General features: G+C 40.7%; 6 protein-coding genes across 7 annotated transcripts; 3 read left to right on the forward strand and 3 right to left on the reverse strand.

The window, feature by feature from the left end:
• Positions 1–5,933: 5,933 nt before the first annotated feature.
• tomm20b (translocase of outer mitochondrial membrane 20b) lies at positions 5,934–8,742 on the forward strand. Its single transcript, XM_030771362.1, has 5 exons — positions 5,934–6,113; positions 6,897–6,943; positions 7,246–7,327; positions 7,569–7,711; positions 7,999–8,742. Exons 1-5 carry the CDS (start codon positions 5,990–5,992, stop codon positions 8,041–8,043), a joined length of 441 nt encoding a protein of 146 aa, XP_030627222.1. The 5' UTR covers positions 5,934–5,989; the 3' UTR covers positions 8,044–8,742.
• On the reverse strand, positions 8,740–11,676 carry rbm34 (RNA binding motif protein 34). Its single transcript, XM_030771361.1, has 11 exons — positions 11,492–11,676; positions 11,210–11,369; positions 10,968–11,089; positions 10,566–10,776; positions 10,386–10,445; positions 10,255–10,298; positions 10,011–10,094; positions 9,844–9,907; positions 9,692–9,734; positions 9,460–9,578; positions 8,740–9,262 (listed from the first exon to the last, which is right to left on the reverse strand). The coding sequence occupies exons 1-11, from the start codon at positions 11,512–11,514 to the stop codon at positions 8,897–8,899; spliced, it is 1,296 nt and encodes a 431-aa protein (XP_030627221.1). The 5' UTR covers positions 11,515–11,676; the 3' UTR covers positions 8,740–8,896.
• Positions 11,677–12,400: 724 nt separating this feature from the next.
• On the forward strand, positions 12,401–17,045 carry tbce (tubulin folding cofactor E). Its single transcript, XM_030771359.1, has 16 exons — positions 12,401–12,519; positions 12,701–12,785; positions 12,951–13,127; positions 13,560–13,645; positions 13,745–13,844; positions 14,188–14,290; positions 14,459–14,535; positions 14,636–14,728; positions 14,829–14,893; positions 15,056–15,120; positions 15,280–15,432; positions 15,775–15,928; positions 16,088–16,156; positions 16,376–16,435; positions 16,575–16,666; positions 16,819–17,045. Exons 1-16 carry the CDS (start codon positions 12,429–12,431, stop codon positions 16,912–16,914), a joined length of 1,566 nt encoding a protein of 521 aa, XP_030627219.1. The 5' UTR covers positions 12,401–12,428; the 3' UTR covers positions 16,915–17,045.
• A 1,810-nt stretch (positions 17,046–18,855) lies between these two features.
• On the reverse strand, positions 18,856–38,126 carry LOC115810165 (nidogen-1-like). Its single transcript, XM_030772092.1, has 20 exons — positions 37,923–38,126; positions 32,913–33,215; positions 32,455–32,684; positions 31,805–32,154; positions 31,480–31,620; positions 31,014–31,265; positions 30,174–30,374; positions 29,765–29,998; positions 28,441–28,578; positions 27,456–27,584; positions 27,039–27,182; positions 25,539–25,664; positions 23,374–23,610; positions 23,076–23,248; positions 21,567–21,693; positions 21,179–21,350; positions 20,520–20,677; positions 20,089–20,212; positions 19,563–19,675; positions 18,856–18,983 (listed from the first exon to the last, which is right to left on the reverse strand). Exons 1-20 carry the CDS (start codon positions 38,124–38,126, stop codon positions 18,856–18,858), a joined length of 3,684 nt encoding a protein of 1,227 aa, XP_030627952.1.
• Positions 38,127–41,074: 2,948 nt separating this feature from the next.
• On the forward strand, positions 41,075–44,280 carry gpr137bb (G protein-coupled receptor 137Bb). The gene is made up of 7 exons (XM_030772093.1): positions 41,075–41,470; positions 42,183–42,232; positions 42,709–42,931; positions 43,155–43,304; positions 43,413–43,541; positions 43,696–43,817; positions 44,175–44,280. The coding sequence occupies exons 1-7, from the start codon at positions 41,075–41,077 to the stop codon at positions 44,278–44,280; spliced, it is 1,176 nt and encodes a 391-aa protein (XP_030627953.1).
• Positions 44,281–45,774: 1,494 nt separating this feature from the next.
• Positions 45,775–57,465, reverse strand: ero1b (endoplasmic reticulum oxidoreductase 1 beta). Of its 2 annotated transcripts, none has more exons than XM_030770386.1 (16): positions 57,033–57,465; positions 55,125–55,244; positions 54,247–54,330; positions 53,958–53,999; positions 52,995–53,077; positions 52,788–52,861; positions 52,443–52,563; positions 52,307–52,353; positions 52,080–52,091; positions 51,951–51,977; positions 50,444–50,536; positions 49,936–50,182; positions 49,477–49,546; positions 48,959–49,045; positions 48,416–48,549; positions 45,775–48,068 (listed from the first exon to the last, which is right to left on the reverse strand). In XM_030770386.1, the coding sequence occupies exons 1-16, from the start codon at positions 57,195–57,197 to the stop codon at positions 48,008–48,010; spliced, it is 1,467 nt and encodes a 488-aa protein (XP_030626246.1). In that variant the 5' UTR covers positions 57,198–57,465; the 3' UTR covers positions 45,775–48,007. The 2 variants fall into 2 exon arrangements, with proteins under 2 accessions (XP_030626246.1, XP_030626247.1); XM_030770387.1 differs by lacking the exon at positions 57,033–57,465 and adding an exon at positions 55,912–56,116.
• Positions 57,466–60,783: the final 3,318 nt, after the last annotated feature.

Genomic DNA, 60,783 nt, shown 5'->3' on the forward strand with positions numbered 1-60,783 from the left:
GGACCACTCAACAAAGAACAAATGAAAGACAGAGGATGGGGGGGGGGGGGGGGGGGGGGATGATGGTTTGCATTTCTCTCTGTTTTTGCTAAAAGCGTATTTGAGGGAAACTGGGGGGAGGGGTGTGGAGGGGGGGGGGGGTCAGTGTTAGTAATGGATGTAGGCTGAGGTGGTGGTTTAAGGGACGATTGCATCATCAGAGGGCTCGTCTCTTTCACTGGGAGGAACCCTGCCTGCGGCCATGTAAACAGGAAACGAGCGCCTTTCATCATTTCAGTATTTCCTGAGGCGAGTTTCAGAGGGGGAGGGGTGGGGGGGGGGGAGGGGTGAGTAGGAAAGGGAGAGAGGGGGGAGAGAGACAAAGTAAATGCAGCTAAACTGGAAATGTTTTCCTAAGCTTTTGTCCCAAACTTGCTTGGAAAACATGGCCTCGGGCCTTTGCCAAATTATTCATGTGCCGCTCGACTTGAAACAAAAGCTTCAAAGCCTTGGAACATGAAATCTAGGCTGAGGTATTCAGTGCAAATGACATACTTCATACTTCAGCATGAAAGGGCAGACAAACTGTAAACAGAAAAGGAAAAAAATTGGTGCAATCCTTAACAATTTTTTTTCTTTGATTCAGAAAATAAAATCCAGTAAAATACCACTTATGATGATCATTTCTTGACTGCTCAACAATGCACAAAAGAATAATAATATAAGAATGCTTCTGCAGTCTTTGAAATCAGCAGCAAATGGGTGATTAGAGAAAGTAAGTCAGAAAGAGAGAGAGAGAGAGAGACAAAAAAAAGAACAGAGATACCTCGCAGCATTCACTCACATGCCATGAATGAATTTCATATTGAAACATAAACATGATTTTTTACTGCGGTTAAGTCAAACACATGTCCGTTTGAAATCGTCTCTCTTTGGTCACTGTTCGCACAGTGTCCTCTGCACTCCGCAACATGGCTGCCATTGCCGTTGCTGGAACACTGTTTACATTTTCCCCTCTTGTAAAAACAAGTCTGGAGATCTGGAAACAGCTTCCCCTGTGTGCTCAGAGGCCCAAAGGCTCTGCTCAGACTTCCACCAGCAGGCCCCCTTCCAGACAGCTCCCCTTCCCTCCTCCCCCTCTCTTGTTTCATAGGCTGGGCCCTGTGACTATGGGAAAACTCAGCTAAAGCTTCGACCCACCCAGATAATCCCCCACAGACACGTCTCCAGAGGCCTGCAAGTCACTGCAGGAAAGTGACGGAGTGTGAAACTAATCCTGCTTACACAGTTTCAGGAGCCATTCTCCATGACAAGCGAGGCCTCCTATTCAGCACAATCCTATCGCTTCCTATGTCACATGCACTACGGAGTGCTATGTTACACCGCAAACGCACAATATATTAGCTTTTGCTTTGTTTTAGGAAAAGAAATGTGACCCACACAAAGCCAGAAGGATACAAAAAAAAAAAAAAGGCAAAACACTGTAATTCACTTTCATTTCTTTTACAAGTATTTTTATAATAATATTTAGCAGAAATTAAAAACCGGCGCCTTTAGGCTACGGGATGGTGCCAAATAACGAAGTAAAGGGGATGAGAAGAGAGGCATGGGGCTGACGGAGCGTGGCCCTACGCGGGACTCAGACACAGGAAAATCGGGAGCGTGGGAGGAGGAGGCAGAAAAATGCACACACGTCGTTCATTACACATCCACAGCAACAATGTGAAACCAGCACTCCCACTATAATGACTTCACCACAGATATGGGTAAAAAACCCTAGGTGAGACACACACCGCAGGTTAACCACCTCCTTGCCAGTGTCTGTTACCCGCAGACTACACCGCAGCCACTGTAGATCCGTTAGAGAAGTGGATAACTCTGATGGAAGGAGGAGAGAAGTCCATCAAAAACAAAACATGTGACATAGCCACTTATTATAAATTAGACACTAAAATTTAGATATGTGATGAATAGTCAGTTAAACTCCTTAAATATTACAGGTCGCCGAAAGCTTTTAAAAATAAATTGTAACTGCGTTTGATCTACAAACAGCATTTAACTGAAAATGAAAATGTAAAGTATCGCAATAAACTGTCATTCGTTACCCACAGTTCTCTGGTATTTAGAGCGGGTGCATGTGTCTATTAGAAATGCTGATGGCCTGATTTGTAAAGTGTGTTAAATTTTCGAGCCAAGTTACAACAGCTCCTGGCCCAAGCGTTCATTAGCATACTTAAAACTAACGAACATAAGAACAAGAAACAATCTATCGAATCCTTTTTTTTTTTTTTTTTGTTACAAGAACCTGAGAATTGTAGTTCAACAGTCTCCTGCTATTTCGCAAGAATAGAGAAAAAAAAAATCTACCATCATATTTATGATGCAATGCCACCTATTACATTTCCACCACCCGAGAACAAACAGTTGATGTGATTTTAAAAGCATAATTGGTATGCTGTAACGTGACTGTCATGTGATCAATGGTTGTCTCTTTTAAAGGCTTTAATCAGGGCCAGGCAGAGGCTGCACGCAGGGCATCAATCCCTGGCCATCTGCAGCTCGGGCACACTCTGCCAACACAGGTCCTGTAGATGTGCCTGGCAGCGTTGGCATAATGGCAGACCATGGCAGGGAGACAGTGTCCTGGTCCAGACAGGTGCAACTGAACAGAGTCTGCCTTCCCAGAGCTCCGACAACTGCCACTTTACGCAACCCCGGGGCCCACTACATTGTCCAAGAGATGATGCATATGCCATTAACACAACAATAGCGCTGGTTTCTTAAAAACAAGTCGAGAGGTGATTTTTTTTATTATTCCTTCAAAACAATAGCAATGTAACGAAGAGGACAGCAGTGATGTTGCTTTTCAGGTTTATCGACGTTAATTTGCAAAAGCATGCATTCGCAACCTGCAAATAATAGACTAAAAATCAAGTAGTTTGATTTTCAAAAAGAAAAAAAAATCATTGTCATTCTCGCACAGTGAGTAAGTACCGTTTGTCTTGTCTACAACTCACTCTGTGAAAATTCAGTTGTTACTTTCTATTACTATTGAAAAGGACTGTAGTCTGTATGAGTGGTGGACTTAGTGAACCTGGTGCAGCAGCTACCCCTACTGAAAGGAGAGTGGCCATGTTCCCCTGTTCATTTCTGTCACTGAGGTCTTTACCGTGCAGGAGTACAAATGAACAACTAAGCACTCCTTTTCTTCACATATATGCGTTCAGTGTTTTCAACACTTTCATTTTCTCACTCCTACTCACTCCTCTTTCACAGAACAAATGTCATGGCATGAATAAGTGCTGGGATTTTGCTCATCGGTGTAAACTCTGCTCTCTCTCTCTCTCTCTCTGCTTCACCTTCCATGACCCGTCTGATGAAACTGTGATTTGAGCCCTGAGTCTACTGAGAGGGATATACTGTTTACTGACCGTGAAAACCACCACTGCTCAGCTCTGGGCCAAGTGCTGGAACACAGCAGCCTGATGGACTCCCCAGGCCAACAAACTACACCAACACATGAGCCCTGAGCGTGCTCTCTCTCTCTCTCTCTCTCTCTCTCTCTCTCTCTCTCTCTCTCTCTCTCTCTCTCATCTGTCTGTCTCTCTCAGTACTCCCTTTACTCTCCCTCTTTCCTACAGCTCATCTCATTCACACAGAAAAATAAAAAAAACCTCCTTCTTCTCCGGTTCGCCTCCTGATGCAGATTGTGAGCCACCCACACAATGCCATTCCAGGTTCCACTACGTGTTCCTCCTTGAAAACACATTGGATGACATCATTTTTGGAATGGAGACGGGCAGTTCTGGGTTCATGGAAAATACAGGTTTTGCCTGCCATAACGGCTTTGCTGGACGTTCCTGGGCAGCAGCTCAAACTGTGGTGTATTTTATTCCAGTCGTAAGAGGGGATTTTTTTGGTTCCTGTCTCCTGGCAGTGTCTGTGCTAAGATACGCCTGCCAAAGTTCACAAAAACAGCTGCAACTTTGGAAAAAAAGAAAAATAATAATTATACTTACACCACTGTTTGTCCCAAAAAAGGGATGGGGTGAGGTTGGTGGAGGTTACAGGGTAGGTGGAGTATCCCTCCCACTGAACCCCTTTCATAAAATTACCACTCCAGCCACATCCATGGCCTGCTGTCATATGTGTGTCAGGCACTTGTTTGAGTTTACTCTTGTGTAAACATTCTTCTTATGGTGCTAAAAGACCTGTCTGGATTCGTAATAGACAGAGAATTGAGTGTGAATAGACTTAAAGTAAACTGTCTTTGCAGCCACTCTAAAGCAGCACTTTAAGTATCCCCTAAGGTACTCATATTCTCGATCAGTCAAACTCAGTTGGGTTAGGGCTACGCTGAGGGCCCGTAACCATGGAAACTAAGCACCATAGCATAGACAGACCCTGCAGAAAATAGAAAAGTGAAAGAAGATTGCATCATCTTTATAGAGGCTCAGAGAGTGCACCAGGTTACAGTAAATGTGCTGACTCAGACCCCGCTGAGAATACTAACAGTCACAAAGCTCGGTTTCCTGCACTCTGAGCAATTCTTTGAGATGGAACCCAGCCAGTGACTCAGAATATAATAATACAGCAAAATGATAGGGTAAGTGGAACATAAAGACTTTCAGGGACATAAAGTAGAGCGTTTTACTTACTATACGTTATTGTCAAATACAGTTTTTCAGACTAATGAAGACCCAATGGATGCATTCCAGTGAAGTAAATCATTTACTTTCTGCTTTAATTCTTACAGTTCCACTAAGATGAAAAAAAAAATAATGGTGATTTTTACAGAATATTGAATAATGTAGGACACGATGTCACTATGAGCATAAATCCTTTTATTCATATGTTAGCGGGGGCATTTGTAGACTTCTGGAACAAATCAGAATTGTGTTCATGGGATTGCCCAAGGGCCAATGACAGTGATTTCCAGGAACAATCCAGTAATACCTCACCGTCTCTCCATTTGTTCCCATGACTGAAATCTCAGGACAGATGTCCTGAGGGAGAGCCTTTGTGGACAGCCCCAGCTGTGTGTTGTTAAGCTATGATGAGAGTGACTATGGCACAGATAATCCATCCTCAGTGCAAACTGTACTCACTGAAATATGTACACATAGGCAGAGGTCACATGCACAAACACGGACAGATGCATTTGTAAGCTCATTCATAAGCAAACACAGTCACAGACAGAAATGAACTTACAACATAAACACTTCCCTCAGCTCACTGGAGGATGTCCAAACTGTACACACCCTCATGACCTGCATGTGGTTAATAAAGACGTCTGAATAATCAGTCATCCATTCCTTTGATAACTGTAACCACAACAGCTGCCTATACCGCTTCAAGGCTGAGAACAGACTGGTATCTATCTGATTCACAGTCCTCGTTGCAACACTGTCAATAAGAGGTACAAGAATCACAATGTAATCCGTGCTGCTGCAACTGGTTTGTGCAGTTGCTGCAACTGCGCACCAGCCAGTGTGAATTACTTTTAATCATAGGTTAGTGATTTCACTTCATATAGCTGTCCATCTGTTCAAAGTACTCTAATGTACTCTAATACTAGTGTACCATTTGTAGTTTTTACCAAGGAATACACAGGAACGTGACTACTGCACACTGGAAATTCACTTACAAATTCATTTGACTGTGTCTTGAATCAAAATTGTTTAATACTCAGTATGCCCTTTTAACTGATTTTGGGGAAGGAACCAGTTTTACGTTCTCTCCTGAGGAAACATTTGCTCTCTGTGTCGAGGCCCAAGATATTTCAAAATTGTGTGTTGTTACTGCCATCTAGTGCGTGTTGCTGGTCTTCGTCGCTTTTTTTCCAAACAGGCAATACTGATGGACAGCTCACCTATCATGTCAGAATGAAGAGGGTCCTTCAAATGTACAGACAACTTCCACTGACGTGAGTGAGGGTCATGTACCAAATGAACACAACGTTCTCCCTCCAGGTCTCTAGTTATTAAATACTAAATAGCTGGTAGAAGTCATGATGGGTAGTAAAACGAGCGCGATTGCGGCTGGGGTTGGGGCAGCGCTTTTTATTGGTTACTGTATTTACTTCGACAGGAAAAGAAGGAGTGACCCTAACTTCAAAAACAAGCTACGAGAACGTGAGTGTTGACCTGCTCAACCTGTCTCTGACATAGAGACCGAATGGTACCTACATCAAATTTCCTACTCACGGCCGTTCTCGTTGAACCTTTCAACGAGGTATGGGAATTTGTTGTAATAACATGACCGCTTGTTAAAACAGAAGAGACTAGCAGAAGTATATAGATCTACTTGCAAAACAACTGGCCTAGCTCACTAGCTAACGTTACGGGCAGGACAGCGGTCGTTCTCTGTTATAAGGTGGTCGTTTTGCTTTGTTTTGCCGTCTTGCTTTAGGTATTCATATATTCGTTGCGCGTATTATTTTGGGCTGCCCATCGAACCTTTGTAAGCAAATAGCTAGCTAGTAGAAATTCATTGGTGTGTTATGTTTATCATGTTAGTGCTAGCACACATCTAATCGATGGTCACTGAACCTGCTCGCATTTCGTGTATTATTTTTGGCTTTCTGATATGTGATATATGGAATATGATATATGTCTAACCGAGGTTTCTGGTGTATGTGTAGGGTTGTTTACATTTTGATTTATATGAATTCATACCCCAGTTGTGCTGCGTGATATGAATGCTGCTCAGATGATTACCTATGTTAACTACCATTTTCATTCACTTCTTTGCTGCTAGTCGTGTCATTTAGACTAGTTATCTTCAGGTTTGTTTACACATCTCGAATGCAGTTGACGTTACTTCGAAAGTTCTATGACCAGACACCGCTGAGTAGAGCATATGCTGTTTGTCAGGTTTTTTTTTTTTTTAAATCAGAGGATGTGTTTGTTTTACAGGGAGGAGAAAGCAGAAGGCAGCACAGGAGAAAGCAGGATTATCAAGGGTAAGGTTCGGCAGTACCTTCATTAGTACTGAAACTAGGTCGTTTGGTTTGTCATTGTCCATATGTTGCTGGTACTTATCCACTTTACCCTAATTCAGAATGCGTAAATATCATGTCATACCGCCAAAATATTTTAAGGCAAGAAACTGATACATGACAGGAGAATTCAGCACTACTGGGACAAATTATCTCCCCAGAAATACAATAATTTTTACGTAGCATGAGATTTAGATATTGAACACTGGCTATGCTCTTTGTAAATAACTGTGTGTGTGTTTGTATTTTCATGTGTTCATATGAAGCTTCCAGATCTAAAGGATGCAGAAGCAGTACAGAAATTCTTCCTTGAGGAGATTCAGCTTGGGGAAGAACTATTGGCTCAGGGTGAGAGGGTGTCTTTTTATGATATTGTCAAATATGTAAATCTGTCCCCATAATAGGAAGCCAAAAGGCGATGAAATATTTTTAAAGGCAGAGGTACATGTCAATGTTTATAATGCTCCCAACATTCTCTTTGCATGCTTTGTCAATCTCTTTGTTATTGACATAATTAAATCCATCAAGAGCTATCAGAGGACTGTATTTTTAATGGTGACTTAAATTACCAATGTGCACCTTCTCCCAGGAGACTATGAGAAAGGGGTGGACCATCTGACCAATGCCATCGCTGTGTGTGGTCAGCCCCAGCAGTTACTGCAGGTTTTGCAGCAGACTCTCCCTCCACCCGTGTTCCAGATGCTCCTTACCAAACTGCCCACCATCAGCCAGGTGACAACCTCTTAAGTACAGTGGAGACTCGATAGTTTTCAGATACATTACAGATTTGTCAGTACTAACATCATCATTATATATCATGCCCAGTGTTTCAGGCTGGATATGTACATGTGGTGGATCATGTGTGAAGTGGTGAAATGTGTTAGTTTGTGGTCTCTGCGCCCACTGTTGATAAACGCAAGTTCACATTGTCAACAGTTTTATTGGCCAGTTCATGTTTATATGACGTCTATCTCCAGAACTAAAATGCATCTCTCTCTCTCTCTCCCTCCCCTCCGCAGCGCATCATCAATGCACAGAGTGCAAATGACGATGATATTGAGTAAGGAGTCTCATGCAACGGTTCATACTTCTTTGGATTTTGTGACTCTCCTCCAAGGAATCACCCATATCCTGAGCTGCGTGTTTATTTTTCACAGAAGAACCATGTTTCTGTGTCTAGTTCCGTAGTTTGTTTTTATTGACAATCCATCTGACCTCTGCCCTTGGATTGTTTTAAACTGGTTTGTTAGAACTGTCTTAAATCACAAAATGAAGGTTGTGAACTAGCAAAGCCCTGACAGCATTACAGACAAATTTGTCCATAGAAAGTGTTTGCAGTTGTTTTCTTATGTTTGTCCAGTTGCACAAAGAAAAAGACCTCCCTTTTCAATGAACTTATGTCCTATTGTTTATTAAAAAATGCACAGTGAATTATCACAAACTATAACAAACTCCGTAAATATGCAATAGGTGATTGTTATTGGCAATCACAATCATTACCTGCCATAAAACAAACACAGGATGTTTACATGACTGTTTCCACGCCAGTACTTTATCGGGGATTACATTACATTACTTTTGGGTTAAGACAAAATGTCAATAGAAAATTAACTTAAGTTATTTAATGGCTGGTATGGTGTCTTTCTGTGATGTCTGATGTGAATACAATTGAAGGAGACTGAATTTTACTCACTCGTGGTAAATTTGTAGGAGAAAGTGTCCTCTTTTTTTATTATTCACAATAAAGAGGGAGTAAGCTGTGACGTGTACTGAGAGTCTTGGATTCTGTTTGTGACACCAGTTTTACATACCGCCTGAGCTGAATTTGAAAATTACAGCCAGGCTACCAACAGTAATTTAACCTGGCTAATACCTGGTTAACAACAATGGAGCAGGCGGTGCCTGTGAACCGCCATGTCAATGGTGGACAGTCTTGTGTTTCTTCTGTTTAAATTTCTTTTTCAGTCCTTTTCCTCTTTTGGCAGTAGCGTCAGCCATCTCGCCCTTAAACGAAGATGACCGCTGAGCTTTGCTCGGGTTTTTCCAGAAGGGCTTTCCTGGAGGTCCCCGTTTAGGCTGGCCTTTACAGCCCCCCCTTTTTAGTCCCTTCTCCCTCCGGCTGCTTTTTGCATCTTTTCCCTGAGCAGCTTTCCCTCCTGGACCTTTACCGTGGCCTTTGTCATGTTTGACCTTCTCCTTCTTCACGGACCTTTTCACTCTTATTTTCCTATCAAGCAGTGTGGAGCCATTCATCTTCAGAGCAAGCATTACGGCGTCAGGACTCTAGAAAATCAAAAAGTAAAACAATGATGCTTGTAATTCACCGGGGGTGGGGGCTTTCTGTGAAGAATTAAAAGATCTGCTGCACTTTTAAAGTTAGTTTCTGTTACATTCTGAATATAAGATTCTTCAGGACTTCATTCTGAAAACACTGAGACATCTACTACAACACAAAACATTTATAAACAGTATGTGCTCACCTCAAACAGAATGTAACCAAAGCCCTTTCCCATACCACTGTCTTTATCCCTCACTAAACGCACTGCCTCCACCGTGCCACACTCTTCAAAGTGCTGTCGAAATGGAAGCTCCGTTATATCTGGAGGAAGAATCAGTATTACAACCAACCGCTGCAAAATACAACTTGTACTAAGAAAACACAGATCAATTTTCATCATCAGTGACAGTGAGAAGCTGCAACGCTGTACTTACCATATGGCAAGTTGCCTACAAATATGGACCTCTTATGATCGTGCTGGAAAAAAAAAAAATTCTTGACTTGGCATATCGTGTCCGCAACACATATGGAAAAATGCAATAAATCTTCCTTATCAAGAAGATGATATGATGCAGTGATCACTTACTGTTTGATTTTGGGAGACTCTGTCAACTCGGATATGAAAATCTCTCTCAATCTCATGCCCATTCCTAAACAAAAAAATTAAGTCTTTTTATTAAAATGTAGAGATTTTCATGATGCAAAAATGATACTGTATTTCATGATCCCTATCTAAAGGATGCAATACATCACTTTTTCAATGCATTTGCTGCTCCTTCCGCCTCTTTGAAGACGATATAAGCGTTGATGTTTTGCTTTTTAGGATGAACTTTGCGTCTGTGAGTGGAGCACAAAGATATTCAGAATTTCAACAGCTTTGTGATGTGATAAGAAAAACGCATTTGATTTTGAATTGTTACAATACTGATCTATGAACAGAGAAAAAGGTGAGGGGAACCAGTTCCCACAGCAGATCAACAAGATGCATGATGCTTACTGAATAGCAGCTAATTTGCGTGACATTGAGGGATCTTCCCGAACCTAGACAGAAAAAAATGTCTCAGTCAGTAACAAAGCAGACAATTTAGAGTCTGTAGTATTAGAAGAAACATCATACACAATACTTACTACTGAGCGAAATCGGATAGACTCAATGGTCCCATGTTCCTTGAAGATCATCTTCAGAGCCTGAGAATGAAAACAATGAGAACTTTAAATTGAGTTTTTCATAATTAATACGACAGAGAAAGTGGTATTTGTTCACATTTTCAAATTCACAAAGAGGCAAGCTCTAGAAGAGTCTAAGACCTTTTTGCTACAGCTGGCTGGCAAGTTGCCAACAAACACAGTCCTTTTCATCTTTATTCTTTCTTCCGCCATGTCTGCAGCAGTTTTGCGCCTTTTGGTCTGTTGCTGCATTGTCATTGTATCTTCATCCTCTGTTTCTGTGGCTTTCCGTTTTGTTTTCTTCGGATTCCTTGTGAAATCCTCTTCATCTGCATTCTGTAAGGCACTTTCCCTGTAAATGAAGATCAAATGAGAAGCAAAGGGACAATATAATAATAGTCACCATGCTACAGAGTGTTTCCAAAAGTGTATAGAAATAGTATCATAACCTAGAGTCCAGATTTTATCCCTGTTATGATTGACTGGTGGGAGATGGAATGCTGTGCTTGCTTTTTTTTTTTTGTCAGAAAAATGAGTAACAACCTGTCCTGTACTTTAAGTTCTGCCGCTGACTTTTCCTTTTTCGTCCTCTTTTGTTCTTTAACTTCTTCATTGAGTCTTCCTTGAACAGGCTTGTTTACTGTATCTGTAGTCTTCTTCTGAGGCTGTAAGAAAAAAAAGGTTTACGTTTTTTTCATGTTTGTGTGGACTAGGTTTTTTGGTCTTTTCATAGAATCTTGTTAAAATTCCTACATTTCAACTCAACATGACAAAAGCGGACGTACTTTTGGTGCAGGAACAAAAACCAGAGTGTTCTTTGACGCTTCAGTAGAGAACAAAGATGATAGTGAAGTGGCTTCTGTGGACTGCTTCTTTGGGAACAAGCTGCCGGACAGCTGTCCTATCACATAATCTTCACACTCTCCAGTTGCATCTTTGTCCTCCCTAAGATACGAATGGTCATAAATTACAACAAGTAAATCAACTGAAAGTCAATAAGCGCTTCAGGCAACAAATACACGTCTTGTAACTGCATCGAGTGGCCATACAAAATGAACGCAACCAACCTTTTCTCAGCTTGTCTCTTCATGGTGAAATTAGTTAGAACGGTCCTTAGTCGAGAACAAGTACTTAATAATCTGCCGTGATTATTTTGTCAGCATACAAAAAAGTCAAGCTACAGAGCACAAAGTGTCGTCATTAGAAGTAAAGAAATCGTGAGCTTCAATACTACTTTCTCGGTATCAAAACATGCTTGTTCCACCATGGCATCACGTTTAAGACTGTCCAACCTTTAGTGGTTCGTGTGGAAACTGACAATGTGAGCCACGACTTCTCGTCTGTCTTGAAACAATCTAATTCACGAATGGCATTGGTACTTGCTATTTTTTCCTTCAAAACCTATGAAATCTAATGAATAAAATAAGATACTTCGATCTTATTCTTATTGTTCGGTGCATAAGCAAAAAACAATATTTGAAAACAGTTCCTGGGTTTGCAGTGTTTCAACGGACGAAATGGTTCGGAGCACAGTGATGCTACTTCCTGTTAGTGTTTCAGAGGGGAATGATCAGCAGGCTGCCAGCCGCTTTAGGACTTACTGAGAACAATACAGGTTTTAGGTGACAGGTGAGATATTTTGATGTGCTATATACCTGACACTTTTCGTCAGTTTTGCTGTGTCTGTATACGTCTTGAGAATGGCTATACTACCACTGCGTTTCAATGCAGCAAACTTCACACAAGGCAATAACAAGTAACTGTCATATAATAACCTTAGACAGCTCGTAACCACATATCAATAACTATGAAAATAAGGATGACCCTGTATCGCTTTAGTTGAGTGCGGAGGGACCTGTATTTCATTCATATTACTAACATTATTCCCATCACCAGTGTTGGTGAGCTGCCTCTGCTTAAGATATTTGCCTAACTTACCACTAAACCAGCTGCCTCTTCAGGATCAAACATCAGCTGAGAATCAGAGATCTGGAGCAACCCGTAATGGTCCCAGAGGACACACTTGGCAGACGTATAGTCTGTGATGGAGAGCGTGGCACTGTGCGATATGTTGGAACAGTTCCTCCAACTGCGGGTATGCTTGAGTCTGTTGTATTATGTCCTTTATAAAATGTATCTCTTTTGCCGAAGTTATCCACACCTAAGTATAAAATGTAAGTCTTACGTGAGTAAGATATTTATCAGATAGTCCGTTGGATGTCTTAAGGTTGTTGAAATCGGTTCTTTAACCAGTTATAATTAATATTTTCATGAAGGTTTGTGGCTCGGCATAGAATGGGACAATCCAGAGCGAGGCAAACATGATGGAACCCATGAAGGGGTCTGCTATTTCACATGCAGGTAGTTACTGACAAACATGCATTTTATTATAGTTAGATCACTGATAATGAGAGGGTGATAGTCATTCATTTTGTCAAGTAGATTTATATATAGTGGTGTACTGTGTTAGTATTGAGACTGTGTGTGACTGTGGTATCTGCTTCAGCTTAGTTTTGTCTGTCATAGACATCCCACTGGAGGTTCCTTTGTAAGGCCCAAGAAAGTCAGCTTTGGAGTAGACTACGTTACCGCTCTGAGACAGCGCTATGAAACAGAGCTTGATCAAATTATTGGAGAGGAGGTGAAAATCTCCACCAAAACCGTGGAACTGGTGGGGTTTGAAGCCGTATCACAAAAACAGAGGTAAGGGTAGACAGTTACTCGTATTTCTGTGCAATAGAGTGATATGACCAGTCATAAAGTACATGACAATAAAATAACACTAACCCATGTAATATTGTGAATGATGCTTATCAAAATGTGTTTGGCTCACAAAACATGATGACATTATATGTGATGCATGTCTGCAGCAAAGTTTTTACAGTTGTTAAACTTAAAGGAGTTGTCACACTCAGAAAGTACATACACCAGGTCTTTGATTCTCACCTTAGAATGGAGAGTATAATGACAAACTTTTACCATTTTCCTTCTTCAGATGTAGTCCTTCCATGGTATGAAACAATCCAGATCTTTATTGAAAAGTCTTTCTTTGATTTTTTAGGACCAGTCAGCACACTTGACCGTGACCGTGTACTGAAACTGCATTTACCAAAGATGAGTTTTCATTTTTCTCAGGGTGGAGAACCTTACAGAAGTGGCTCTAAGGAGATGTGATGTTTCTGGCCCTGGCCCTGAAAAAGAAATCAGAAAGACCACGCCTTGTATCCTCTTGGGAGATTTTTTTTTTTTCCCTCCTCAAATAGATTTTCTGAGCGGTTTTAGAGATTGTGCTCAAATGTTCTTTAACACTTATCTTTCAGATGTGGTTTCTCTAGATCTTTCTAGTAATCTCTTGAACTCCTGGGAAACAGTTGCAGCTATTACAGAGCAGCTTGAGGCTCTGGAAGAGCTTCAGCTGAGGTAAGCATCCATCCATCTATCCATCCATCCATCCATCCATCCATCTATCCATACACCCATCTGTTTGCTCAGTCAGTGCCAACACCAGCATGACTAAGCTCTTCACTCCAAAGGGCTTATGTTGATGTATTTTATCAGTTGTTTTTTTGTTTGTTTGTTTGTTTTTTGTAAAGAATAACTGCATAAATTTCTGTCAAATTCTGAAGACCATGGTTATCTACTATTTTAAAATACGTTGCTCTGTGAATGTCTTAACTGTCTTGGTCGTCTCTGACTGTGATTATGCACAGTGCTTCTCTTTTGGTGTTTTACTATAATAAAGATGTCTGTTCTCTCTGTGCAGTTACAACAGACTGCAGCTGTCCTCTGATCCCCTCAGTCTGAAACATGCTTTCTGCAGACTCAGGGTCCTGTCACTCAAGAACTGCGACGTTACTTGGCCTCAGGTGACTAACCACACACATACATACACACACACACATACAGAATAATCCTTAGACTTAAAGACACTAGCTGTTACCAAAACTGCAAACCATAACACTTCAATCCAATCATACAGAAACATAAAAAATCCATAAAACATTATTCCCTGATGTTTTTGTGTCTTTGCGCAGCTGCTAGAGTGTGCCCCCATTTGGCCACAGCTGGAAGAACTCTATGTATCCAGTAACAACATCACTGAATTAAAGCAGTAAGTTACATGCTCATGTGTCTGGGATGGATTAAATACATTTTCCTTTGCTTCCTCTTTGCAAAGTTACAACATATTTTTTTTCCTAATCTCCCACTAGACCAATAGGTGTTTTACAGAATTTGACAGTTCTGGATCTGTCAAACAACTCTTTGGTACAAGAGAGTGTTTCACAAATCTCAAACCTACCCAGGTATGGAAAAAATGCATTTGTGATAGTCCATGTCTACTGCTGATCTGCGTGTGTGGCTAGGCGCTCAGGTTATTGTTTGACTGAATGTTTGAAAAAACAGGTTGGAGAAGCTTAATCTGTCCAGCTCAGGACTATCTGTCATTTGCTTCAATGACGTGTCATCAGGTAACAGTTTTTTGCACGGCTGAAATTTCGAGATTGATCTAAAACAATCTTTACTACATATCTTGTTATCACACAGATGTTCATATGAATGTTTAATATTCATGAATATTTAGATTGAGCTAATTGATGAATTCATGATCAAATATTGTTAACATATTCCAGGTAACAAAACAGCCATGTTCTCTTCACTGAAGAATCTCATGCTTGATGACAATAAAATTGCTGAGGTAAGACCCTCTAGAAGCGGAAAACGTTGATCTTTCAGTGTTTGAGATTACTCAGATTTTGTGTAACAGAATTGTCAGTGTTTTGATTATCTGACCTGCTTTCCCCTCCTGAATACACATCTACACACCCTCACCTGCTGATGCCTGGCTGGAGCACAGTGGTGGGTAGTAAACGAGATGGAGAAACTGAGGGCTCTTGTGCAGCTCTCATGTCGGAGAAATCCACTGATCGACAGGGAGAGAAACCATGAGACAGCCCGCCAACTCCTCATAGCACGACTTAGCCAGCTAGAAGTCCTCGACATGCGAGAGGTACTTAAGTGTGTGTGTGCTTGTGTGTGTGTGTGTGTATGTGTGTGTGTGTGTGTGTGTGTGTGACAAACTCTCATAAAAGGTTTGGTTAGCTGTCTCTTATCCTTTTCTAGGTCTTTCTAAGTGGAATTTACTCTACAATATGTGATTGAATAACTTAGATCTCTTAAAAATAGTCTGATCAGATTTTATTGGGGAAGTGAGGGAGTGTGTGCTTTGGTATCATTTTTCATACGTCAATATGAGATTTCTGGCTCCTTGTACTGCTGAAGATGTTGTATGCAGCCCCCACTTGATTCTCTGCGGTTGCCTAGTGACAGTGGTAAATCTGGTAACCCATAGGTTCTGGCAGAGGAGAGACGAGGGGCGGAGCTAGACTACATTAGAATGTTTGGGACAGAGTGGCTGCAGGCAGGAGGGAATGCTGACCCAGCAAAGAACCATTCCAGTGATGAGTTCACCTCTCAACATCCTCGCTACCAGTCCCTTATCAAAAGTAAATAAGAACATCTCCCATCTTCAGTCTCTCATTCATTCTGTGCACTGTTGGTTTATAACATGGGAGTGTGTTTCCCTAGACCTGTTCTAGGCTTTTTATATTCAGCAGTCATTATTAAGTTATTGATTAAATGATTGTTTTGCATTGATTTGTCAGAGTATGGTGCCCCTGAGGAAGGAGAGCTTCAAAAACAGAAACCGTTTGCGCTGAAGAATCAGTTATTAAGTAAGTGGTCCTAGCCAACTGCACAAAGGTCATTCCATGAAAATACCTGTTACAGGAGGAAATTATAAACATAACCTAGTAGCATGGTGTCTCTTGACCTCCTATATCTAATGACATCTGATAGAAAGAAAATAAAAACTTAAGGAGATAGCTTCTTTTTGACCCACAAGCCACATCAGTATTTCTGAATTTATTCTGTTTCTCTGATTCATCCATCAGCTATCAAGTTTGTTTGTCCAGAGGAAACAGACAGGAAACCAATAGAGAAAAAGCTCCCAGGTGAGTAGCCCATACAATCACATATACATGGCTGAACTGATCGTGTAATTAAATTGTTGTTGGTTGTGATTAGACATGATATGATAATGTCACGGATGTTCAGCAGTGCTGTTTCTCACTTTTTTTTTATGATTCTCAGGCTCTATGATTGTTCAGAAAGTGAAAGGCCTGTTGTTCAGATTGCTGAAGATCCCAGGAGCAGACCTGCGACTCACCTACTCCAGCTCAAAGGTAAAAGCCAAAGAATGTTAGGATTAAGATTAAAGGAACTACATAAACCCTAAGCCAGCTTTTCAGAGATAGCGCTGTTCAATGTAATGATTTTCTGTCTCTCTCTGATATCCTGTCTGTCTCTCTTTCTCTCTCCATTCTACATCTTTCAGATGGAAGGCAAAGAGATCGATATCGATAATGACCTGAAGCCGTTACAGTTCTATTCCATCGAGAATGGAGACACGATTCTGGTCCGCTGGTCCTGAAGAAACTCTAATGCCATTATTTTATTTCCTCAGGATGCATGCACTTTACAAACATCAAAACGCTGATTATTAAGTACAGCTCTGTGAGAATGACAAAGCTCCACACTTCACACATAGCAGCAAGTTTTGTAACATTTCACGTCAGTTGCTAATTGTAATAAAACATCCAATCTGTTCCTCTCACTCTTTTCTATTCTGATTCATTTTTTCACAATGTGCACTGATTTGAATTTGATTTGTCCATAACAAACCAAATGGACAAAGCTGTGTCAGAATATCACATTGCCCCTGTAGAGCAGATGAACAGACAAGAGCAGATTTTTACATGCTTCCCATGAAGAACCAATGCAACACATCGTGGTGTATTTGAAACACCAGGTATTGCAAGCTTGAAATATTGTTTAAACAGGAAGAGCACAAAAAAGTCTGAATATGTTAGTTGTCACCTATCAGTGGAGGGCGACCCAGTCAGTGGTGATATGAGTTTTTTTGGAGGATAAGAGGGGTTAGTTTCCTTGGTTTACGGTGTTTAATAAACATCTTTCAGTGACCCCTACCATGTTCTGCCTAACATGTCAGTGCTGAAGTAACACAGTATACTATTATTTTAACTCAAAGGGAACATGGGAATCCAACTCCCGTGGCAACCACTGTGATGTAATCATAATATATGGTTTCCGCTGCGAGGCCTAGCATATTGTTTATTCAGGAAATACTTAATGCACAAAGTAATGCCAGCTCCACGGGGATATAATTCTTTCCCGTTCTTCAGTTATATGATACATGATCTTAAATATTCACAGATTGAATGACATATTTTTATAGTCCATCATGAAAAAAACCAAAAAAACAATATTGATCAATTAATATTGCTGCATTTCTACAGCTGTAGGAAGTTAGAGTTCACCGTATGTGAGTAGGTGAAGTGATGAAATGATGCATGTTCTTTTAAAATTGTTTGGTAAGGGAAATAAGAATTCCAGCTGTGAATGTAATGCCGCTTAGCAACAGGCAGTGCAGCTGTGAGTGGAGTGGATGGGGTATACAAACGTTACTGACTAGTCCAAAGACACACCACTCCTTCACAGGCCTGGTCAAGATACACTACTGAGTCACATCAGAACAGCAAAGACCAGCACAAGAAGAGTAATTCATCAGAAATATGTAGAAAAATAAAACACAGCACACGTCAAGGGTTTTTTTTTTTTTTTTTCTTAAAAAAGTTGTTTTTAATTGGACAGCTGGGCCATAATGTAAATTTCTCTGGGTTTGGTTTCTTCTTCTCTCTCTCTGTCCAGCTGCATACACATGCATGTTAGCATTGGGTAATGTGTGTAACCATAGAGTTATGTGCCCCGGATGGGGGTAATGAGGTCATGAAAGGCGCCCGGCCAACGTCGCCTATGGTGAGGCTCTGTCCAGATGGAAGTGGATCAGCGACGGATCCTGAAACACACTTGCTGCTTCAGCTTAGGATTTTGCATGTAAACAAATTGCAAACGGTGACCTAATTTGCAATGCAGAGAATATGTACTCCAGATAGTGTCTGTATTCTACCCTATTTATTTACAATAAACAATTACTGTGTGATTTAAAAAAAAAAGTGAATCAAAAATAATTGGAAATATTACAATAACAATTTTGATTTCCATCAAAAAAAAAAAATTAATACAAAGATTATATCCAACCCCCTTTACTGTTCACACACATTTACTCAAGTCTCCCTTCCCTCCCCCTCCCCCACCCTCCCTCTCCCTCTCCCTCTCCCTCAAACACTGCAGTCCAGTACTGGCTCTCAGTGGTATTCTGGGCAGTTTGTCTCTCTAGTTTTCTATCTCCCTCTTCATTTAATGAAAGAGTGAAACAGTCATCGTTAAGGCACAGTCGACTCTCTTCTCCTTCGCCGTCGGCGAGGCCGTGGCTGCCGTCCTGCAGCCGTCCTCAGAAGTTCTGGTCTCTTTCCACACATGTGCCATCCCTGGCATCCGGACATCGGCAAGTATACCCGCCTGGCCTTGGCAGGCACAAGTGTGAACAGCCTCCGTTGTTTCTCGAGCAGTAGTTCACTCCTAACGGTGATAATTGCGTTTTAAAACATGCAGCAATACTCAGGAGATCTATAAAAAGGATTGAGGAAAACTCCTCCAGCTGCTAAAACATAGCGAATGTTCCCTACACGACATATGATAATACGTGCATTTGTGCTCAGCGGAGGAATTTGATTCCTTGGGAGTGGGTAGTTTGCCAAGCTCAGCTGTATCTCAGTAAAATAATCAGATTATATCAGTTTCAGCGGCTTTTCCCATCCTTACTCTTTTGGATGAAGCCAAAGGGTTTCGCTGCAAGTAACGCTGCCGAAGAGTAATGATTGTCTTGGAGCACTGAATTTGTGTTATAAAATCAAATCTGACAAAAACCTCAGGAAAAATCGGCCCAGTAGCAAGTCAGATGATGAATTTAGAACTTTTTTCGACATGACTAATCGCTTCCAGATAAGATATTACCGAAGCCGAAGCAGATTACCGCTCTATCATGAGCATTCTGTATTCATCTGTTCTTGCTCTGCAAAAAGCCAGGCGAGCATGTTCTGTTATGTTAGACTGTTATGTTTGACTGTTTGACTGTTGTGTTGTATTTGAAAGGCATACCTCGCAGGCACTGAGGGGTGGACGTGGCAATACCGTACGTCCGCGAGCGCTTCTGCGGCAGGAACTCATCCACCTCTTTCTCAGCCAAACGATCCACCGCCACCACGGCTTCCCTAGCAACGGCCAACGCAGGAGAACGTTTAACATTCTACAAAAGAACTGACCCCCCCCAGCAGCCGAGACTATAAAGGGGTACGCTAGTGTACACAACATTCACATGTGACTTTCCAAATTCAGATTAAAGACCACACACTGCCATCTGTGTTAAATAAGCTGTCTCAAAGAGACACTTAATGTTAAGCAGCCTCTCACATTCAACAAATCATAAATAATCCAAGCACTTGATGTGGGTAGACGCTGAACTTTGACAAAGGGGCAAAGAATGCAACCCATTCTAAAGTGGTAAAAATTTCTCAGAATTCTTTCGAGGTCATAAATGACAGGGCAGTAATATGGCCCTCAGTGTTTCACAAGAAATACCACAACAGTTCCCTTTCAGCCTTTTTAAGATGCTAAGTTTACTTACCTCCTCCAGTCAGTATAGTAGAGATTTCTTCCACTGGACACAATGGCAAAGGGGTACTGAATACCATCCACTACTTTCCTCCTCTGGCGAGAATAAGGGTCAATGCACTCCACTTTGCGTGTACCTAAAGCAAAATTATGAACCAAAAGGAGTAAGTTCATTCCTAACACTTCATACTGCAGATAAAACATAAACATGCACAAAGTTTATATAAATTAAAGCCAAAGAATGACTTTTTGCAGTTGGCCACTGTATTCTTTATCAATGAATTAGCTGTATTTATAGTTGTACTAATTGTATTTATTTGTTTTAATTATTAATTCTAAAATTTGTCTCAGTTTAGCAACCAGCATGTCTAACAAACTGAACTGGCAATGTGAAATAACTGAATTCCATGCCCACGCATTATATCTGTTAAAACAACCTCTAACCTGCATCCGCCCAACACAGCTGCCGGGCCTGGGGGTCAAAGGTCAGGCCGTTAGGCAATCCAAGGTCATCCTGCACCAGGACAGTCCTGTCTGTTCCATCCATATTTGCCATCTCAATCTTAGGGCCATCTCTATTCCAGTCTGCCCAGTATAATCGTCTGGTGGAGACAGATTGCATGTGCTCTTTAAACAGTCTGAGTTCAGGACACAACTAACACAAATGATTCATTTAACCAAAATATCTACACAGAAGGAGTCTGTACACTGCAGAATAATTTTGGCAGCAAGCTGAAAAACAGGAAGGAATATAGTTTGCTGCTGATATGCTGTTATTTATTAAATTATTCTGATTCACAGTGTTGAGTGTCCAACATCTTTTCATACAGACATTTGGGCTTCAGTGTCTCTGCCTGTGCCTCCTTAATGTGCAGCTTTTTGATCTATGTTATTACTTAATAAACATTAATAAAGATATACCTATATAACATTTATAAATGAGTACTTTACCAAATGATATAAATGAACCGCATCATACTTACTCTATGTTTTCTCAAATTGTTACTACAGGATAAGATGAGAAGCCAGAAACACATGTACAAGTGACATTCATACACACACTAATATGGTTCCTTTGGCAAAATGACAAATCTGGTACACACCCATTAACCGGGTCTGCAACAATGGGTCGTGGATTGACGAGGTCACTATCAAAGAGAACGCGGCGATGACGCCCATCCAACATGGACACCTCAATGCGATCGAGCAAAGAGTCCGTCCAGAACATGATACGTGACAGGTGGTCAATGGCAATTCCCTCTGGACTGCCCAAATCTGTTAAAAAAAAAGGGAGGGTGTGAACCATAGCACAGATTGGAAATGCATTACGCTCTTGTCGACTGTCCTGTTTTTGTGTATATACATGTAAATAACTGTATTAAGAAGACTCAGCCAATATGAAAAGTAAAGGGGCCAAAACTGTGGTCTAAAAAACCTTCTGGCACAATATTTACATAGAGATTTCCACATGAGAAGAGATCTGACGCCCACCTGTGGAGATGACAGTGCTGGGTTGGCCCCCCTGCATGCTGGCCCTGCTGATGGAAGGCTGGGTGATGTCAGACCAATACACCATCTTCTCCACACAGTCATAGGCCACTGCAATCACCACTTTATCCTGATCATCAACATTGAAACAACATGAGAAGTTGTGTCTACGGATCAGACGTTTACCTTAATCAGTCAAGCAAGTATTTATCTTGACGCTTTGGAACATCAGACCGCCACTGTAGTTCAGGAAAACGTATACTCGAAGCTATTGTTTGATAAAAAAATGTTTTCACATATTCACGTTATAGTAACCACAAATTACTATCATTTCACATAAATCATACAAAAATGCCCAATTAATGAAGTCTGCGCATCGTTTTTGTTTTGCTCAAAGATCAGTTGAACGTGGCTTAGCGTTGCTCACCAAGACGGAAATACAGAGAATTATCTCCTCACTGCAAAAGAGCCTGGGCTGTCGGCAAATGTCTGCATCTATAATCACGCAATTGTCTGAGAGGAATCTAAATTATTCCACTGTGGGTGCACAGTTCCCTCACAACGCTGCACTGCAATCAATGTCTTCTCAGTTCGGCCACAAAAAACTGAGCTTGGGAATGAATAAGAAAAGAGGAAATCTCAACTTTTCGAGCGCATACTTTCGTCACTAGTCACAAATGTCACGCTGCCAGGAAGACTTTTTCATGTAAGCTGATATAGGAACACTGTTGCGTTTTTACTTTAAAGATTTGAAGACTGAGATCAGAGTTCATGGGACCACTTCCCTTTAGCAAAGTTTAAGATAAAAAGCATTTCAGAACTTAAAACGTTCCAGTGTAATGGGCATCACTGATCTGATCACAAAAAATACATAAGAACAAGTTAAGACACATTCTGTATTTGCCATTATTTTCTTAACCCGCATTTGCTCGCAGGTTAGACCAAATTTATGAGTGCAAAGAACCATGGCTAGGCCTTTACGAACAAGAGGTATTTTTCTTATTAAATGTTTTTTTAGCAAACCCAATTAAAATGAGTAAAATAATGAAAATCAACTGTGTATGCTGGTTTGATGATTCCCATGTTACGTTTTCACTCTCAAGAACAAATGTAAGAAAACCTCATGTTCAACGTCTCTTAATCCCTCATCTCTGTGGCTTTATCTGACATCTTTGTTTTGTTTGCTCACAGTTCAGGAAACTTAAACCCAACTGGTTCAGGCTAAGGTTCTCCACCGGCCTCCTGAAGGAGCACATGTTGTAGGACAGCTAATATGGACTGCTAATATGAAGTCCTGCTTATACACTATCTATGAAACTGGTCTAGGATGTGAGGACCACCATCCTGAACTTTAATTTCAATTTTCAAGAAGTGTTAGAATGCTTTAAGACTGAAGTTTGCTTCTAAAGTCCTTGATTGAATACTACTGAACACTATTAAAGATATTAGGGGGAGGAAACATGATATGGATTTTAGGGAGATGAGTGTGGTCCAGGCACACTGAGGTCTTACAGGTAGGTGAAGCATAGTCTTGGCCTCCTCTTTCTTCATACTGTTGCCATCCAATGGGATGTGGTCAATTCTGCCACTCTGGGCAAACAGGAGATTAGCCCCAGGGGCCAGTGGTGTAACATCAGGTCGGGTGGTGGGGCCAACGGGAGGGGGGGCCACACCATGGTCAAAGCCTGTAGGAGAAGTAGATGAGTGCATGTCTGTGCAGAAGATGGTTTTCACAACTGAATAAAGAGAAAGAAAATTATTTTCCAAATAAAGTTTCTTAAAAGGGCAAACGTCTGTACTGGATACTTACACGAGGGTCTGCTGTCGGGCCCGGTCCTCGTTCCTGGGATCTCCTGCCCGTTGCGGTCCACACACCAGCACTGGCCAATGCTACCGTGACACTGCGTGGGCTCATAGGCACCGTAAGCATCACACGTAGGAACGTACTGGCCAACAGCCGGACGCGGACGGAAGAAGAAGTATCCAGAAGAGGAGGTGGCAGCCAAAGCACTCTCTCTGTGGAGTTCGCATGGGGTTTTCTCACGTTCTGCAGACAAAACATATGGAAAAACACTAGTCAAAACACATTCCCTCACCAGATGACACCCTAACAGAGAGAGAGAGAGAGAAAAAAAAAACCCAACAACAACAGTGAAAAAGAACTAAGTAGCCATTCATATACTAGCACGCATCAAAAATGTGTTCATTTGGATGACAAAACGGTTTAAATTCATCAAAACATAGTGTCGTGATCTCGTAAGAACAATACGTTTAAGAATGTTCTCTTTATTTCACTGACATACAGTCAAAGCATGCTTTAAGTAAATTTAGTCATGACGGTACAAATCAGAAACACTGTCTAGACTGGTGGGTGGTACTTTTTTAAGTGAATCTGAGTTAGCGAGGAACAATCTGGTGACATATGTTCTTGATATGTGCCCTTAAGCTTAAAATGTGGGATCCCACATACCAGGCAAAGCCAGCGAACACATCTGCCCATGCTCACAAAAACATTCAAGTAAACACATAAAACACTGTGTTGTGAGCAGAATGAAATAAACTATTTATAGAGAAAAACTTAATATTGATCAATCACAAAGGTTACAGAAAGACAGGGAGAACCAGAAGGGTAAATAAGTTCACCTCTTACGTCATATACAATAAGTACAGCACTGCAAGTCTCAACAGATATGAGCAAATGATGCCCCTCACCTAAGAGGTCGTAAAAAGGATAAAAAAAAATGACAAAACTGCAACAGAGGGCAGGGGAGGTATAATCAGCAAGGCGTCAGTGAATTGACACCTTTAGTTAAATTAGGAGAATGAAGAGCCCAGACGTGCATGAAACAAACATGGTTATGACTCAACAAAGGTGCCAGCTGAGGTCGTTTGAACCTAAGCGATAGGCAGTAACACTCGGAGCAGCACTTTAAGTGTTGACATGCATGTTATGGAAAGGTGTGTGTTGCCTGGTATTGTGCTTGGCTAGCTTTACTAAGAATACCGTGCCTATCGCTGAGACTTACATGAGGTTCTTTAAACAAGGTCACAGTCCCGACAAACTATCAATGTTAAAATGGGGTGAAGTGTTACAAATTTGTTTTCTACCTGTGATTCTGTCAACAGAGAGCTCCACCAAAGATTATAGAGGGAGAGTTATCCCAGTACACTGCATATGAAAACACATTCCAGATGCTGGTTCAAATAGTTTCAGACAATATCTGCCAAAAGTTCACAACTGCACGTATCAAAACCATATGAGTCAAAAGAGGGTCAATACTTCTTATACTCCTTATCATCCAGTGCATGCAGTCACACGTGGGAAAGTCGGAAAAGAGGTTTAAACTTCTCAAGAATGCACTGTCAAAAAATGTCTCAATCGACTCAGAAGACTTATCACACCGCAGTGGTGTGACAGCAGTATGACAAAATGCCAGCACAGAAAGAGAAGACCGAGAGGGAGAGACAGAGAAGGAGAGAGAGAGAGAGAGAGAGAGAGAGAGAGCGAGCAAGGGAGAGAACAAATGAGAAACAGAAACAGATCCCTTCCCTCCATTTCTCCCGGTCTTGTGTATATCTCAAACTAACATCAATCAAACGATAACATCCCCGATTCCTCTCTTCTCCCAAAACCGCATCCTCCACTGGGATGTCTGTACTGAGCAATCAGCATTAAACAGAGTTATCTTTACCCAGCAGGTTAAAGGTTGTTAAGAGTTAGCATCTTTAGCCAGCAGGTTAAGGGTTGTTAGTAGTTACCATTAAACACTCTGGGACATAGCTGTTTGAGTTCCGTGATTTGCATAATGATTTGATTAAGGCCCTATACACTGAGATACAACTAAAACATCTCTCGCTCTCTCTCTCTCTAACTCTCTCTCACTGTCTCTCTCCATCACTTTTAGTGCAGACGGAGTGACATCTCAGGATTTAAAGCAGTATATGCGCTCTCACTACTTGTAGAGAAAGACCTACCAGAATCAGGTGTGCAACTGAAGCCATCACCATGGAAACCTGGACGACACTGGCAGGTAAAGGAACCTTGTGTGTTGTAGCAAACTGCATCCCTGTGGCAACGGCCAGGTTGGCATTCATCTATATCTGTAAAGATCAGGAAAATGAATAACTGAAACAAATCCAGAATACAATGTAATGACAATGAATCATCAAATACAAAATACAGTACAGAAGAAAGTTGTAAGTCATAAAGTTCCAACAACATGAATATCCCCAACAACATGAATATCCCCACAACTCCCTTAAGACATCACTGTATATTTCATACTGTTGTCATTTTTAGTACATATCTCCTCATATTTTAGATTATTTTTATGGATACATATGACATATATATACATACACACACACATACTGTGTGTATATATATATATTATATGTATATACACACACACACACACACACACACACACATACTGTATGTGTGTGTGTGTGTGTATATATATATATATACATATATATATATATATATATACACATATATACACACACACACACACACATATATATATATATATATGTGTGTGTGTGTGTGTGTGTATATATGTATATATATATATATACACACACACACATATATACATATATATACATACATATATATATATATATACACACACACACACACACACACATATATGTATATATACACCATGAATGTGATTCCTAATATGGACACTTGAGGATGTTATTCATAATCAAAACTGTGCTGAAGCAGAATACCCGCTTTAATTACATTAAAGTCCTGTGTTTATACACATGAAAGCACTATGGGAATTCACTACATAGAGCGTACATCTCCTCATTAAAGCACCACAGCTTTTCTCTCGGTTTCACGTGGATTCACACAAGTTCTCATTTTGTAACATAAAAAACGCCTTTAACAGCCTGCACTACTCAGACTAAACTATCACAACACACAAGAGAGGGGGAGAATCCATGGGAATGCGGGGTCTCTGTTTGGTAACTGTCCAAATGCAGTCATTACAAAATGAGTGTGATAAAGAAGAAAGGGAGGAACCAGAGGCTTGGTAAATGCTTTCCCCAGCTGTGGGCCCAGGTTGGAGCATTTCCTGTCCCAGCCGGAGGGTTTCCTCCCACTGGGGCCCCAGAGTGAGAGAGCATGGAGAGTGCACTACCATGAAAATTCTGTACGGTAAATCTGTATTGCACTTATAGATGTTTAACATAGTTCAATATAAAGATTATTAATGCTTTTTCAAAGACCTTTTTGACAATACATTAAATTTTTTTTTTGCCATTTTAGAGCAATAAACATTTACAGTATTATTAGCTTTAAATTTAGTTAGTATAAGGATCAATTCCGTAACTATTACCAACTCTGAAAGCTACTTAAGGCTACTTTAACATTTCATTTCAGGCATGTTGTTTATGGTTTAAGGCTGTCTGCCCTCCAGCAGAGGTCCGGTGAATATGGGTGTGGATGAAAAAAGTTACCCTGACAGGCCCTGCCGTCGCCCACATAGCCGGGCAGACAGGAGCAGACGTAGGAGGAGCCACCGGTGTAGCTGCAGCGTGCCCGCTCAGGGATGTCACAGTTATGGGTGCCCCTCTGACAGTGATCAACAGGCAGGTTCACCTCTACCAGCACAGGTGGAAACAGACACACAAGGGTGAGTAGTGAGTGTGTATCTATATCTGTCTGTCTATCTATCTATCTATCTATCTATCTATCTGTCTGTCTGCATGTCTGTCTATCTATCTGTCTATCTGTCTGTATGTCTGTCTATTTGTCTGTCTGTCTGACTATTTATTTCAGATAGGCAAAGAGATAGATATCTTGGCTTGATGCATTTATGTACAGTATTTGCATTGACAGAAAGGGAACAGAAATAAAATTTGGAACACCCATACCAACACAAGTACGCCCGTCGTTGGCAAACTGGAAACCATCCATACACTGACAGCGGAAGGTTCCGGGCTGGTTGTTGCATACAGCATTAGGGCCACAGATCTGAGGAGTCTCCCTACACTCATCAATATCTGACAAGAGAAGTCTTCGTTAAAGACACGTCGTACAGATAAAGAGCATGAAAACCACTTTACAGCTACAGTTTCTGTCAAATTAATTTTCTCCTACTATCTATTTCCCCCATGACACTCCCAAATCTGGTACACAGACCTCGGACACTCTGTACTAATCTATCTACATGCTGCTTTTTTAATTAGGACCGTTTGAAAAATAAAGTCCCTTCCTTCTGCGTCTCTTCCACAGCGATACACATCATTTTGATGCATTGTGATGAGAGTAAGTGGGTATTCATTGGTAAAATTAGTGGTTTTGAAGATAAAAACTTAAAATCTTGGTGCAGCAATTCAAACATTATGGCTAACATTATAGACAATTATCCATCATCACAAGAAGTCGAGCTACAAAGAGAGGCAGAAAACGCTAGATTTTATCATTTTGAACATTGGCTTCTCTTTTCACACAGGAAGTTTTAATCCCTAACTCATTCCCAAAGAAACCATCCTAAGGGAAAATTCCCATGCATCCTAATATGAGGAATATGAAAGCAGCAATGTTCTTCATGATATCCTCTGGAGTTGGTTGTTTAGATTGGAGTATCCCTCTAATTTATACAACAGTGTTTCTTTAAAGCCTCAAATTGAATTACACAGTAGGCGCTACACATGTAGCACAACCCAGCCAGTCAAAAAAGCCAGACAGTCTCAGTGAAGCTTGTGAGTTGAAGCAAAACATAGTCCAGATGTTCTGTCAAACATCTGGTGAATGTTCTGCATTAGAAAACCAACAATGACTGAATCTGTAGACAAATTTGGCTTCAGAGTACAGTATGTATAAGATTACAGATAGCAGATACTGCTAGTTCCTTACCATAGCACGTGCGTCCGTCCCCAGTAAAACCAGCGGCACATTTGCACGTAAACTCGTTGCCTTGGCCCGGCTGACAGACTGCGTTGGTGTCACAGCCGTGTCTGCCAGTGAAACATGGGTTCTGCTCTGGAGGCCCACCTATGTCAGTCAAAAAAAAACAAATTAACTGCACATACTACTGAAAATGGAAAGGAGAGACTGCATTACAGCCCTCATAAAGTTAACAACTGTTTGTATTGTCACTCAGTTCTATTCTTTGAACTCAGATCATCTAGATAATCGTATTCAAGCCCACAGATAATAATATTCTACTGCATATCGTTTTCATCTACATTGTTGGTTTAGAAATATGTGTGAGTGAATTTTGGCAGCTTGGTGGTCACATGGTTAAGGTTGTGTATGTTTGGAGGGACTGATTTAATGACACCTATATAATACACTTTGCGTTTACTGCCCAATTAAGTCAGCTCATTTGTGCAAAAAGGTGTTCAAGAGGCTATTTTTTTTTTTTAGGAAAATCTGACTACATCTTAAAAATCAAACAAACTGGTCTTGTTTTGTAAACAATGGCATGGCAGACACTCCGCTGGCTTTTGGCGCAGACATGTCGCCTGCCTGGGAGGCAGCTGCTTATTAGAAGGCATGTTTGAAGTCTCACTTCAGCCAGACCTCCTCACAGGAAACACTCTACAGATGTTAGTTCTCTCTGGCCATAAACTCCAGCAGAGTTATGTGTGCTTGCATAACCTGCCCCTCAACCTCCTCAAGCCACCCCCATAGCCCCTCTCTTATCCCCCCCACATCTTTGTCCTCGACCATCGGTCTCACACACACACACACACACACACACCTGTGATAAATAATCATGAATGAGTTAAAGCAGAGCCCCTGTTAACCTCTGTAGTTCATCTGACCTTTTAAGGTTTTAAACAGTCTGGTTCACTGAATTCTGCCTTACAGCAGAGAGAACAGGAACATAAACACAAGCTACACATCATAAAGTGACAAAGAGAAACTCTACCATACCACAATATTTACAAAAGTAACATTCAGCCCTCTTTTAACAACGTTAGCCACTTTTTGGTTGGTGTGCTACATAACTCGCAGTCTTAGATTATTTAACAAGAGGACCAATAAGCGGTGAATGATTGAAATGAAAATGGCACACACATTGTTAATTCCCAACCAGGCCCTGTTGAAGTTCAGTCATTCGCTGATAGTAAAGCATACAGTTGAAAAGTGGTATCTTTGTCTTCTTACGACTCTGTTAACAATTCTCTACGACATGTAAATATAGTGCGCTTTTACACTTCACTCTGCTTACTGTGAACGGAGCCAATCTTGTTGCTCATGGCATAGCGGATCAGCTGGTTGTCAGCATCATACATGACAAAGATTTGATCCACACTGAGTTGTTGGCTGGGAGGCAATGACTGCATAGCCTCGTCATGTGGGCAGCTCTGAAACACAATGGACTGCCTCCACTGATAGCTTTTCGTCTGGACGGTATCATCTGCAAGACTCACTGTGTAGCTCCTTGTGGAAGAGGAGGTGATCACTGAGGGAAGAGAAAGAGAGGGAAAGAGGAACAGAGAGACACAGAAATATGATATTTACAAAACGGAAATCTGAAATAACTACAGTTTGGAGAGCTTGCTTAATCCTTACATGACCTTAAATTAATCATGGGCTTGCTTGGTGTTCCAGAAGCTTTCAAATGAATGTTGACTCACAGTTGCTGGAGTACTGGTAGATCTCTGTATAAGGATCAATCTGTACTGTGGCTCCTCGTGGTACCTCAGGGATTTTCCCCTCCAGCTGGGTGTTCACCACCAGATGATCATGCTCATCAATGCCTTTAAACTCTTGCTTGATGGTCAGTTTCTCGTTGCCAGGCAAGAAGGTCACCTCCGCCTGACGAGTGAATACTCCTCCTACAAACACAGGAAAAGAGAGGGGCATGTAAGGCTATGGACCTCCAAGGCCCAAGAGGGAATGTGGGCCCCCAGCACCCCTAGAAACTCTAGAACAGGGCGCTTCTTCAAGCATGTGTTTGTACTTCAAAGGAAGGCGTTCTGAGAGATGTACAACCAGCTGGTTCCAATGGATTGGAATAACATTTCAAAGGAAAGGCTTGTGTGCGTATGATGTAGAATTGAGAAGTTTTCTTCTTCTTTGTGTGTTGTTCATAGAAATGACAAATGTTAAGTAAAGAAGGAGAAAATAAGCCAAGTAAGAGGAAAATGTGAATTTTCATTTTGCATCAACCAGTATGACTTGTAAAGATACACAACACAGTATTATTTTTTAGTAAGGTTAGTAACAGTTATTCATGGTGTAAAGTCCTGAGTGGTGTTTTAAAAGACACACCATGCAAAGGCTCAGATTTAATCCCAATAACATTATGAGAAGCTAATAACAAAAATTATATTTTGGTTTTATGTTGATTTATATTCTTTACATAATATACCGATTACGTTTAAGAGAAAATTACAGCTCCTCAAATGTGACTGATATACTAATCAAACACACCTAAATCTTCAAGGAAAAATGAAGTCCCCTTGAGGCCTTACCCACTATACTAAAGCCATTTTCATATCCTGGTTGCTCCAGGGCAAAGGCCCAGCCGATGACCCCTCCAAGGGAGGCCAAGGGTTGCAGAGAGGGGCCCACACTGGTAGGGATGGTGCTTATGGCCACATAAGCTCGTCCATCATTGGCAACCACATATGAGTGCAGATCGTTACTGGTGAACTCCACTGGTGTGCGAGAGTTACCTACATATATCCTTCCATTGACTTTCCCATTCATCCTCTGAGGCTTTCCTGTTAATTAAAAGAATGTCTTCAAATTAATCACATCTTTATTTCCATGAAGGTTTCCTCCAGTCTTTCCTCCCTAACTGGGTGGGAAAAAGAAAAAAAAAAACCATGATGTTTGAATTTTACTGGATTTTAAATTCAATCACTTGCTGGAGTTAAAACTCAAGTGGAAATTATTGAAAAAAAATCATTGAGAAGAGAGAGAGTGAAATCTCACCCTCAGCAACACAGTCTCTGCCATTGCCATAAAACCCAGGTCTGCAATGGCAGCAGTAGCCATTGGCATAGTCTCGGCAGTCAGCAAAGGATGAGCACTTCTGTCTGTTATTGGAGCAGGTTTCATAATTGTAAGAAAACACTGAAAAAAAAAGAAGAAAAACTCATGTTATTCATTCAATATATCCTAAGTGCAAATGACTAGAAACTTCTGCAAAGATATCTAAGATTCCCAATCAAAGTCAATGAATCCGCCCTGATGGCACCAGAGAGTTAAGACTGCCTCTCCATCGAAAGGTTGATGACCAACGTTTTGAGTGCCTTACCATCCACATCCAGGTCATCTTCATCCACCACTACTACCTGCGGGTTCTGTGGCTGCGGCTGGGCTGGCTGTGGCTGAGCAGGCTGAGGGTACCTGGGCTGGAACTGAGCGGGACTCACTGGTACCGACTCCTGTACAGGCGGACGCCTCTCTGGCTCATAGGGAGGATATTCTGGGATCTGGACCCTCACAGGGGGTTCTGGAACCCTTACAGTGGTCTCAGGGCCAGCTGCTCCTGGTACACTGTCCTCTGGGGACAGGTCGATGGTTTCACCTGGCGTGATGGAGGAGAAGAGAGGGGACGTACCAATCTCATACACCCACACACCACGTCTGCCTGCATTAGTCTCTCTGAAGAAAGAAGAGGAAAAGAGCCCATATTCAGTCCCACTCAAGTCAAACATGTACACTCAGATAAGTATAACTCATTCTGTTCATGTACATTTTATTTCAGCAGGTAGAATACAGGTGAACTTAAGCATTTTAAAGAAGAAGAGGAATTCTCTATGCAATCTTCAAACCTTCAAATATACTCTAAGATTTTGATTCACTGCACGTGTTGCATAAATAATTTCACAGTGCATTTGATTTGAACGGACAGACACGCATATGATGAAAATCTGAGGGATCAATTTCAAGATTGGTCCTTACTCTGTAAGATCTCTGACTGACTCCTCATCATCGCTGGTGATGCGATAATACGGGCCCTGGCTGGTCCAACCGAACCAACCTTTAATCTCGCCCTGGCTGAAGCCAGCATGAACGGGCTTGTTCTCGCCCTCTAAAGGTGTGGACAGGTAACGCATGCCTTCTCTTGGGTACAACAAGATAGCATAGGAAGCAGAATCCATGGATGCCACAACAAGTTGAAAAGTGTTTCTCTGTTTTAAAACAAAAGGAAAAAGAAAGTTAGAGAGAAAAAGTTGTTTTCTTTTCAATTAGGTGAATGGTATGAGGAATGTTTTTCACACTCGTCTCACATCTATGAAAATCTGTCATAAACATTTTGGATAGATGGTAACTTACAAAACACTCAGAAAAAAAATCCTTTTTTATAACGATTAAGTTTTATTCTAATGAAATACGGTAATAACATATTAACGCCTTACCTCTTTGTTGAAGCCGTCTCCTCGACCAGCAGAGTTATAAGCCGCCACATTTTCCCAGGTCACGATGAAGGCATGCGTCGTCTCAACCTCGTCGTCAGATGGGAAGGCCTGACTGATGTGACGGGCAGCCCGCTGAAGCACATCAGAGCTGCTGTCCTGTCTAAAGTAAACTTTCCCAATGCCATCGCTGGTATCGAGATCTCCAAGGAATGCCGCAATGAGGCCAAAACTGGCAGGCATCTTCCCCAGGTAGTCAGACTCATCTGGAGGCCTTTCCATAGACACAAAGCCATTGGTGTTAACCTGAGGAAGTGACACAATTCCACAGGAAAGTTAAGTGGAAAGTTCTAGAAAAGTTCAGTGGTTACAGCACCTTGCGGGACTGAGAATAGACTAAGGGCTCTGAAATTTTAATCCATTCAATCAAGGGACTGAGGAAATAACAACACAAAGGATGGGGATTTTTTTGTCGTAAGGAGACATTGCAAATGCTGAAACAAACACACAGGGACAGTCTTTTAGAGTACGTGCCCTGTTTGAGGCCACAGTGGGAGTTTACTCTGATGAACAGACCAATAAATCTCAAAATGACTTAACCCTTCATTTGAGACTGGTCATGAGCCCCTCTGACTCAGACAGGAAGCATTTGTATGTTTTCTTAAATGTGAAGGATGTCAAGGAGGTCATGACCCAGGTTAAATAACCCCACTAACTAGCAACACTGTCAGCTGAGTATTTTTCTGTCCACGAACTTTGTGTTCACTACATGTGTGTATAAGCAATCATTATGGGGCCACTCTTTCAAGCACTAGAATATCTCTGTAATGTTGCTTTCCACAGTTTAAACCAAAATCAAGAGACTGATTTAGCTATTGCCAAGCAATTCAAGATGAGGGATTTTCCACAATGTGACAGACAGCGGTGTTTGCAACCTTGAGCTTGGAAAACAGTATAAATTGTTGCGGATGGGCGTCTGTACCGGGTGTCTGTCATAGACGCAGGCGAACATATCACACGGAAGCCTCCAACAGTGCGCAGTCCAAACAACCTTTTATCTGACACCTCATAAAACAGAGTTTACTGTTTGTCTGTGATCTTTTTCATCCTAACTGAGATTCGTTGGGGCCCTTCACCATTAGAGAATCTGTGTTTGTACGTGTGGGTGCATATGTGAGTGTGTGTGTATGTGCGTGCGTGTGTGTGTTGGCTGAGAAGTGTGTCGCATCCGCATTAAATCCCACAGGGGATTCTGTTAACATCTCTGTCTCTCACAATGAGTGCTTTTATGAGGAGTAATTATCACAAGGAGTAGCTGAGGTTTCTGAATTACTTAGTATGCCTACTGGTCTAAAAGGGACATCCTCGTTTCAAGGAAAACACAAAAATCAACTGCATGTGTTTGCTCAGTGTCTTAACACATGTCCTTGGCAGTGAACCTTAAACTGTAGTGTTGTTCTCACCAATTTGGCAGCCAAGGACGTCTGATTCAACAAAAAGAAAAACAACCTTTAAGTTCCTGAGCTTTCTGTTAACCACAAAGTTAACAATATAAACGCACAGATCACACATCACAGAGTTCTGCTGCAGGTGACACTATTTTCTGAACATTTCTTTCATACTATTACCCAACTCTGTTGAGAATGCGCATGGACATATTTAAAGCAAAAGTCAGCAGGACAAATGAAAGAGCACAGGCCTCACAAACACAAAGATATTATATGTTGAGAGAATGAAAGAGAACTCTTTTAATTTTCACTATGAAGAGGAATGCTAAATAAAAGGCTTTGGGATGAAGATGACAGTCCTTAGGCTCTGACCTGGGTGAACTACACTTGAGTAACTAGGGTCTGCCTCTATACAGGATCTCTTCCTACAGAGAGCGAGAGCATGAATGACAAAAGCAGACGGATGAAAGACCCACACACAGCAGGTATTTGACTTAAAAACCACTTATAGAATTGGAGGCCCTTGAAGAAAACGTGCTAAGACAGCAGCACTTTGTCCATCTTAGTGAAGCACATGGAGAATGGACTCTCTTATTAAAGGATTAGCACACTTTTGAGCCGAAGAGGAAACTCGTATTGTCTGGCAACTTTTTGTTCATGAAGCAAAGTCAACTGGAGATATCTCTAGAAGTGTCTCTTTCCTTGAAACTGCGACACAAGGCCGAAAAGATATGCAAAGAATCTTGTGCATATCTAAACGATCACCAAGACCTCGGCACCATATCTGTGTTAACTGGGCCATGTGTTATAAATGTAAAGAGATAAGGTCATTGAGAAGAGAGAAAAAAGGAAAAGACAAAATGAAAGAAAGAGCAAACACCTGCTCTTTACACTCAATGTACCAGAACACAATCTCTCCAGATGTGCCTGTCTGCTTTACCGTCCATGTCCAAATTCCCAGAGATTTGTGCATGAATATTTACAAGCATTTATAGCAAGTGTTTACAGTACACCAAAGAGTACACTCCATCACTGCGGATGTCTCCTACATTTTTGCTGAGGCGTGCCTTCTATAATTCTCCAGTTGAATATAAGGTTCTGTTCCTGAGAGAAATAGAAACATTAGTGACACTCCCAAAAAGGCAGACAGATTAAAAAAAAAAAAAACAAAAAAAAAAAACCTTAACCCCACAACACAACAACCCCCACCACCTCTCAGCAGGTATCCCCTGGGTGGAGGAGGGGACACAGACCTGTAAGCCCTGGGGGCAAGACAGAAGATATCAAAGCCAGCTGGAGGACCTGGAAAGATGCTTACAAGAGAAGGACAAGAAGAAGCTATACGACATGAGAACAAGAAAGCAAGAGGGAGAGAAAAGAAACAATAGGAGAGAAGGGAGGAAGCATACAAACTCTCTGCATCTGTTTAAGTGATAAAAGGGACCTTAGACTCTCACATAAGAGAGCAGTGGATTGTGGGTGCTTAGTACACATGCAGTCTGTGGATTAGTGAAACTTTTAGCCAAGGTCTACAAAGTATACAACTCTTGCAACGTTTGTGACGTCAGATATTTTATTAAGGCACATAACAAGTAATTAACAACTGGCATGGAGATAAGCTTCTTATAACAGGTATTTTTACATGTAGTTTTCTTTTGATTAACTGGGTTATAATCTGGCTACCTGGCAACCTTAAATCAAGAGGTCCCATTGACCACGGAAACAAACAGAATGTTGGTCAATGGAAGGGAAGGAAGCACTTGTAGAAATAATTGCCTGGGGCTTGGAGGTGGAAAGCAAAGTTGATTCAGTTGTGAACTGCACTAATGAAAAAGAAGAAAAAAAAACTTAATCTCTAGTAAGGATGAACTTCCACACTGTGGAGTAGAGAGGAGAAGGGTTAAATGTAAAGCACAGCTTGAACAGTCTAAGTCATGTTACTGCAAGAGCACTGTTACATAAAAAAAAAAAGCAAAGTCAACTAGCAGCAGACAAGGACGTACTTGCTTACAGCACTGATGATTTGTGGGAATATATAGTCCTATAAATTATCCACACACAAACACCAAGAACATTATGGTGACTGGAACACACAGTCTATTATCAGCGGATGTGCAGTCTGTGCAGAAGATGTTATTCAGTGGGGGCTATGTCAACAGAAGGGGTGGGGGATGTGGGGGTTGAGTGATGGGGTGGAGGGCCAAAGCCAAACAATGAATACAAATAGTTATGGACCGAGTTACAAACTGGAGGTGTTTCTGCTGGAGAGCTCCGACCTGAGAGGGTGCATTACTTAACTCACTCAAACACTGATTGGTCCCGTCTCCTTACTTTCTGTGTGACTGATAAGAGAAAGAGCAAAGGTGACAGGGGTTCTGATTGACTCCTAGTTGAGAGGTCCATGACGAGCGTCTCCAAACAGGGTGAACAATGGAGCTGTCTGAGTGCTTGTCAGGGTTTTTTGTGCCACCTCTGGCTTTTGATCCCAAACAATAGCAGGGTTAGAAAACAGACACAAAGCGTTTAATGAGGAGTTGGAATAGGGTCACCTTTAACCACAGGGGTTAATGTTTGTGTGTTTGCACAGTAGGAGAAATCTGATCGTTGTTTCTAAGAGCCAAAAAAAAAGTCCAGTTCTCAATGAATTTCTTATATTTTGAACCTAAAATACACAGAGACATTCTAGAAGCTCAAGCATTGGGGATTATCTTTGATAGCGGTAAAATGTGAGGGGAGAAAAGAACAATGACAAGGGAAAAGCTGTTATTGTGTCCCTTGGCATCCTGAGAAAGCACAGTGTGACAAACCTCAGCTGCTCTGACCATTAGAACCCACCCTCTCCTTTTACCAATGTATAAAACATACAGGGGTCACTCTGACATAAAAGTAAATATTTAGGGGTTTCTCTATCCCTTATCTGTGAAACTTCTAGAGCCATATGGCATCAGTGGGTGGGAAAAACTCTATGGACTGCATAATGCAATCATCAACATTCCAATCCTCCAGCCATCCTACACACTGAGGAACACTGATATTAATCACATGCTTAACATAACTGCAGAAGCGTTATGAAATTAAATCAACATTTCAACATTTCTCTTTTGTTATTTGCTCTAGACTATTACTTACAGTTATTGTTGGGAAACCCAATCAAAGCCATTGAAATAATAAAAGAAAAACTTTTTTCTTTATGTCATCAAGACAAATATTTTGCAAGCGGTTACAGATGCAACTGTCCAACTTGTGCATTTTGGTAGAAAAACTGATAGGCCAAACACTTGAATGAGCTCACCCACCTTATCAAAACTTTAAGTGTTTAGGAGTGAGACCTGCCAAGTCCATATCACAATTTCAATTAAATTTAGTTGCATTGAATATGCCTATGATAAACTTACAATGGTAAACAAGCGAAAGGGTAGAACACAGAAGTCACAATGAGAAGTGGCATAGCTAATCACACAACACAGCACGAGCATGAGTCCCATTCATTTATTATGTACTTAACAAGCAACAAGGTGCAGATTATATAAAATAGACAACGTAAAATCAACTCATGAATACTCACGTAAACAGATTCAAACGTGTCGTCGAAGAAAATCAAATCTTGATCCAGTGTAAGTTCTTTTGTTGCGTCAGTTCCCTGCCCTAAGATTTGATCACCAAACTGCACCCCATAATCGAATAGGTCGCTTCGGCTCAGACAGTTCACCGAAACTGCAAGAGCAATGAAGTGTATCCAGACAACGCATCTTTGCTGAGGTGAGTCCATTGCAAAAACTGGGTCCTACCCCCAATATACTTTAGTTATTAATGTTTTCCACCACCAAAGTAGGCGAGGTTTAACCCTTCGGAACACTTCTGAGGGTACGGGTAACGGTGTAGTGTGGCGGTATTTCAAGTAATCTATAGGATACAGAGGGCGGAGTCGTAAGGGGTGGGGACCTATTTGACCATTTTACAATGAGGGCTACAATTAGTATTTTGTGCTTTGCGTTGCTGTGGTCGAGTCCAATGTAGCTTTAATTCAGTTTTCTAACTAAAAAGTGTCAACTCGTGAAGGAGTTTCGAAATAACAGAATATGATAAAGGGCGCTCACCTGAGGTCCCAAAGCCGATGCAAAGACAATTTAGATCTGTGATCATCATTAAATGAAGATTATAATTTTCTCGAGCTGTGGTCGTCAGGACATCAAATGTGCCACCTCGGCTAAGAGAGGAGTAATAATTTGAAGACTGAATAGAAACTCTTTGTGCCATGTAGATGTTAATGTTGACTCTGGACACAATGAAAACCTAAGGAAAGACACTGTGGTTGTTTGCCACAGTCATAAAGTTGCTGTGATCATTAATACCTGGTTTTTAAAAATCTAACATAGTCCCCCCCCCCCCTTTTTTTCCCTCTTCTTTAAGCTCTCTACATCAAATATATCTGGTCTGCGGCGCAGGTAACGGTATGAACCTATGACTCTGGTCAGATCTCCCACCTTGTCATTAATCCTGACAAGAGAGACCAGCCTGGCTCTCACCAGTAGTTGTCACCTATGACTGCCCACCCAGTGTCCAAATGAGAGACGCCTTTGCTTGAGGGAACGGAGGGGGGGGGGGGGGGGGGCTAGGAGTGAAGCAGTGTAGAGTCCAGCTTCTCAGAGCTAGGCATGTGTGACCACCAATTATATTCACTGTCCCTGTATGTTCATTGTTCCACATACCCAGTTTCTGACATTAGTTACAACTTAACAAAAGTATCAGATACCATGGCCAAAAGCAAGGACATTAAGACCATTTTTCACTTGCCTGGGATAATGCTCAGAAATTCCATTGTGAACTGGTCAACAAAGAATTCTGTTTTGGGGGAAAAATAATCTTTATTTTGACCTGTGCATATATTGTTTTGAATCTGTGAGTGTGACCTCTTCAGGGTATTGTGTAGAAGTAACACACAGATAACCCTGTGTTTAGTTGTGTCTTTGAAGCCAAGGTTCTTTTCTGTGTCAGAGAGCACCAATTTTTTTCACTAAAACTGCAATTATATTGCACAATAATAGTAGACAGCAAAATTTAGAGTCTGAGTTCTAATGAGAGACCATGGTAATAATTTACACAGAAGGAATTTGAGAACTTCTGAAAATTCCCTACAGAAGCTCACAATTTTTTTTTTAATCAAACTGCGATAGCTTATTCACTAATGATATGAATGCAATGACGATGGAACAAATTTTCAGCCTCAGTTTGACAAACTGACTTTTGAATTAGCCATTAAATAAATGATGAAAATTCCATTAGATCCCAAGAGAACAAGATATTGAATTTCACATCAATATTGACAGTAAGAAATGTGAAGAGGAGCGAGAAAAACCTCTGGAGGTCAATTTTCCATCACTCTAAATTTTCATTGAAATGATTTGTTGTTGACACAGATATGTTCATTTTGATTTACTGACATTTACTGACCAAGCATTACAAAACAGCAGAATTCATTTAATATCTCACATACCAATTGAAAAAAAAAACACTGAAAATACAAACACACTGTTCCTAATTTAATAATTTAATTCAGTTAGGAAATAACAAATGAGAGACTTGACAATGCATTAAACAGTAGTGCAGTAGATCTAAGTCTAGTTTGTTGTTGTTTCTGTTTTAACATTGGATAATGTCCTTTTTTGTCATTTTTAATAGAGGTCCAAGTGTCAGGCCTTAATCCACTGAGAGGCACTATACATCAATACAATTCTTAATCTTTTACCTCGGTTTTGTTCATTCACTATTGCATATCCATAATCCTGCCCACTTCCGACGAACAAGAGGAACAAGAGGGCTGTCTATTTAACTGTCTATTGCTATTTAACTCTTTAAAAACACCCCCAGCAAACATTCATATCCTACCTGCATATCTGAACACTTTATATAAAATGTGAATGATCCTGTTATTGGCTGCAGACAGGCATATGTTGATGCACTGGTCAGCATTCAGTTCCTCTCAGTTGGATTCTGTTTGGGCTCAGTTTCATTAAGGGACAAAATGTATTGATGCGTGTGATCAATTTGACCACGCCAGTCACATGACAAACACAGGCGGACCTGGGTGTCGGTGCTGAAATGCTTAGTGTTCTGTAGGTCAATATCACCATCTTATGGTCTTATTTGTAACTGCCATGGATATGGTTGTAATGTAATAATGCACAGCTCAGCATCTTTAAATTGATGGAGAATACCTTTCTTATTCTGAGGACTCCACACCGATATGGCGATCACATCTATTTATTGATGTTTACAAAGCGCTGTAATTACAACAGAATAAACTTTACCGTGCTCTGTCTCTGTCTTTCTCTCTCTCTCTCTCTGTCTCTCTCTCTCTCTCTCTCTCTCGTGCTCTCCTGCTCTCTCTCTCTCTCTCTCTCTCTCTCTCCAGTCTCAACCAATCATTTGTTCCAAATAAGATCATGTGCTCTCAGTCCTCTATCTCCCTTGAAGCTGCTGCAGGGAGAGCCATGCTTGTTCTTGCATAATCTCCTCCCACCCTTTCTCATCCTCTCTCCCTTCCCTTTCCTGTATCTCTCCTGCTGTTGGAAGAGGAGCATATCTACCAGGTAAATCTATATGGAGGGGAAACAGAGGCATAGCAGAAACAGCAGCGGCAGCACCACCACCGGGACTTTCTTTTTCCCCTGAGGGAGAGTCTGATCCCTGGGCTATCACGGAGAAGAGAGAGGCGTGATGGAGAATTCCTCTCAGGTGGTGGAGGGGGTGGACAGCAGGAGGCTTGCAGGCAACGCTTCCCTCTCCCCTTCCACACTGAGCCCAGCCATTCCTCCCTACGTGAAACTGGGCTTGACTGTGGCCTACACTATCTTCTATTCTCTCCTCTTTGCCTTCATCTACGCTCAGCTCTGGCTAGTGCTTCGCTACCGGCACAAGCGCTTCAGCTACCAGACGGCCTTCCTGTTCCTTTGCCTGCTCTGGGCGGCTCTGCGTGCTGTGCTCTTCTCTTTCTACTTCAGGGACTGCGTGACGGCCAACACTCTGGGGCCCTTCAGCTTCTGGCTGCTCTACTGCTTCCCCGTCTGTCTGCAGTTCTTCACCCTCAGTTTGATGAACCTCTATTGTGCCCAGGTGAGGAAAAAACAGTGGGGGGTGGGGGGGGATGGGAGGACCAGACATGTAGCCACAGACAGATTAAAGAGAGGGGTGTCTCATCAGATGATTTAAAAAGAGCCAAATTTGAGGAGAGGAGTACAGAGGAACCAGCATTAAGCTTTTATAGAATTTAAAGTGGAAGTAAGTAATTGCCATGTCGTTGACCTACATTTTATAGTATACCGGCATTAACTATTCACGCTTCTGTATGATATGTGGCTGATTCACCATTAAGCTCTTACCTCAGACAGGACAAGATTCAGGGTCTTGTTATTTGGATATCGTTTACATGGTGATTGACAAACACGCCACCAAAATCTTGCATTCACACACATAAGTGACATTCTTAGCAAGCTGCAGCTCTACGAAATCTAACGTAGGGGCGCTAAATCTATTCCCAGTGCAGGCGTCCCATCTCTCATTAATTAAAGAGGAGACTGTCTGTCTCACAGTAAAGCATGGTCAACGACACTCTTTTGTTGTTGTTATTCTCAAACAGAGATCAGATAGTGGTGTTCGGCCAGGTCAAATGGATTTAAAGGTTTTTAGACTCACTGACATTCAATTTATTGATTCACACAGTCTGTTTACAGCTTTTTCTTGTTTTTACAAGATTTAAGTGACTTGGCCTAAGACTTCAGGTAAACCAGGGCAGTCTCTAACCTTTCTGTCTTTTGACCTCTCACAGGTTTTCTTCAAGGCAAAGTCAAAGTACTCTCCTGAGCTCCTGAAGTACAAGTACGTAAAACCCAATGTTTTGTGTACTGGGGTTTGTAAGAGACAACCTAGCTGCTTCCTCTCAATATTTTCTCACGCCTTTTTCAGCTACTGTCACTATATGGGCTGTTTCTTAAGTGATCTTTCTGTAAGTTTCTCAGCTGTAAAATAGGTTGACTCTTTGTATAAAAAAGCTTAAGTTTATTAATCAGATTGGATGGTCTGCAGACTATAGTATATGTGGCAGGTGTGAAAGAGCTGGAATAGAGCCCATAAAACGTGACTTAAGATTTATTTGAGGAGTCATTTCTTGCTCCTCTTACTCTGTCATTTTCTCCTTCATTGGGACCTCCTCCACTCAGATCCTTTTTCTCTCTCATCCCCCTGACTTCTGTTGCAAGAGCTCTGATTTTGACACACTTCTTCTCTCAAAAGGGCTCATTTTTTATTCACTTCTTTGCTTTTGCGTTTTCCTCCCCTTCTCTCTTTCTGTCTAGGCTGCCTCTTTATCTGCTCTTTGTGGCGGTCAGTCTGCTCTTCCTGCTGGTAAATCTCACTTGTGCCCTGCTGGTGAAGATGACCAACACACAAGTTAAGACCATCGTTCTAGTGCGCGTCACCATAAACGACTCGCTCTTTGTGCTTTGTGCCGTCTCCCTTGCTGTCTGCCTCTACAAAGTGGCCAAGATGTCTCTAGCAAACATCTACCTTGAGGCTAAGGTAGGAAGCTAATTAGCTTTAGAGGCTGGTGAATTCCATCTAGAGTGGGCTGGTCTCTGACCGTTATGCTATTAGAGATCATCATGGTGGTTTTGAAGATTCACATTTGTTTGTGGTATCGTTAGATACAGCAGCTGGGGAATATCTTGTCTATATATACGATGAGGAAAAGCAGAACAGTCATATTTAAATGTAATGGTATATGTTATCTGATTTGTTCCAGGGAACATCCGTGTGTCAAGTGACTCTGATTGGTATAATGGTGATCTTCCTCTATGCATCAAGAGCATGCTACAATCTCGTGGTTCTAGCACTGACTGACATTGAAACCATCAACTCATTTGATTACGACTGGTACAACGTGTCTGACCAAGTAAAGAAGAACAAACATACAGACATATATTACCTATGTCTCTTCTATGCTCTCTCTCTTATACACGCATATACAAACACACCTGACATTGTGTTTTTAATTTTGCAGGCAGATTTGAGGTCCACTCTTGGCGATGGAGGTTACATTGTGTTTGGCGTGATCCTTTTTGTTTGGGAACTGCTGCCCACATCACTAGTAGTGTTCTTTTTTCGTGTACGCAAGCCCACGCAGGACAGGGTAAGGATGTCAGATAAAACAATGGAAAGCTGACGGTTTGAGAAAGAAGAGAAACCTTTCGTTTTGAAATAATTCTACAGATTGCAGGGAGAATCTTTTTTGGTTTACATTGATCTGAAATGGTATGTTCCTTTGTTTGTTTGTTGTGTTCCAGAGCGGATCTGCCATCCCCAGCCATGTGTTTTCTAACAGGCGCTACTTCTTTGACAATCCCCGGCGTTATGACAGCGATGACGACCTGGCCTGGAGCATTCTCCCTCAGAACTCTTCCACAAGGTAAACGTTACCATCGAGAACTACAGCTGTGGGATTTCTGCAGTAGCTTTGTTTCCAGTGTCAGATGTCTCATATATGGATACTCAACAGCTTATAAGATATCCCAGCAAAGAGCTCACAATCCACTGGTATAGCAATACATTTAAACAGACCCAAACAGCCACAGAGTTATTTACACTGTTTGAAAGATGTCGTTTTTTTAACATTGGAAAAAATTTTGTACTATATCCTTATCCTGATTTTTCACTCTATATTGTTTCTAATCATGGTTAAGAAAGTTACAGGGCTATGGTTACAAAAAAAAATGACCAAAAAGGGGAAAAAAAACTAATCCCAAATCAGCTTTTCTCTCCACAGCCTGTCTACGGACTACGACTGGGGCAGTCGCAGCAGCAGCTTCTTGGTGCACATTGGAGCTGAAGAGCAACGTTCATCTCCAGCAGCAGGGGGGCTAAACCGTTAGCGTTGTTTTGTGTTTGACAACAGCACCACTGCTAATCTACTGCACTGCACTTTCTCATCTCCGAACAACTACATAGACACAGAAATCACAGTCACACGTTACACTCTATATGTATTTGTGAGAGTCTTAGCACAGTTCTACTGCAGGGAAGTTTCTACAGAGTGTTTCCAGATCCTGGTGCTGATTGGACAAAAATAGCGGCGACTTAAGACCGACAGGTCTCTGACTTCCTTAAATGGCACTTCGGGGCTGAAAACACCCTTAGCTGAAATGCAAGATGTTTTAGAAGTTGCCCGCTTTGTATATGAGGGGGAAAAGGGCGAGGCTGAGATACAGAGCAGGGCAATGCACCACATGCCTCGAAATACAAAACCCCAAAAAGGAAACGATAGGAAAGGTCATCCGTTCACAGTGGCTTCTCATTTATTTTATCTTATTTTAACTTATGACTGAAAAAAAGAAAGCTTGGCCTCGGGCTTGAGTATGTCCGAATAACTGATAGACCACTACAATCTTATGAGGGCTCATGACTGGAGTTCAGCTCTGAAAAATTGTGAAGCACTCTAACACCTCCCTCCCCACTTTAACGCTGACAGACTTCTAATTCTTCTGTGACGACTCTGTTGAAAAGATGTTGATAAGGACAATAGGAGACGCATATTGAAGTAGTTTCCTGATTTATGCATCCATAAGTTAACTAATAATGCCTGCCTTAAAAAAAAACAAAACAACAACCCTGCATAATTGAAAACTGAACTACTTTACTGTTGGGTGTCCCTCATAACAGTGTATCAGTCTCTACATGTTGAGGTAACATGGAATTTCAGTACAAGTGTACATTCTTCTGATGCTCCACCACATTATGTGAAGTTAGGCTAATTTGCGATGTTATGGTTCTGTAAGCGCGATATTTTTATCTGTACCAAACTACAGCCCATAGTAGTTTATTGTGCTTTCTTTATATAAACACACAGTTATCAGAGACACCAAAAAACAGGCCACAAATATTAGTCCCCAGTAAGTTGAATTTCCCAGAGGGAAAGTGGTTAAGATATTTTGGGAATACTTCAGCCCTCCATGTTTAAGCCAGACCCTTGTTGCACTTTGAAAAAAATATAGTGTTTTGACTAAAATACATATTTGCAGAAAGCCACAGTAAACCTTTCTAGAGTAGAATTTTATGTTTTCACATTTTAAATGTTTTAAGTTAAATGTAGTGCGTGAGGTTTTACATCCAGTGTTCGCTTCTCCTCGGGCTCTGCTGTGGTTAATATTTCATTTCAAATGAGTAATGGACCAATAAAGGAATATTTTTGTGTCTGTAAAAAAGCTCTGAAATATTTTTAACTCAATATTTTAAATAAATATATAGTGTTATGTATAACAAACAAACAGAAAATAGAAAGAAACAGATACAGAAAAAAACAAACAAAAGCAAGCATGTTAATTAAATATGGTTGCTATGAATCATAGGACAGAGAGGAGTGTTTTGAATGACAACCAGATGTATTTATTTCTGTTTTCAAATAAATACGCTCAACAAGTATACACATCAATAAAGGGTGCAACTTTATAGATTTCAAAAAGTTCTTCATTTCTTTTACAAATGGTACAGGATTTGGATAGTTAGAGCACATTTGAAAGGCAGAAAGATCACTGTCCTTGAGCATAGCTTTTACTAGAGACAACATAATTACAATCCTTATTGTCAGAGAAGTCAGGTTTGAGCTCTTTATCAAACATTTCAGAACTGATAAGGTAAGCGAGTAGAATACACACAGGATGGTGTGTTGCTTTTTATAACATGCAATGCTCATTCGTCACAAAACGTGCACACGCCTGCACACGCACAAACACACACACACACATTCTCACTCACACTCACACAGCTGCTATTGTTTCTATTCCGCTCCATTTCGTTTTCATCAAAAGCGTCACGAATGCTTCCACTAACGCCCTGTCGTTCAGTCTGATGATCTTCCTGGATCTATGCTATGCTATGCACATCCCATTACGATCTGAGTAGATGAGGGTGTGTGTGTGCTTATATTCACATGGCCTGCCAGGGGATTACCATGGTAACAGTATGACAGCAAAATAAAATAACACAAATGAAAGAAAACAGAACTGAAAAACTGAGTGACATGATACAATATCACCAGAAAAGAAAACAGAAAAGTCTTTGGTCTTTATCACTTTAAATTTGAATACGCAATAAAATATATTTAGATGCCCTTGGTACAGCAGTATCAGCGGTGAATAATCATTTGACTGAGACAAATCAGACAGGGTATACCGCCATCTGGGCCATGTGCAACAGTTCTACTGAATTGGGCTTTTGACTTGAAAACACATCTAAATTACTCTACGAAGACATTATATTATGCTGTCAAAATACACTGGTGTTATTAAGGTGGGCCGTAATTCCTCTCTGTTATTTAAAATGTGGGCTGTTTTGCACATGCTTTTATTGAAAATAAATTAGCTGATGCTTGCTCTCCTTAAGAGTCTTGACAGCAACAATACATTTTGTGTATTGCGGTGACATGACCCGATACAGTAATTGTTGTCTAATACAGTAAATCTTGTCCAATACAGACAAATCCTATTGCTTGTTTTGTGTTGCCTATGCTTGTTTTATCATAGCTATATTACGCTATATTATATTGGTCGTCAGTTGCAGCAAACTACTTAAAAGAGAGGAAAACTGGAATTGCAAAATGAGGACATAACATCATTTTGATTGTGGTCCAAAGGACACCTACAAAAATGACTTTAGCTTTACACAAAGACCTCGTCAGATCAGAACATGTACGTATCAGGCATCTAACATTAAGAGTGCTTATCTGAGATCAGACCTCTCAGTTCATAAAATTGATTATGAGAGGCAAAAACTGATCTGTGGTCAGCATTCCCGCTTTGAGAACTTTGAGATATGTAAATCATGTTGCGTTTACAAAGCATTTAACTAATGTATGTAAACCAAAATGTCAGGAAGAAGTTTGTAGGTGCCAGTGACAGAGTCCATAAGCTCCGTATATATTATTCATATTCAGTTTATACTGTCAGTTGTAGTACATGTTGTTTACACGTTGTCCCATTTCAGGATTCTCATACCTCAGCAGCTCTGTGAAATCAGTATGATCACATACACACATACATACACACACATACGCACACACACACACACAAAATGACCCTGGGTGGAATAATGCTGCAACATGTCCAAACTATGAAAGTAAATATGCTACAAAGCATCAACATCCACACACACCCATAAAGCAAAACAAAAACAACAATTAAAGACCAAATAAAAACGGTACAAGACCTCAGGCATTGAGCGGTATTTGTCTTAGGAATGACATGGCAAGAGACAGAAAAATGTTGTGGGAAGAAGATAACAAACTCTGAGTTCAGCACAGATTGCACTGATACAAACACATGTGACTGATGCCAAAGCTCTACTCTCCTAGAGATTAGGAGCTGGAAACCTGTGTGATTCTGTGCTGGGTTTGGGTCATTTTCTGGTGGTAATGTTTTTAGTTAGTTTGTTTGTTTTCTTATGAAAATTTCTGGGGGCACACAGCATGGGGAATGAAGAACCAAGCTTAAGTTTTGCTTTCCAAATGTCAACCCTTCAGTCCCTGAAAGTGGCCTTATTCTGGAGAGGATAAGACTATTGCAGTGTCCTTTAGGCTGGCGCCACCTAGTGGCCGAAGGATATTTGTTACCTCTGGTCTTTCAGGAGAGTTCGGAAATTATGAAGTTCTTTTATGCTTGTAGAAAGGCTGCAGGTCCAACACGCGACACAACATAGGAAGAAAGAGAGAAGGAGAACGACACAGAGAAACTGTTAGCGTATCTACCTACTTTTCTACTTGTGTCAAACATCAAATTGCTATCTACATGTTATCCCTCATGAAACAAAGAAACAATAGAACAAAATCTCGTGTACTGGTTGAAGAATGTTGATTTCAACGCTAATTAAAGGCCTACTTTGGGGATGAATATTGTTGCAAAATGTTATTCTGTAAAGGAGATTATTAGTGTAAGTGCTAAAAAAAATGCAATAAGAGGTGCTTGTTCAACTGTGTTTCTGATTTTGAAAATCCTAAACCTTACTCAAAGAACTGACCGTCCAAAGCCATTGAGCAATGCTACAATCTCTTGTCGTGTCAGCTGGAAGCCCTTGGAGGGGCTGTGTTCTGGAAGGTTCTTAATCTCGTTCTCAGAGAAGAGGATCTTCAGGGCAGTGCCCAGGCCTTGGGTCTGATAAGACAGAAAGGGTTACATTTAGGGCGTGCACACAGGTCACTGTGTATGTTTGGGATAAGGCAACAGACTGAGAAGCTTTAGGAATGTTTGTCCTAGGAACGGTGAATGAATGACACTGAAACAAGAAAGCCACTTTGAGTCTCCCACCTTAAAAACTAAGGACACTTTACTGTAGGAGCCACTGTAGGAGTTAATAAAAGAATGACTTATTTCTGGTATTCTTTGTAGCTAAAACACTTAAGAAGGCAAGTCACGATTTCTTAATCCCCTCCTCTGTGACACTGCTTATTGGAGTTTCATTCTGACAGTTTTGCTGGGTGGTTAGGCTTCAACTCATGACTTCAAGTCATGACACTTCCGCAGTAAACCCTTGTACTAAACTGTGTAGGAAATGCATCAGTACCTGTAACTTTCCCCACAGCCGACATTTACTGCAGCCAACGCAGTCCATGATCCGAGAGATGTTCTTGAAATGGAGTCGGAACTCCTCCTAAATACAGAAAACAAACGTTGTGATGTTACCCTACTCGAGATGCATGCACAAAACATAGCCATTTCCTTCTCTCCTGTCAATGTGTAGAACTGCACACAGACTACTAACATACAATAAACAGTTATGCAAAACAAAAGGTCCATGTAAATTTAAGGACATTAACTTATCAAAAGCTAAAGCTAGTGCTGCATGGATTTACTGGTGTCAGTTAACTAAAGAAAGGCATGTGGCTAGAATGGTTGACTAGTGAAGCATTGAGCTGAAAACATAGCACACACCGCCCGTCTAATGAGCCAAACAGAACACGCAGCTCGTAACGACCCCAGCCCTGGTTCTCAGTCGAGGAAAGGGTGGTTTTGAAAGAGTTCAGACTGCTTTGTGAAACCTGCAGCGTTCATAAAGAATACCCCGACTGTGGCAGGACTCACCTTCAGAGTTTTGGCCTCTATTTTGTGCCCTGCAAACATGGAACGTTCATCAAAGTGCATAGGGAAATTCCTGGGGAGGGAAAAAACAGAATTAAAAGAAGAGTGGAAAAGGTCAGCATTCCAGATTTCTTAAAATAAAAAGAGAAATAGTCATAACCCATTTATTTATTTATTTATTTATTTAGCTCTGTGTCTATTTCTGGGCTGGGGAAATCACAGAAGAAGCCTTTTATTTCACCGGGCTGCTACTCACTATGGAGCTTTGGGTAATCTCAAATCTAAAAGCATGTCTGTAATTTTTTTTTTCATGACTTTAATTAAGGTTGTTATTCAATCATAAAGGTCTACATTCAAGCTACCAAAAAATAAACTGACGTACATCTCAAACTAACAAACAAACAAAAGAAAAACCCAATACACCACCTGAAGAAACAGAGTGATAGTGAATGTATGTCTCACTTGGCTTCATTTAGGATCTGCATCAGTAAATCCTTGGTGACTGAGTCTTCCTGGGCGTTTCCTGTGTACAGGTTGACGATGGCCCGCTCAAAGTACGACGCCACTTTAGACAGTGCCCGCAGTTCTATCAGGTAGAGGAAGTAGAGGTTCTTCAGCCGCCGTGTGCCCTCGCCTTTGGTCTCAGCTGGGTCAAAGCGATGCCGAAATTCGTTTACGTTAGGACCCCACACAGGTTTACCCCAACCCTCTGAGGGCAAACACACACACACACACACACAAACAAGTGTGAATGAGCTTCCAAACCAAACTGCACATAGATAAGAGATTGGTAAAGTTGTACAGCATGGATGGAGCACTATACAAACGCTGGATTAATCGCTGGATGTCTCTGATGTTAACAGCAGGATACAGCGTTACATGTCCATGCATAAATGACACAATGCCAGCATGTACTCATGGATTTGAGTGTTGTAGTAATGTTCAGTGAGAGGACGTGCACAGGTCTTACCATCCAGGAGATACTCAGCACACAGGTGGATGTTGATGCTGCTGTGCAGGCCAGAAATGAGCCGATAGAAAACACGTTTCTCAAGACACAGCCCTGCAAAATATAACTTAATATAAATACATAAAAAATAACTAAACACTAAAAATTACACCATATATATATGTGTGTGTGTGTATATATAGCAGGTTACACACACGCACACGGCAAACACACCGACACAGAGTAGTCGAGCATTCGAGTACTCGAGCAGTTAATTCAACTCTCAAGTTTCTACATTATCATCGAGTACTCGTTGATCGCGTGATACTAGATCTCGCGCGCACTCAGTTTCCAGTTAGAGCCCTTGGTAAAGAAGAGGAAGGATGGCGACAGCAGAAAAGGGTGAATCAACTGTTTGTGTGGTGTGCTTTACTGTTGTATGTCACTGTGCAAATTTATTTCCCAACTGTCGGTGTGATGAAATAAGCGTGCAACAATTGTGAGCTGTGGACGGATTTCTCAAGGACGGCCCTAACATCATGCGTGTCATGTAATAGACTAGGTTACTACACTAATGCAGCTAAACAAATTAATGTTGTTAAAAAACGGATGCAAGCAAATATGACTAATTTCATTTTTAAGCCGCATAGGCTTACTTATGATGACCGGCTTTCACTGAATATACAAAAAAAACAGCTGCTATATCTAAAAACAACAAGAACACTTACTGGAGAAATAATTATGCGTTTTCAAATTTACCCGGGTTAGTGTAGACAACCCACTTTGTTCACTGAACTTTCTATCTAGGGCTACTGCAGAATTACAGGTTAAAATAACGTTAAAATATCGTTGGTAATACTCTCTTGGCCTCATCCATACTTCACCGTTGCATAAGGTAAGACCCCCTCTCCCATATAAACTTAATACATATAATTTTTACAAATAAAACTTAACATAAATATGACTTTTTTTTAAAATGCTAAATCAATAAAACTTTTTTATCTAATTATCATCTTTCTAATTGGTGAAGAGAAGATAAGAGAAGACATGAAGACTGTCGACTGTGCAATTAGAATGGTGTTGCTGGGGTACGTCTACTCTCGAGAAGTTATGGCTTTAGCTCTCTGAACGATTCAGCAAATACGTGTTTGAAAACAGCAGCAACAGAGGTGTTTTTCAACAGTCACTGTCACAGCAACATAACAGACCTCCATATGTGGCCTTTGTGGTTAACTTAATAAGATTTGAAGCACAGCCTATAACAGACTTTGAAAAAAAAAAAAAGAGAAGAAAGAGAAAGACTTCCTTCTTAGTCTTCTGTTGACAAAAAGGCATAGAACACTGGTTTAAAAATATAGGTTGACAAAAGAACATTTGTTCATGTGAAGAGGCTCCCTGACTGAGTTTTCATCAGTTTGGCTTTGCCATACAGGACAGTTCTAAAGAATGTACTGAAAGCACATTAACACAAGCTGAACCGAGTCTGTCAACTCTATGGATTTGATAAGGATGAGCAATCTCCAATTACCTTCCAGCCAGTTGTAAAAAGCCTCCCCTGTGTGAGAAAGACAAACATGGACAATGTGTCAGCGTGGGAATTAGTGCCAGCGTGTCTTATGTTCTGTAACGATGCTTATGAAAACACATTTCCACTCACCGTCGTCATCACCTTGAAAGAAAAAGAAAAAAAAAAAGAAAAAAAAGAACAAAGACAGAGAGTGATGGAACATATCAAACCAAGAGGGCATACACATCCTAAACATTTCAAAGAACCACAGCACAATTACACAGATGAATATTCAGCAGGGCGTTAAAAGCACCGACTGTAAACATTAACTGGTAAATGGTATTCATAAGGAGATAAGTTAAATTAGTGAAACCTACCACGACTTGGTGCCAGCGGGTTGAGAGGCCGATACACTGATCTGGGCCTGCAAACAAAAGAATGAGAAGTACTGTAAGCAGAGGCAGCATATGAGTAATTGTGCGTGTGTAAATGTGTGTTTGGATTCTCTCTCACTTGAAACAGTTCTCTTCATAAATGCTATTCCACACTCTCCAGGCTGAAGGGCCTTTATATCCAGTGTAGCGCTCAGGGTTGAGAAGAAGATCGACGTATTCGGCATCAGGAGACGTCTCGTCTGTAGAACATAGTCGTGAGCTGGATTACTTCCTTTAAAATTCTCAGTGATTAGATTGAACAGCTGACAGGCTTAGAAGCAAACCAGAAACACAGAAATAATTTTTAAAAAAAGCAACCGAGAGTGTCAGAGAAGAAAAAAAAACATTGGGGGGGGGGGGGGGGGGGGGGGGGGGGGTGACATTGTTATTTTTAGAACTCTCTGATAGAGAAAGCGTAACCCACCGTCGAGTTCACAGAAGTGATCCTGTGCGTCATCGTGACGGGCCCAGTCTTCAAACGCCTCTTTACTCTGGTTACTGCACAGCAGAAAGAGGAGGAAATGAATTTAAACTATTTTTCTGAGAATTTCCATCACAGGCCTGTGAGAACAAGATAAAGATCTTGTATGTGTTGGTTAAACCTGACTTGCCTGCGGAATGTGTGTTTTACCTTAAAGTACTGTTGATGGCCCCCAGTTCATGGGCTTGTTCACACTCCTCCATGTCCTTGATTGTATTAGCTGCGAGAGAGTACTGTACACCACACAAAAGGCAAGAGTAAACATGAGTTTCAGTCCAAAAGACAAAAGCTCTACAACCTATCAGTAAAAATCAAAGAAACGAGAAGGAGATGCATCTCAACAGTTTGAAGATCACAACGGCTTTAAAGTACAGTGTTTACTACAACCCAAATCCTGCACAGAGAATACAAACTACAATCAGGACCGGTCCAAATGAAAAAAAAAAAATGTTGTAGCATAACAAAATGACAATTTAAAAAACTGTGACAGAGATAAGGAGCTAGCGAGTTCTTTGCAGCCCTATGGCTGATATATAACTGCTTCCATTTACCCCTGAAAGAACAAAGTGAGCACATGGCCTTGAATGAAATCAGCCCAGATGTCCCAACACTCAAAGCACACTATGGGGGCAAACATGAAGTCTGCCAAGAATCAGCTGACAAACAGAGCACCTCACCCCACCCACCACCAACATCATATCACAAACCTCTTGACTAACATAGAAAACAAAAGGGGGGGGGGCAGTCAGTCAGTCAGTGGGTCCTCAAAGACAGGGTGAAATGGTTTTGTGCTGACTTGGTTGTTAAAGTGCTGGAACAAATGACCACTAGACTTAACCTTCTGCTCCATTAAACCATGCTGTCAAGGCTCGGGCAAACAAATGGCACTTTATTCCTTACTGACTCACGCAGCATGGGGCATGGAGATTGTATGCCTAAAGTATGCCAGCCCATTTTCTATGCACTAAAACAGACAAAACTACACTAAACCATGTGAAGACGCAAACACAACGTACAACATATTCTTTCACATAACATAATGCAAGCAGGCACTCAGGCACAGTCTACATAAAAATGTACTGAACTTGAGGCCTTCTCCAGAGGCTGTCTTACCTTATTATAATTACCAGATTTAATTCCCACTGGAATCTTGCTCTGTAAACAGGACACACACAGTAGCACATGATCAAACACCCTGGGAGAACTGAACTCGGTATCCATTCCCGTCTCCCAGCAATAACAATAAATATCAATGCTGCAGCCATACTCTTCTGTCTATTAAAGTCTAGATTCATCCACTACTTATGTAACTGATTCTGTGGTGCTGGTCTCTTTCTAATAGGATTTCTATGGTTGTAAGTGGTGGTGTTTAATGGTGGAAGAGAAGGTGTGGGAGTCAGACCTCTGGACAGGGCTCCACATGGCAGTCTTTGATGGAGCAGTGGCCGTCGTCAGGCCAGAAGGGACAGGGACGCTTTAAATTGACCTGTGAAGAAACCTCGCTTTAAAAAAAAAAACTGATACAAAGCAGTCACAAAACACAGTGATTCATAAATGGGCATCTGACATTTCAGACAAAAATACAACTTAAGAGTACTGTAACAACTACAAGAGGCAGATTCTGTCAACGAGCTTAATAAACACTCAGCTAACAGCATGGATCAAGTGATTTGGTGTACGAATCCATGTGTATTGCCCCTTAACACAGTTTTACCCTTACATATAAGACATGATTCTCATTCCCTCAGGCTCACCCTGAATAAAAGACTACAAACACAGACGAGGTTCTTCCCCACTGCTTTTCATCAAAGGTATAAAAAGGAATTACATCACCACGGATCGATTTTTTTTCACTCTCAAGTATGAATGCTGTACTCTCTCCGGTCAGCCTCACCGGTGGTAAATGCCAGTGGCTTTAAAGAATCATGATTTGAGATAGATCTTGCAGGTGTCACGCTTACCGCGATGCAAAATGTGACTGCCAGTACAGTCTGGTAGTCTATGTAAAGTAGTGGTTTTACAGTGCCATGCTCTAGCGTGATAAGTTTGGAAGTATTCTAACGAGATATACTGTCCACGTTTGTCACAGAAAAGGAGACAATAGACACTCTGTCTATGACTAACTCATGAAAAGGTTTGTGCAAGAATGACAATAAGGATGATGAGGACCAAAATGACACTGAATTTAAGTCTGATAGAATTCACATGCAAATAATGATGGATAGTTAAAGAAAGAAAGAAAGAAAGAAAGAAAGTTTACCACAGCAAGACCCAACTTACCTTATAATATCTGAAAAAGTCTCTGTCAGTGAGCTTTTGGATGCTTGGGTAAATTTTGAAGTTGTTGAAGACATCAATACTCTCTATGTCACAAAAGCAGTCATCCAAGACACCTGTCAGCTGAACAGAAAAAGTGCATATTTTTAAATAATGTCAAAAAAAAGAACAGAGCAGAATAATTATTGCTTTGCATTGAAGGCAGTGCCGATAAAAAAGACGAAGAAGGAGAAGAAAAAGAAGGGGAAAAAAAAGAAAAAAATTGCCTGGTACAATGTATGTTGGCCATAATAAATCAGTCATTACTAATACATTTCAACGAACTGAACTCGTATTTACTGACAGCATGGTAGAACAGCTGCAATTCACGTTGGATGTTTTAGCCGTTCATACACAGTCTGGCAGAACTTGCAACGTACAACCTCCACACCTCCTCTACCTTTTTAAGCCTGATACCAGCACCTCTTCTTTTCACATGCATTATGAATATAGAGTCCTTGAACGTGAGTACCTTTACAATGGGCTATTCTGGTATCTGAGACTAATCTGACTTAAATAATTAACATTCTGAGCAAATTAAACAAATTCTGAAAATATTTTTCAAATAAAACAAATTAACTTTCACGCTAAAATACTGAATGCAGTCATATCATGAATATTCCGAATAAGAAAGAAAGAAGAATATATTCAATACAAGAATATTCAAAAGACTGAATAGTATTTTGTTACGTGAATCTTCCAAACTATAAACACAAGCGCTGACATATGGTTCTCAAATATTGCTTCTGACCTCAGGATTTAAGAGTCCAAAAAAGGCGACACCAAATAATGATGCTGTCCACAGTTTGTAAACTTTTCTAGACATTCTGTTCTTGTAACTGAACGTTCAACGAGAATCCCAGTCACAATCGTATTATCTTCTATTCTTGTAGTTGTGCACAGCTGCCATCTTCGGATCGAGACCAGTTTGCACCGTTCAACTTTGACAGCGCGAAAGCACAATATGAGACTTCTGGCATGGGCTGTCACTTCAAGAAACAACTTCATGCGCGTTTCTCTTGCCAAATCCCGCCTCCAAACAAAGACCGATGTCACAGTTAGCTCCACCTGTTTGTGCATGACTTGTAGTCTTTTGTTTGATGACAAGAGAGCATAGTTTAAGCGTCCCTCCACTGGACTTACACTACAAGTTCCGACGGGCTGTAGCTTGACGATTTTGTTGGCCCAATCAAACACCAACACGCCATGCAACTACAACGACCCCTACGCGGCTGAACTTCAGTATGTATATTGATCTTTTAAGAGCACATACAAAATAAAAACTTGGATTCTAATAAAGACTTCTGAATAAACATCTGGCAAGTGAAAATTGTCTTTATCTATCTATCTATCTATCTATCTATCTATCTATCTATCTATCTTCAAGTCTCCTTTATAACACGCACACATACAACGATATAACGATAACAATATCGTTAAATTATCGCTTTGATTACAAGACAGGTGAGCAGGCAAGGCAAATAAGTTGCTTCAAACGAAACTGTATTTTACATACTATGGAATCGGCCAACTGATGTCCTGCCACAGCAACGTCAGACAAGTGTATTGGTGCTAGCTGAAAACTGGGCTAACAGTTGGTTTTCCGATTATGAGTGACGTACAAGTCACCGAAAGTTATCTAAAAATGACTTTATTCTTCCTTAAAGTGAACGAAAACCCGCAGTTCAGCTGTCAATAGTGACGTCAACTGTATGTGACTGTGGTAGAAAATGCGAGAAGGGATGCAACAACACACCAACCCTATGTAAAGATTTGAACCAAATAGAAAAGCAATAATTTGTCGTATGCATAGTGTTCGTTTCATTGTACAAATAAACCCGTACTGTGCAGTCAACACTGTATTATACTTACATGACAAAAACAGCTTTGGTCTTCTCCCTCTGAATCTCCTGCGAGGAACTGTTCGTTCTGCTGCGTTTTACGCTGAGTGTTGTGAAACCATCCCAAAACAAAGTCTCCAGCGAGTAACCACAGCAAAACTAGAAGTCCTGCTATCTGTACCGTGATTTTAATCATCGCTAAAACATATGAATTGTGGGGAAAAAACCGCAGCAACCAACAGAGGCGATTACTTGCTACTGCTGGCCAACTAATGGTTAGCTAGTTAGCCAGTTAGCAAGTACACCAGAAATAACGAGCCAGAAGCAACGATGTGTCAGTATTTAAAATGGAAGGGAGAAGGTCATCGGAAAAGGAAGTCAAAAAGTAAATCTGTAAAGATTACACAGACCTGTCCACGACAGCTGATATTTGGTTTTTAGAGGTACAGAGTAACGTTAAACAGTCATTTCCGCAAAGCTATCACACTCCAAGTAATGTTCGGGGGTGCTACGGGAAGAACAGATGTACAAACAAGATTCTACGCCGCGTCGCAGACAGAAAAATCCCAAAGAACTATATCCTACGAATCCGGTTCCCTTATAAAAATGTGTCACTTAAAGTGCTCACAGGTAAACAGTTTATAGTACCACTGCAAGTATATTAAGTACACAGTAGCAAAAGATAGACAGGTACATCATCATCATCATCATCATTATCAATCACAATTTAGATAAAATACAGTCCATTGTGGTTATTCTTGCTACTGTTATAAAAATATAACATTACTTAATAAGTATTGTGTGCAGATAAACAGAAAACGTAACAACGTTGCAGACATGAACTTTGTTTAGTTAAGAAAAAAAAAGCCACTGAAAATGTTTTGTTAAATTGTTCCATGATATCAGTCACTGCTGTACACTATGGAGAAAGAGTCCAGTGCTTCTGTTGTGAAAATATTGAAGTTTTGGACAAACTCGATTCCATAAATTAAAAAAGAGTGCACAATGAGTGAAAGTAGTCATCCTGCTGATCCAGGGAGAGATAAAGTCCAAACCTACCAGCTTCTCCACCCCAAAAATCTCCAATACAACATTAGACCAAAAGAGTGACAATATATATTTTTTTGTTAAAAAGTTCACAGATAATGGTGTCTCCTGTCTATAAGGAAGTTTTGAAGAGACTTTGGTGCCAAATCCTCAAAGAAAAGAAGAAGTACAAGAACTTGCTGATAAATTAGATATGTAATGAGACATAGGCTCCTCGCTATAGGCATGAGACCTTATAACGATAAGCTCTTTTCAAACGCAAATGTCTTTTATTATGATGATTGTCATTTTCACAAAATTCAAGACCCCGTGTGTCTAGGATGGTACAGTCGTTTAAAAAAGTGTTCATGTGAGTGTCTAAGTCATCTCACAGAAATTAATTTTTTAGTATGACATGACACCTTAACCTTTCCTACCCTATATACATTTGTTTACATTACTTGCCTTTACATTATTTGCTCCTAATAATGTTGCCACATAGGCCTATATGAGCTATAACCAAAGCAAGTCAATTTATGAAATTACTGGAGTTGAACAACTGAGATCTTGTGTATTTCTCAACAGGACAAGAGGCTAGAACAGAAATCCACAAGTGGACCTCGTTCAGTTCTCCCTCAAAGGCTTACTCTCCCTAAACTCGGGCAACTGTAAAACACCTTTCAGACCAAGAGTTATCTGATGATTTTCATGAGGGCTAGTCAAATGGCCTGGTTCAAGATCTTGTTCTAAACTGCGTTTCCCATACAACCCCAGCAGGGCTTGCCCTGAGGCTGCATTCCAGGTCACACAAATGGAATTTCATTCATCCTGTTTTCAGACAACCCATGGAATACTACAAGGTAACAAGATAATGAGCTACTAAGAAGCCAACAATATGTCAGACATGGAGGATAGCTCCTCCCTCCCAGGACAATGACCACTGAAGGACAGAGACTTGGACGGGAAAATAAAAAAGGACATTCTTCCATATATGGTGGTTTAGATATGAAAGTGATACAGTCAATTTTAAAGTACACAAGAACAATTGCTGCGCTGATCCTATAAAGGTAATTCAGCTAGCTACAATCTTTTTAATCTTGTATGTAGAAATAGAGCTTAAAATTACCAGTGTGCTTTTGGTTGCCCTGCTTTAAGCAATTACTCAACACGCTCATGATACAAGTTCATCACTAAAGGGGTGAGGGTTTTCTTTTCTTTTTCTTTTTATATATATATATATATATATATATATTATTCATGTTCATGAGAATCATAAGAAAAGTAGAGGGAGCGGTGGCTTGTTATGATGGCAAAATAGAGAAAATGGTGGCTGGAGACAGCTTTTTTTTATCATTATAAATGAGACCATAGTAATGAGGCCCGATGTACACTCAGAGATTTGTCTAGAAAAGGCACAGATTAAACTTGCAATGAGATTTTTGAGGGAGTAAAGCTGTGGAGCTGAATGAGAAAATTAAAAAGGTTTTTTTTGTGGGCATGGTCACATGTCCACAAAAACTCATCAAAGAAGAAAACAAAAGCTAAGCACAAAAACCAAAGTGTATTACTTATTTTCTGGGTCAAGCATTACATAAAGCATTTATGTAATATACATTAAATGGATCATTTATAAACTGTGTGGTTCCAAACTTGTGGAGCCTCTCTGTTGTTGCACATAGGGAAACCTGATACACGAACATAAATGTGAGGAGACAGAAGATAGAGGAACCATTGAAAAGCCAGCTTGAAAACAGGTGGATGAGCGATGCAATAAAAACAGACAATTTCAGTTAGCGTTTATTTTGTAATGTTCACCGCCAACACTTCTGCTTACATGATCAGTGTGGGTTTTTTTTTTTTTTAAAAAAAAAAAAGCATTTCTGTCTACCACTTCTGTTTTCATATCATCAAGTCATTCCTTTTTTAGAACATTTTATGGAACTGAGCCATACAACCACTGTTTCGTATTTTTTTTCAGTTATTTTTAATTAACCATAAATACTTGAATAGGCTGTAAATACACATTAATTTTGATTAAACGATTTGTAAAATTTTCTCAACTCATTTTAACCAGACTTAATTAAGCCTTTGATATAATTCATATATTTTTTGCAATCTACTGAAAATATGATGAATTTAAATGCGTTGATTGTATGGTGTAATCAAGGGGTTTAGAATTTGGGCAGATTGGCTGTGTGCAGTTTGATGAGAAAGGATACCCTGATGCTGAGAAGAAAGGTTCACCCACTCTTCACCTTCTCATCATTGTGTCATTATCTCAGAACAACTCCACTGATTATAACTGGATGCAATGAGCGCATACAGGGCCAACCATTCTGTCATTCACACAGATGAGTTTCACTGACAGTTCCGACAGTGCAGCAGGGACTCTTGGTTTAATAATTCAATATCTCTAACGGTCCTCAACGCCCCAACAGACACTTCCATTTCTGAGGGGAAAAAAATAGAGAACACGATGCTAGTGAAAAGACCAAAAATAAGAGAACATTCTCCAAATGCAATAGAGATCATTCTGGGTTCCTCTTTTAGCATGTTTTTTCCATGCGCAGACGAAAAAGACTGTGTCAAAAACGAGGACTAAAACACACATCCATGGCACCAACTCATTTTTCAGTACTGAGGAATAGTGTATAGTGGTTTATATCTCACTCTTCAAAAATAATGACCATAAAGACAAATAATTTCTTCCTTCGCATTCTTGCATAAATATTTTAATCAGTCTATAAAACGGGGAT

The sequence above is a fragment of the Chanos chanos genome, chromosome 4 (assembly GCF_902362185.1).
Source record: "Chanos chanos chromosome 4, fChaCha1.1, whole genome shotgun sequence".
In the NCBI taxonomy this organism is placed as follows: Eukaryota; Metazoa; Chordata; class Actinopteri; order Gonorynchiformes; family Chanidae; genus Chanos; species Chanos chanos.

Coding starts and splice junctions, on each gene's coding strand:
- tomm20b (XM_030771362.1), top strand. CDS start 5,990: ATGATGGGTAGTAAAACGAGCGCGATTGCGGCTGGGGTTGGGGCAGCG. Junction 7,328..7,568: donor GGAAGAACTATTGGCTCAGG/GTGAGAGGGTGT, acceptor ACCTTCTCCCAG/GAGACTATGAGAAAGGGGTG. Junction 7,712..7,998: donor AACTGCCCACCATCAGCCAG/GTGACAACCTCT, acceptor TCCCCTCCGCAG/CGCATCATCAATGCACAGAG.
- rbm34 (XM_030771361.1), bottom strand. CDS start 11,514: ATGAAGAGACAAGCTGAGAAAAG. Junction 10,777..10,967: donor GAACTTAAAGTACAGGACAG/GTTGTTACTCAT, acceptor CTTCATTTACAG/GGAAAGTGCCTTACAGAATG. Junction 10,299..10,385: donor CTATCCGATTTCGCTCAGTA/GTAAGTATTGTG, acceptor TTTTCTGTCTAG/GTTCGGGAAGATCCCTCAAT.
- tbce (XM_030771359.1), top strand. CDS start 12,429: ATGGTCCCAGAGGACACACTTGGCAGACGTATAGTCTGTGATGGAGAG. Junction 13,128..13,559: donor GCCGTATCACAAAAACAGAG/GTAAGGGTAGAC, acceptor CATTTTTCTCAG/GGTGGAGAACCTTACAGAAG. Junction 15,121..15,279: donor ATGACAATAAAATTGCTGAG/GTAAGACCCTCT, acceptor GCTGGAGCACAG/TGGTGGGTAGTAAACGAGAT.
- LOC115810165 (XM_030772092.1), bottom strand. CDS start 38,126: ATGGACTCACCTCAGCAAAGATGCGTTGTCTGGATACACTTCATTGCT. Junction 32,155..32,454: donor TCAGTCAGAGATCTTACAGA/GTAAGGACCAAT, acceptor TTCTTTCTTCAG/AGAGACTAATGCAGGCAGAC. Junction 31,621..31,804: donor AGATGACCTGGATGTGGATG/GTAAGGCACTCA, acceptor TTTTTTTTTCAG/TGTTTTCTTACAATTATGAA.
- gpr137bb (XM_030772093.1), top strand. CDS start 41,075: ATGGAGAATTCCTCTCAGGTGGTGGAGGGGGTGGACAGCAGGAGGCTT. Junction 43,305..43,412: donor GGTACAACGTGTCTGACCAA/GTAAAGAAGAAC, acceptor TTAATTTTGCAG/GCAGATTTGAGGTCCACTCT. Junction 43,542..43,695: donor GCAAGCCCACGCAGGACAGG/GTAAGGATGTCA, acceptor GTTGTGTTCCAG/AGCGGATCTGCCATCCCCAG.
- ero1b (XM_030770386.1), bottom strand. CDS start 57,197: ATGATTAAAATCACGGTACAGATAGCAGGACTTCTAGTTTTGCTGTGG. Junction 53,078..53,957: donor AATCTGGTAATTATAATAAG/GTAAGACAGCCT, acceptor TGTGGTGTACAG/TACTCTCTCGCAGCTAATAC. Junction 50,183..50,443: donor TGCTGAGTATCTCCTGGATG/GTAAGACCTGTG, acceptor GTTTGCCCTCAG/AGGGTTGGGGTAAACCTGTG.